This window comes from Gopherus evgoodei, chromosome 10 (genome assembly GCF_007399415.2).
Source record: "Gopherus evgoodei ecotype Sinaloan lineage chromosome 10, rGopEvg1_v1.p, whole genome shotgun sequence".
Classification (NCBI taxonomy): Eukaryota; Metazoa; Chordata; order Testudines; family Testudinidae; genus Gopherus; species Gopherus evgoodei.
The window spans coordinates 71231192-71303280 of NC_044331.1; the positions used below are offsets into that span (position 1 = coordinate 71231192).

The following is a 72089-nucleotide window of genomic DNA, read 5'->3' on the forward strand; positions in this document are numbered from 1 at the left end:
ATAGGGCTGGACTCAGAAAACAACATGTTTCTGAAATCTGGAGTGTCACCTCGCTGAACTAGTGTCTCTAAGGACTTTCACGTTCCATTGAAGTTGCAAGAAAAAAATAGTTTACCTAACCATCATGTTCTACTAGTATCGAAGTACAGCTTAAGGTTAGTGGGGAGGAAATGTATGTGCCTCTTAATATGCGTGTCAAAAAAATGATACATTTTTGCTGCAGCCTTTACTGCTCGTTTGGATTAAATGGATGTAATTCCCTGCATGTATGTTAACATTACAACAATGTAATCAAGAATTAACGTCTAGGCAGAATTGGATTTCTTCAGCCAAATATATTTATTACAACTAGTTTAGACAGCTCAGTTATAGCCTATTTGGCCCCTTTGAGACTAGATCTTTGGAGCAGAGACAGTAAAATGAGCAGAGACTGGTACTACACAAACAATGAGTCTTAATACATTTAATGCTTAATCGAACACATAGTAAAACAGGGAGTGCTGTTAAAACCTTAAAAGATAGGCTAGTTAGGTTGCTGAAAAACAGCATTCACACAGGCGATGCTGCCATTACACCTTAACTTAGAAGCACATAAATATGGATGCATCCAAATTTGAAAAACTTCAGAACTCTGCAACTGGCTAATTAGCTAAAATGAAATAGTGGAGCTGGGCAAACCAACAACAAAAGTAGGGCCACTGTAAAAACTATCCGGTGATTATTTCTTTGAATTTTGAAATGAATTTACTTGAGCGGTGTTGGTGCCCCTTACATTTGCTTTCTAGAATTATTCTGGCCAACAACTTCACTGATGGGAATGTTCACAGAAAATACCAGAGGATATTTTGGAAAGCAGATGTTGCAATTGCAAACAATATCCACATTGGAGAGACCTGGTTGTACAAGTTCTGGTCCTGCAATCTTGTATAAAAAACATACCATGTGACCCATGTGGCTAATCTAACCTAAGCAATCCATGTCAAACTTCAAACACCTAATGCCTGCAACAAAAATCTCACAAAAGAATCTACAGATCAAGAATTATTTGCAGAAATTATTTGGCAAATGCAGTGGAAAAACAAATGTGAAAAAATCTTGATCTTATGGGGTATGTCTACACTGCATCTGGAAGCATGCCTCCCAGACAGCAGATGGACACGTGCTAGCTCTGCTTGAGCTAATAAACTAAAAATAGCATGTGGCTGTTGCGGCATGGGCCAGCCACTCAAGTATATGCCCACCTGAGCCCTTGGGTCCACATTCAGGTGGCTAAGCCCATCCTGTAATGTCCACACTGCTGTTTTTAGCACCCTTGTTCAAGCAAATCTAGTGTGTGTCTATCTACCCAGGCTGGGAGTCATGCTCCAAGCTGCAATGTAGATATACCCGTAATGCGAAATTCATGAACAAAAAGAGCCACAATATGTTGAATAAATTAATCATAACTTATTAATGTGGTTGTAGAAAAGAAATTAAATAGCTGCATATGAAGGAGCTCTCTCTCAAACCATTAAAGAAACTGGTGCGATCAGCTGTCATGGGGCCAGTACACCATCACCCTAGCGTGGGGCAAGGGCATGGTAGCCCCACAGTTAAGTTAATAGAGTTGCGCTCAGCTTCAGAGCTGCATGGTCCAATGGCCTGAACCACTGGGGCTCCCCTCATCCACAGGGAAATGCGGCTACCGGCCAGATTCAATAGGGCTCCCCTTGGCGGCAGGGAAGTGTGCCCCAAGGGCCAGAGTCAATAGAAGGGGATGTTTGGTGGGGAGGGGCTCCCTGCTCCACCAGGTCCCAGCTCAGGGCCCTGGAAGTGGTGAGAGGGTTTACCAACAAGTCAGTGGGGAATCTGCCTGCAACACTCCAACTGCTGCAGGGACACTGGCTAGTCCCTCTCTGGGCTGCTTCCTACTGTGACTCTTGTAGCTGAAGTTAAGGTGTCTGAGGGGTCTCGGGGTGCCTCCGGTGGTGACTGCAATATTCCTAGGGCATCCGTGGGTGCTTGGGTGCTTGCCTGGCTCTCAGCATCTCCTGCTCCCTCTGTACAGGATCCTGGCTGCTACTTGGCTGGAGCTGGCGAGGTCTATCCTTCCTCCTCAGCAGTCCGCCCACGTTGAACTAGGCTGCTCTTTTATGCTGCAGCAGCAGTTGGAGCATGCCCAGCAGGATCGAGGGGACCTGGCTTCTGCTGCTAAGAGCACTGCCTTAACCCCTTCTGCTCCAATGCAGGGCCAATACACACCAATCACACCAGCTCAGTGTAATCTCTGCATATTTATATTCCAAAATTTTTTTTATTATTATTTATTTTATTACCATACTGCCTAGGTGCCCTAGTCATGGATCCCATTGTATTAGCAGCTGTACAAAGACAGAACAAAAAGCTTAAAATCTAAGTATAAGTCACAAAACAGATGGATACAGACAGATGGATGAAGTACAAGGAAACAATCATGCAATATTGGTCAACATGATAGCCAGTGGTCTCAGCATGCTAAAAGTCTAATGGTTCTCAAGTTTTTTTTTCGTAGGCATCATGGCAAAGGAGAAGATGGGGTTTGAAAATTTTATAGGGAGCTCCTCATAAGCATGAGGGCTGGGTGTTGGCAGGGCAGACCATGCAATGGGAGACAGGGGACAAAGAGTTAAGCATGGAGGAGGGTGAAGCATGGAGAGAACAAATCAACAATCATATCAATGGAAAACAGGTAAAAGAAGGCTGACAGCAGATAAGATATCATCAGTACTGATGGACTGGATGTCAAAGAGAAGCTGAGTGACAGAGTTATGTTAAAAGAGACTAGATGAAGGTTGGCGAAGAAAAAAATTCAGCAACAGAGGATGAATGACTGATAAGCATTTTGTTTGAAAGAGTTAACTAGGTTAAAAACATGAAAAACAAATGTCTTCCAAAATGTTTCCAGGCAAAGTATATAATACATTAATATGACAAATATTTGTTTTTAAATCTAAATGTTATGCCCTTTTAAGATAATGCCAGACATCTCATTCAATCCCATTTTTATGCTTATCTCCATGTATGGGGATGCTGACGTCTCATAAAACATTTGTAATTACAGTATTATTAGCATTATAAACTCTAAAGGTCCCTGGAGTTATAAAGGCACTGACAGCAATTATCATGAAAGATTGCTTTAACAGCTAGTTTTCTGGTCTCAGCGAAGGGCCCAATCCTGAAAACACATCTTACAAGCATAGGGCTTGCTACTAAAGCTGGTTGGGAAGTAACTAAACATTTTGTCATTGGAAAATGGCTTCTTGCTGAAAACAACTGGTCACAGGAAAGGGTCAGTTTTGACTAGTCCCCCGATTTGAAAAAAAAATTGAAAAAAGTTTTGAAATACTCAAAATATCCCATTTTGACAAATTTAGACTGAAAAAATCTCCTTTTTTGGTTCAAAAGGACTTTTTTTCAAAATTTTAGTTAATTTATACTTAAAAGGTCAAAAAGGTCAAGATCAAAATGAAATGTTTTGATTTCACCTGATCAAAAAAGTTTTTCAGATTATAGGTTCATGAAATTTTGAATTTTTTGTCCTGATTTGAGGCCAGGAAATGTTTTTGAAATCTCAGATTCTGATGGGGGAATATCATTTTCCTCTCAGCTCAATTCTTACTATGCCTTAAGTCCATGAGACTACTCACAGTAGTAAGCATTATGCATGATGGTGTTTTAGGATTGGTTCCTGTATACAGAGATCATTTGGTGCCTCAACAGATTTCTCACACTCTTTCAGGAATAGCCCTTTCACTGGAAAACTTCTCCAGTCACTTAGTTTGGCTAAGGAAACTTGGTCTGTTTTTTTTGTGTTTTACATAAATATACATCAGAGTTCCTATGGTACATCCTTACCATCGCAGCACATGACTGTTTCTGTGGCAAGGTTTCAGATGCTAGGGCTCAGCAGAGACACAGAACTATTCTGCTGATTTGCCCTGGAAGGCAGATCAAGTGAGTTGTGTTAAATCAGATCTAGGAGAATAAGGGGTTGAGAGTGTTTCTAAGGGAAGGGAGAAACAGGGATGAGGGCTAGAAGCAGCCAAGCTCAGTAGGAGGTTTAGGCTGAGATCTGTTTATTGAAGTTAATATTGAGGTCCAAGTCCAGGAAGGAGTATGTTTGGACCTGATGCAGTGCCCGAACTGCTTACAGTTTCCATTTCTCTTTGTGCTAGCTTTTTACATATTTGGGGGGTGAGGGTGGCAGGGGACAGGGAGATTTTATTAAGTAGGGAGAGGTACAAACCAAAATCTTGTGCAACTCTCTGCACCCCTTTCCAATTTGGTGGGATCAAATGAAAACCATCTTCACGTCACCCCTGGGTTTGAAAACCTGTGGAGATTTGCCATATCCATCACTTAATGTTGGGGTGCAACAGGAGGGTGAGAAAGTGAAGGGTGTGGAGTACGAGCATGTTTCCATGGTGCGGTTCAGAGACAGACTGGCTGCATGCAGCCAGCTTGGATGAGGCCCACAGGGCCAGGGGTGGATGGTGAGCACCCTCCCGCAGGATCTGCTTGAGGAAAGTCCAAGAGGTGGATGGTAAGACTGCTCTCACCACCTGGAATATAAACTGGAGGATACGAGGGGTGGAGTGCCCCAGGCACCAGCTGAGCCCCAGGGGTCTACCCTGTCCCTCAAGTTGTAGTTCAGGAAGTCTCCGATCCAGGTGGTACCAGCCAGGACCAACCTCTGGCATATTGAGTGGGACTGCACCACCTGCACAGATCGAGGTTGTGTAGCATGGGCTCCATGAGGAGATCTTCCCTCTCGGTGGCTGCTATGGACCTGGTCGCCGAGACCAGCTTCCAGGTTCTGAGGAGATCCTGGAAGAAGACCAGCAGCCTGAAGAGGTCTCATTGAAGATCCCTCAGATGGAGGTAGAAGAACTGCTAGTTGTATTGGAGCTCTTGGAGGTGGCAGAGGAAGGTGTGCACCAGCACGTTCCAGGCTGGCTACCTGCACTATAAAGGAGACTCTGCAGGGCCTGGAGGTGGAAGACATGGACCTGACTGCAGAGGCAAAGCAGGTTGGAGCACTTCCAAGGGACTGAAAGACACAGAGTTGGTGATTCAGTCACTGGCATTATGGTCTTTGAATCCCTTTTGACCCAATGTCTCAGCCTGGAAGTAGGGAGCATAATTCTGCTAGAGAGGGAGTTAAAAAAGGAGCTCCTAGTTACCTATATTAATGATTCCATGGCACTTTTCACAAGAGTGTAAGTTTTTTAACTCCTATGCCCTGACCAAATTCCAACACGGGGAACTATATTCTGCCTACCTATCATCCCCTTTCTCTGCCATTGTGCTTAGATGCTTTGGATGAAGTCCTGGCCCCAGTGACATCAATGAAAGTTTTGCCATTCTCTTCAATAGGCCCAGGATTTCATCTATTATTTTTTTTCTTTTTCTTATTATGCAGCATGTTAAACAACATGCTACCCTAAAAACAGCTGCATTTCAGTGGTAGATGGAGTGAACTATATGGGATTCTGTCTTTAACTTAGAAGAGTAAGAGGAAGCTAAATTAATATTTGCAAAGCACTTTGAGAGTCTCTGGTGTGAAGTGCAAAGTGTGATTACTAATTTATTATTTAAGAAAACAATCCCTGCCAAAGGAAAAAGCCGGTGGGTATCACTGAAAAGAGGTAAAATTAGGTCAGCTTTCTGACTTCTTGGAAATGCTTTTGGAAAGAATATATTTTGAAAACGAATGCTCTGTCCTTGTTTCCAGCTTTTGAAATTTCAGATCTTTTCAGTCAACATCACCAGAGAGAGGGATTTGGACAGTCTAGTCAAGATTCTCCTCTGTTCTATGCTTATGAAAATTAGGGTTAGCGTCATTAAAGTCAATGGTGTTGCGTGGTATAAAATCCCACATCAGAAAAGAAATTTTGTGATTGAAAAGATGAAAGGTGCTACCTCCAAATTATTGGTTAGATGAGCAATTCACACTGACATCTGTATTAATGGGGCTCAATGGATTAATTAGGGTCTGTCGCTGCTGTACCTTCAGTACTTTCTTGCACATACTGAAATTATTCTGGGCTCCATCAGAGTGCATCCCATAGAACACACTATTCCTAATTCATTTTCCCATGTGTGAGTTAAAAGAACACTTGAATTTTATAGCCCCTATTGGCAAAATGCTTTAAGACACTCCTGATGGCTCCAGACTAATTAGAGACCTCTTCCCTTGCCTAACTGAGCATGGAGCCATCCTTGTTTTCTTAGGATGCATATTTAAGTCCACTGAATGCCTGGCAACAAATGTATGAGACGTATTGAATTATCATTGGGAGATATAAATACTTTTGAACAAGAGGTAGCAGGGGAGAAATAAATATTGCGCTCATGCCCTGCTCAAGTGTGTCTACCCCTGAAAAAAATTGAACTTAAGATTTGCATCTTAAAATAGTTTCAGATATTACAGCTGGGAAGTGCACAAAAATTGTAACTGTCTGGTTATCTTAAAAAGCAATGACAAGAAAATGAAAGGAAATTGATGGGGGAGGAGAGGGAAGGGGAGAGAACCTTATAAAGTTGGCCTGAGACTTGCCAGGTGAAATGATAAATGGTTGTCAGCCAGCTCGCTATAACCATAGAGAAAAGCGTAGGCCCTTGCTATCGCAACTTATCCCACAGTCATATTAAGTTTTATAAATCAAGGTGGTTGTTCATGAGCATGAATGTTGAAAGAAAGAAGGCATCATAGTATATGTCCCCTTAGAAGGTGGTCACTTGATGCAGTGTATATGAACTCCTTTTATTGTTTACACAGGATTTAATTTCACTACCCCCAAACCACCATGGCATTACCCATGTCCTTCTATCAAGTGTGTGTGAAATGTCCTGTAAAAAAAACAATTCTGCATTGGCCAAGAGGTTACTTAATGGGTCCATTCAATTTCTAGGATACCATAAATGAGAGAGCCAATCCAGCACCTCTGAGAGTCATTCAACTGGGAGTCACAGAAAAATGGCAATATTTATATATTAAAAAGGATAATGCTTATTAAAATGAAGACTTACATTTAAACATTACCGTAACTTAGCTTTTTACATTAAGCCTCTAAATATTTAAATGCTGTATTTGATGTGAAGAATTAGAGAGGGGGAACAGTTATAATAATGGTTGACAGAAGAACTGTAAATAATGAGTTGGAGCAAGTGAAAGCTAATGGAAGATAAACACAGTTCAGAGATAACTACTTCTATTCCTCTCATTTTCATGATGTGCCTTGGGTACTCTAGGAATTAATGCCACAACTGGCAGTACTCAGGGATTTTCTCCATATTTATAATACTCTGCACATATCTACAAGAACTCTTAGATCAAGGAAAAAAATAATACAACAAAGTTCAAAACAAATAACTGCAGAATAATAAGGTCTCAGTCAATGTCATGAAACATGAGAAAAGGAAGGAGTGACAGAAGTCCTAAGGAAAGCAGAGCCACAGCATTGCTGAAGGATGCACATTGGAAAGTTGGAAAATGAATCTCAGTACATGGAATGGTGACTGTGAGAGTCTGAAAATAACTGGCCTTGAAACTCACAAGCTTCGAGAAAACAATGGTAACTTTTGTCAGACTGAAGCTGGTGCAGCCAGAGGAAACATAAAAGATGTAAGTAAATCAAAACACAATTTAACTGAAAGGAGAGCAGGAAATGCAGCCAACAGCAGTATAAGTCATAACAGCACTATCAACAGCCTAGGCAGCAGATCTGGTTAACATTAAGGGAAGTGTAAGTAACACTTATTAAATGAAGACCTGTTTCAGAGGATGCTTACTTCCTCTGGACATCGTGTTCTTTTTCAATAGACATGTCCCTTTTTATGGCTAAGGCTGCTTCTAGTCCCCTATGACACTAACTTAAAATGATCCACCACTCCCAAGTGGCTAGCAGCAAAATCTTCTACCAAAAATGAGAGAGATCCACAGCAAAAAAGGTGCTGTTGCTCTCATCACCCTGTTATGAGGATATAGATTGATTGTGCAAGCTAGACAGATTCACAGGAAGATTCCTGAATCACTAGTGAAACTTGCTAAATGTGCCTTTTCACTTACGGAGGGCCCAATCTGGCAAAGTGCTGAGAACCCTCAAAGCCCACTAGAGCCAATCAGAGTTAAAGGTACCACACATCTCAAAGAATGGGACCACTCCCTACTGAGCAATTAGGTCCCTGACTATGCCAAGAATGAAACTCAGCCACTCTCACATATGGACCAATGTTTGTAGTTATAAGTTCCCAGGTGTGATTCTCCACTCTCAGCACTGCATATCAAAAGTAACTATCACAGTGAATCAGTATGAATGGAGAATCAGGCCCCTAATGTTTAAAGAGACTTTAAAACTTAGACTAAATTTTTAATGCTGTACCGTATTTTTCTTTTCTTTTTTTTTAGACAGTCACACAACTGTGTCCACTTTCCTCAGCTGCCACAACCAGTTGTGCCATAAAGAAGACAAAGTACCAGCATAATGTCCTCAGAAGAATCCTTAGGGGCTAAAATGGCCTTTCAGCTGACGCTTATTAGCCCGCTCATTGTAATTTTGAGGATTTCTTGCTGCTTCCTTCAGCGTTTCCTGATTGCACTGATTACCTTTCATTTACAATGACTACAGTGACTTTTCTTTTCCTTCTTTTCTAAAGCACTGTAGTCAGTACTGATGAGCCCATATGGATCCTGCCATTTAATGACAGAAATCAGATGGAAGCTGTGAAAAAGATCAGAATGTGTCATGAGCCTCATTAACAGCAGCTGAAGCTTAGGAGTTCCCAGTATTTGTGCCCCATGCAGTAGGGGCACTTGGACTTGTTCTCATTCTTTGTTGCTTTTGCTCTCTTTAATCCTGAGCACTGTATTTATCAGTCATCAGATATCAGTTATCTTTACCAAGAGTTAATATCTGATTAAACTATATGTGCAAGCAAAAAACTTGGGACAGTGCCAAGAACTGACTAGCCTTTTTGTCCCTTGAACTGCCTCACTCTTAAATCTCTGTGCTATTGCTAACAACATCTTTTTTTTTTTTAATCAACAGGAGGGGTGACTGAGCCTTTTCCAGCTGTTAAATATGATACCTCTGAATCACTCTGTGCCTTCCAACCTGGAACACGAAAGAGCAGGTTTGGCAATTAAACCCCTTGTAATGCATTGTAGAGCACTACACAAAGTTCTTGCATAATGGCAATTATATAAGATTTTGAGACCTTACCCTACATAACTAGGACTTCTTACCCTCACACAATTGCTTTTGTGTAACTGTGACAAAAGAACATAAAATTTAAACTTTGCTCCCAAGTTAATAAATCTTACAACTGCCTAATTTTTCTGGTACAAATTGATCTTGAGCAATGCCTGCTTTCCCACAAAGGAAAACGTTTTAATATTATTGGTGAAAAAAACCAAAAACTATTTACTCCCTCTCCCTGAAAGATTCCAAGTCCTCGTTCTGATTCTAAAAAGCTGAATTCCTTATCCAATCAGGGCACAAACCCAATACCATGTGACTTACGTGACCAATCGCAACTAACCAACATAGCTCATTTGAAGTCGTGAATAGTCCTACTGAATTATTTGTGATCAGTCCATAGAGTAAGAAAACAAACCTCCCCGCCCCCCACACATACATACGCATGTTCCTTGAGTAAATTCAAGTAATAAAAAATTTGGAGGAAATCATGATCTGCTTCCAAGTAGGAAAAGGCTAAGAACATAAGAACGGCTGTACCGGGTCAGACCAAAGCTCCATCTAGCCCAGTATCTGTCTACCGACAGTGGCCAATGCCAGGTGCCCCAGAGGAAGTGAACCTAACAGGCAATCATCAAGTGATCTCTCTCTTGCCATCCATCTCCATCCTCTGATGAACAGAGGCTAGGGACACCATTCTTTACCCTTCCTGGCTAATAGCCATTTATGGACTTAGCCACCATGAATTTATCCAGTTCCCTTTTAAACATTGTTATAGTCCCAGCCTTCACAACCTCCTCAGGTAAGGAGTTACACAAGTTGACTGTGCGCTGTGTGAAGGAGAACTTCCTTTTATTTGTTTTAAACCTGCTACCGATAAATTTCATTTGGTGACCCCTAGTTCTTGTATTATGGGAATAAGTAAATAACTTTTCCTTATCCACTTTCTCCATATCACTCATGATTTTATATACCTCTATCATATCTCCCCTTAGTGTCCTTCTCTTCCAAGCTTAAGAGGCCTAGCCTCTTTAATCTTTCCTCATATGGGACCCTCTCCAAACCCCTAATCATTTTAGTTGCTCTTTTCTGAACCTTTTCTAGTGCTAGAATATCTTTATAGTGCTACATTAATTAAATCAGGGGTAGGCAACCTATGGCACACGTGCCGAAGGCGGCACTTGAGCTGATTTTCAGTGGCACTCACACTGCCTGGGTCAGGGCCAGGGCCGGCTCCAGGGGTTTTGCTGCCCCAAGCAGCCAAACAAACAAACAAAAAAAAGCCACAATCACGATCTGTGGCAATTCAGCAGGAGGTCCTTTGCTCCGAGTGGGAGTGAGGCACCCTCTGTTGAATTGCCACTGAAAACGTAGACGTGCTGCCCCGCTCCGGAGTGGCCGCCCCAAGCACCTGCTTGCTAAGCTGCTGCCCGGAGCCGGCCCTGGTCCTGGCCAGCAGTCCGGGGGGCTCTGCATTTTAATTTAATTTTAAATGAAGCTTCTTAAACATTTTAAAAACCTTATTTACTTTCATACAACAATAGTTTAGTTATATATTATAGACTCAAAAAGAGACCTTCTAAAAATGTTAAAATGTATTACTGGCATGCGAAACCTTAAATTACAGTGAATAAATGAAGACTTGGCACACCACTTCTGAAAGGTTGCTGACCCCTGAATTAAATGATTCAGTCCCCCTCCTTACAACTTTAACTCTAGAATCACTATGGTAGCTCCATTATCCCAGATGACAATGGGACTGGGTCACATTTAAACTCTCCAGTGCTAGTGAAATAAATAGATGACTAAGGATCTTTGCATTGTACAAACAGATCAAATTAATTGGATTTTAATGTACTGACATCTACTCAACTTAAAATTTCATAGCTAAGTGAACTGCCTTATCTCTATGCATCATTACTATAAATCTTTCAGATAGTTTTATGGGGGTTTAGACTTTGATTCTTTAATCCTGAGTTGTTATTAATTACTTCATTTGCCTTTGTCAGAACTGCTGTTAAATCTGAGAACTGTGAAAAGCATTCGTCAAAGCAGAGGTACAACATGTCTACTGTTAATATCTCCTTGGCCTTTAATCCTGTTTCTCTGGTTTGTGTGAGCACTGGTGGTTAACTCAGGTTTCAATCAAACCTAGACAAGTAAGATTTTTTTTTTTCTGCCCTCCAGACAGCTAGTCAGACAAACGATGATTTTTTTTTTTCACACTCCTCACAAACTCATTTAGACCTTTGTCCAGACTGGATGAGGCACAGCAAGGACCAGAACATGCTGTTTCATAGTGCAAGATATTTTTCACAGACTGAAATGTGTGGATTGAGACATTATTTTTCAGTTCATTTGGAAATTGCATCAGATTAGTTTTCTGCACAACTTTATTGCTTTAAGAAATGAAAATATTCAACTCTGGTCTATTGAACAAATGATTATGCTAATATTTCATAATATTTAGAGTGGCATCAACCAATTTCAATCAAACACAAAACACCAAAAATTTGCAAGTTTAATTACTACAGGTCTATGTGTTCCTCTAGCAAATCTACATTAATCTAAGGAATAAATGTATTATCTGTTATGTCACTGTGTGTGCGCAAGGTACCTAAGAAACAACTGAAGCTGAATAGAACAATTAGTGATAGGATCAGATCTCATTGACCAGGAGCAAATCTAGAGTAATTCTATTATACAAATTATTAATTATCTATTTGTATTGCAGTCGTGCCTAGAGGACTCAATCAGGAATCGGGGCCTCATTGTGCTAGACATTGTACAAACCTAGTAAAAAGACAGTCATTTCCCCAAAGAGCTGACAATCTTGGTAAATGACAAGACACAAGGGATGGATGAAACGTGGGTGGAGAGCAGGCGGCGGTAATGGTATTATGAGCATTGAGAAGTTCTTCTGGAGTCAAACCAGTGGAAATGAGATCACAATCTGTCCAACAGAGTGCAATCAAATACTTTTTGACAAATCTGATCTGAAAAAGGACAGACCATTTAACCCTTTGTCACACAGATGAGCATGTACTAGCTCAAATAGCCTGATGGAAGCTAATGAGTGAAATGCTGGCCACATGGAAATCAATGGCAAAACTCCCATTGACATCAAGGGAACCAGGATTTCACCCAGCATGACTACTTGCATGAGTAAATATTCACCAGGGTAAGGGCTCCACAATCTGGCCTCAAGAAATTTAACTATAAAGTAGAACAAATCTTACGTGCAGAATCCTTAGCTAAAATGTAAGAAATCCACTATCTGTAATTCTCCAATAATTTCTCTCCCTCATAAATGCTTCAATGTAGGTGCATCCTGGCAAGACTAGTGTCTCCTAAAAGGCCCTTCAACTGATGTGGACAATGACTTTTTCTCCCCTGCAAACCAAAAGACTCTTTTGTTGCACTCATTAGAAATAGCGATGAAGTCTATCGAGTCACTCTAACATCACTACAGGATACCTGATGCTTTGGCATTTCAAATGTCATATGGGTCAAGACGTAATTTCTAATTGTCAGTCACAGAGCGAGACATGGAAATAGTGAAAGGAGAAGAAAACCCTGCAGATATAACTCAAGGTTATCATTGCACTTCTGAAAGAATGGAAAACCTAACTTCCCTACATGAAAGCTTCAGCTTCCATAGTAATGTTCTATAACTGAAAGGCATAAGAGGTTTTTTCTGCCTTTTCTCCTAGATTTCTAATTCTCATGTATTCTCTCCTTTCATCCTTTATATGACAGGATGGGGGGATAGTTTGAATAGCATTCTCATTTGTGGCTCCTAGATATAAATTCAACTGTATAGTTATGGAGGGAGAGGGATTTCAGTCATGAGTTTTTGGAGGTTTTTTTTAAACATGAACATGAGACCTGACGATGATTTAATGATCTATTTGTATTTGTCTGTCTGCACCCCTTGTACCCCAAATCCTTTGTCAATATGACAGTCCTAGTGCACGATCTACTCTGAGGACAAAATTCCCATCTACAAAAGGGGAAACCTCAGAGGCTGCTTTAAGGCAGCTTTAAGTTGGGGGTAGCGAAAAGGACTTACCAAGGGTCAAGGCTCAGGTATTCTAGGGATGCCACTAAGGCAAGGCCACTCTGTGAGTCATAATAATTATACAGATGATAGTTAAATGTACTTGTAGCTGTAGTAGCCCAAGGCAATCCATTCTGTTCTCAGGCAAAGCAATGAGGCCCCTGAAATTAAAAGCAGATTTAATAATTATGTATCTATACACATATCACAGCTTCTACACTGCAAGCTATAATCCTTGCTATAATTCTGCTGCTGATGTTAACAATGAGAAGTAGATAAGAAGAGAGGAAGGAATTTTTCAATCTTGCAGTTGCATCTCAGCTGTAGTTATATACAGACCTAGAGCCATTAGGTCTTTTCCCAAAGGGAAATGCTTCACAGGACATATCTGTCTTGCTGTGAGTGGAGTAATAGGGACTGGGAGCTTTGAAAAAGGACTTATACAATATATGTCAAATTCTGAACTTATGAAGACGTGTGGCATGTTGCAGTATTTCATAATCTGTGTCTGAAGATTTTAAATGTATGTCACAAGATGGATTTTTCTACATCATGTGCCAAATCTTGAGTTTCATACTCCCTTTGGACTTAGGACTCCACTGACTACATGGGAATTTGCCTGACTAAGTGCCTCAGGATTTGGTCCCCATGAAAACTGTTCCCTACTGTATTTTGTAGATGTGGTATTTTTGGTTAAGTATTTGGGCTGCATTAGGAAGGCAACAAGGTCTTGAATTGGCTGACCCAATGGTTCTCTGTTTCAGTGGCTTTCAGACTGCAGGTCACGACCCAGTACTGCATCGTGGGATTAAGGCATGGGGTCATGGCAGCTCTGGTCAGCACTGCCGACTGGGCCTTTAAAAGTTTCCGGCCAGTGGGAGCTGGGGGGCAGTGCCTGCGGGCAAGAACTGCATGGACCCGCTTGTGCACCTCCGCCTAGGAGCCGGACCGGCTGCTGGCAACTTCCAAGGCGCAGCGCGGTCCGCAGTCCCAGGACAGGCAGGAAGTCTTAGCATTGACTGGGAGCCACCTGAGGTAAGCCTGAGCCTCAGCCATAAGCCCCCCTACATCTGTAGCCCCTTCCTGCAGCCCAAATCCTTCATCCCCGGCCCCAACCCAGAGCCTGCACTCTCAGCCCAGAACCCTGACCCCCTCCTTCACCCAAATCCCCTGCCCCAGCCCTGCCCCCCAACACATAGCACTCTCCTGCACCAAAAACCCCTCATCCCCGGCTCCACCCCAGAGCCTGCACTCCCAGCCCAGAGCCCTGACCCCCTCCCACACCCCAACACCCTGCCCCAGCCCTGAGTCCCGCTCACACCCCTAACCCCTCATCCCCAGCTCTGCTGGGTCGTGGGCACCAACAAGTTTCTTCAACTGGGTAGCCAGAAAAAAAGTTTGAAAACCACTGGTCTATTTGGTGATTTGTGTTACTAGGTGTAAAAGCTGCTTTGAGTTCCAGACACAGTCTCTTGTTCCTATCAAGAGTCAATGGTAGGGTATAGGAACACTATAGGCAGCCAGATCATTTGTTGAATGTCTCATAGCCTTTGAATATGACCAACAGGATTCACATTGATTACACTGATTAGCTCTAAAGGAAGTCACATTTTGCCCTCCTTTGCTGGAAGAAAGTTCACTGTGATTCTGGGTCTTGAATGGTGAGATTCATTAACCAGGAAAAATGAGAGAAAAGTAATATGTATCCATGGATATCAGAAGAAATCCTGACCCTATTAAAATCAATGGCAAAACTCCCATTAATTTGAGTGGGACCAGGATTTTACTCACAGTTTTACAGATTAGACCAGTACTGGAAACAGAAATAATGAGAGATTCTCTCCCTTCTCTATTAGTCTCTTCTAATATTTCATCTTTATATTATCAATTACAAAAAATCTGAAATAGAGATGGGCTGAAACCAAAGCCCATGTTTGAACATCCCTACATTTTGTGAATTTCAGACTCTGAACCCAAATCCAAGCTTCAGGGCAGGCACCCTATCTGTAATAGAATGAACCAAAACCCTGGATCTGAAACACCTTCTCCACATGCTGCATGTAACTTGCAAGGTTCGAAATCCAGATTCTGAATTGAATTTTGTGGCTCAGGCACATCTCTAATCAGAAACCAAAGTCTTTTATTCAGTCTGAGGAATATATTCAAATTTAAGCAAGGATGCTGTTTAAAGCTTTGATCATTTTAGTAAGCACATTATCAAGGACACTGAATTAAGTTCACATGTTAAGACTTTATCACTGGTGTGACTCCATTGACTTTGCTGGAGTTCCAACAGGGATGAATTTGGTCCTTGGTCTTTTGTTGAAAAAAGAAATGCAAGAACTAAAGGAAAGATTTTTTTGTTTGTATTTTTCTTCCTGAGATTACTGGCTGCAACATGCAGAACTTTGCAATAAATATATCTTTACAATACAATAATAACCTAAATTCTGCTTTTCTTTCCAATAAACGCATTGCAGCAGTGTGGCTAACAGTGTGGCTGTTTTAGAGAGAAAGGGCCAGATTTTCCAAAGAAATTCATCTCTCTTTCAGGGAGAAGTGAAATGGCTAGTTTTTCAAAAGCGTTCAACATTTAGCAGCAACCATGTCTGCTGGGATGCTGAGCAGTTTTGAAAATCTGTTCACTTGACAGAAATTCCTGAATCATTTTTGTGAAAAATACTCTTTTTCTAGCCATACGTTTCCAAACTCTGTGCCATTTATGATTCTAGTAGTCTCTCCTTACTTTGGACAAATTAAGATTCAATATCAAGCTTTCCTCTCCGTAAATCTTGACACTGAACTCAGGAGAATTCAATTTCTCATGATAATTATGTACGTGCTTTGGTCTGGCTAATCACATTCTAAAGATAGGTCTGGATTACATTAATTCTTAATAATAAACTGTCACTGGGGTCATCAGAAACCAAAGAGAAGGACATTTTGTATGCATAACCTCTAGCAGTTATCTTCATTGGCCTAAGTAGGACTTTCTCAGATTCATATATTAAAGAACATAATAATTATTTGTTTTAGAGTAGTGCCTAAAGGCATCAAATGAGATCAGGTCCCATTATGCTAGGTGATGTACAAATATATAGTAAGAGATAATCCCTGCCTAGGAGGGTTTACAATTTAAAAAGGCAAGACAGACAAAGGGTTTTGTCACAGGATGACACTGGCCCTTTAAGAGTACATCTTCCTAGCTAGTGGCAGCCCGTGGCAATGAGTCTCATAGGCTGGGTCAACAGGCTCAGGCTATGGCTCTAAAAATAGCTATGTAGACTTTGCGCCTCGGGTTGGCGCTCAGGCTTTAAGCCTCCACCTCCATAGGCTTTGGACCCTAAGCTTCACAGTCTGCACAGCTATTTTTATTGCTGGAGCGTGAGCCCCATGAGCGTGAGTCTATCAATCTAGCCCCTCAGACTCGCTGCCATGGGCTCCCACTCCCTGTGTGGATGTACCCTAAGAGGAAGCAGGGTCAGTGCACCAGTGATCATCAGCTGCCTCCCAACAGGGCTTAAAACAAGGATCTGGGCCATCAAGAGAGAGCCACCTGGTGAGAGAGGGTTACCTTTGGAGCATAGGCAGTCAGGACAGGTGAGAGCTGCCAGAGACCAGAGGAATGGTGGAAAGCCCTGGAAGGAAGTTGTGGTTGGTTCCTGGAAGAAGGCTGAAGACCAAAGAGCAGCAAGAGGGGCTTGTTGGCTGACTTCCCTGAGTCAGAGGGCCAGGTCTAGAGGGCTGAAGGCCAGAGAGCAGCAGAGGGAGTTCCTTGCTGACATCTAAGCTGGAGAGCCAAAGCCATGGGTCAAAAAAGGCAGAAAGCAGGGGAACAGCCTAGGGGCTTACCCATGAACACCTCCACATGGGAGAGTTGGAATGAGGGGAACAGGGAGAAGGCCAGAGGGACTGAGGGATGCTCCCCTTGTGAGGATGATCTTCCAGAAGAGAGGCTGTGGGAGTTTCTGCTGAGAAGATTGGAGTTCCTCTCTAGCTGGAATGGCTGGAGTGTCTGTCCTGGCAGAGGTACAGAAGAGGAGCAAACAGGAGCGTAGGTGTAGTGGAAGACATCAGAGTATGGTATGGAAGGACTCCCAGCAGTGAGGCTGCTGTGAGTGTCTGCAGAGAAGAGCAGAGTTCTCAATAAGGTCTGCTCTAGTGTAAGAAGAGCAGTGCCTAACTGGTGGGCTGTGGGAAATGGACTATGGTGGGGACTTCTTCTTGGGGATTATTTGATCTACATTTTGGTAATTAACAGGCCCCAGTGAAGGGCATCATTAAGGCAAGAGAGTTGTTGTGCGGTTACTGATGAATCTGGAAGGGAAAACTGAGGTGCCTACTGCAGGAGCTTCAGGTAGGGCTGCTCTATTCCAGCCCTCCGATCTCACAGGGCTTCTAGCACCGTAAGCCTGAGTCAACTGGCACGAGACATCCATAGATTTTTAACTGCAGTGTAGACACACCGTAAGTACCTAAATCACTTTTGAAAATGGGACTTAGGCCTTGCAGTACTGAGCTCAGCAATGCTTAAACACCTTTAAAAATGTGGACCTAAATCTCATTGAAAGGCAATTGGACTTAGACTTCTAAGTGCCTAAGTCACCTTTGAAAATGGTCATTTTGAAAATGTTACCTTTAGTGACTTGCCCAGGGTCACACAGGGAATCAACGCAAGAGCGAGGAGCTGCAGCCACAGCTCCCGAATCTGAGTCCAATACCATAACCACAAAACCATCCTAATTCTTTTTAGAGTCCAAAACATTTTAAAAACTTGTTAAAGTTCTGGTCCTAGATATTTTAAATTGTGTATCAAAGATAAAGAATGATAGCAGCCAGAATGCAAATGCTGTCCCGTATCTGAAGAGAATAAAGCCCTTTTGAAGGCAGGAGGAATGTCAAAGTTAAATACAAAATTAAGAGGCCATTCGGTGGGCTGCAGAGAAGTTAGACTGTGAGACAGTCTTTAGGGTCAAGAAGTTTTAGAATAATTTCGACTGAAATAGTAATTTCTGCTTCCCCAGACAACACTTATCCGGTGGTGAAATATACAGCCATTGTGGTATGAACACCTGTACCTCTCATTTAAGAGCAGAAAAATATTTTTCCTCTCAACTGTCCTTAATAAAACAACTCCAGTGATTAACTATTGAACTTTCTTAAGCCTTATCATCTAATTACAAATCGGCAGCAAAGGCAGCAGATTATCTCGGTTCGGTTTTGGTTGTTTCCACGCCAATAAACAATTGATGTATATTAGTGACTCATAATGAAGATTGATGTGCTCTTAAACATCAAAACAACCACTGTAGTTGCAAGTAGTGGATTTAATACATATTTATCTCACTTAAGGCCTTGGAATCTAGAATATATGGGGTTATTTTAGTACTGAAATGCAAAACAGAAATATGGATAACATTAATGGAAGAATATGACTATTACTAGACTCCCTCTTTGCCTTCACCCTGCCTCCCTCTATGCTTGCATTCATGGAGCATAGTATCTGCCATTTCTCATTTTCTCTCTGTTAGGATTCTTTGCTATCTTATTGACCTTGCCTGTCAAAATGAAAGATACAGTACAGTTATGTAATATGGGACAATGCTTTTGTTCTCATAACCAATCTACTGCCATATATTGTACAGTTCTCTGGAAGTCAGACATGCAGTGCTTACTACTGTTGGTGGTATTATATCCCAACCTGCCTGATGAGCGATTATCTCTGTGCCAAAATCCAGTTACAATTAAAGAAGAACTGGAAACAAACCCCTACATCCAAACACTGCTGGACTTTTAGGAGGATTCAGTATTGCTATCTCTATCCCTGTCATGAGTCAAGCATAACCCTGGATGCAAACACCTGTCATCTTCAGAGCTGGGATTCAAAATCTGGATCTGAAATTTGAAAAGTTGGCCTATCATTAGTTGCAATGAAGTCATTCCATAAAGTACCACCAGCATTCCTATTAAGGAGTGAGGAACCAGTTGTAAAAAAGAAACCTGTACCTATCCTACAAAGCTCAGATTTAGTCAAACTCAAACTTACTTTCAGAGTGAAAAAGTTTGGTAAGTTGTGTACGTGTTGCTACACTTCTTTACTTTAGCTGGTCAAAAAAGATAATGAGATGAATGACATGATGATTTCAGGGTACTTATATGGCCCTCATCATCATAATATCTAAATGCTTATTCCGATCCCAGTCCAAACCAGGACAGCATGAGAGTCTATGTCCCCAGAAAAAAGGGATATTTTGAACAAGCATCTGAACTTTTGGATGTTACTTAGATAAATCCTGCAAACTTTCTCCTCTTGAATAAATAAGCTCAGAATCATATCTTTGTTGCATGACTTAAGGATGACCCTGGTTAGCTTTGACTAATGTAATTCTCAGTCAAATAAGATATTGCTAGAGGAATTCCTGGCTTGGTTAATAACAGCAAGCAATTCTTCTGGACTTCATTCAGAAGTCAGATACAATCATATCGTTGTTCATGCACACTTCTTGAAACTCCATAACACATTCTGAAAAATCTAGCAATTCACACATTAATAAAACAGAACTAAAGATCTTTCACAGTACCTAGGCATTATCAAACATTTATTAGTTACACTGTTTACTGTAAACAAATGTTATTTTTTGTTCTGTGACAAAATGTCTTTTATTTTATATTTAAATATTTTTAAAATGAAATTGCTTTACAATATGCATGTTAGAGGTACATTCTTACCTTGTGTTACAGAGCCAGGTAGAATAACCTGTATTCAGGCATAAAAATCTCTTTCTCAGTTTCACCATCTGCAAAATGAGGATAATATTTACCTACAACAGAACCACAGGAGATTTGCAATGATTATTTGATGTTTGTACATGGCTTTGAAAATGTAAAATACTTTATCAATAAAAGTGCTAAATATTGATGTAAATATTTTAAAAAATAGGCATCTAAATGTACAGTCATCTTCCATTAGGCACCCAAGTTTAAAAATTTTGCCCAGTTAGATCATTTTAATATTATTTTAGTGAAAACGTTCTTGTACAGTCTTCCCTCCTCCTCCCTCCCACCCCCAAATTGCTTGCAAATGTCACTGCTAACATTGTGATAATGTTGTTAAAGTCATAACAGCATTTATGGGCCAAAATCATCTGTGGTGTATCTCCCCTTAACTCCTGGGGGGGGAGGGCTACCTCCGTGTGGAGGGAAGGATAGCTAAGTGGTTTGAGCATTGGTCTGCTAAACCCAAGGTTGTGAGCTCAATCCTTGAGGGGGCCACTTAGGGATCTGGGGCTAGAGCCGGCTCCAGGCCCTAGCATGCCAAGCGCATGCTTGGGGCAGCATGCCAGGTGGGGTTGCTCTGCCAGTTGCAGGGAGGGCAGCAGGGCTCTGGTGGACCTCCTGCAGGCATCCCTGCGGAGGGTCCACTGGTCCCATGGTTCTGGTGGAGCATCCACAGGCATGCCTGCAGGAGGTCCACCGGAGCTGCGGGACCGGTGAGAGGCAGAGTGCCCCCCGCGGTGTGCCGCCGTGCTTGGGGCGGCGAAATGGCTAGAGCTGGCCCTGTCTGGGGAAAAAATCTGTCTGGGGATTAGTCCTGCTTTGAGCAGAAGGTTGGACTAGATGACCTCCTGAGGTCTCTTCCAACCCTGATATTCTGTGAAATCAGGGATAAATTTAGCTTGGTATAATTCAACATATAAGAGAAACTAACTTAAAGTTCAATAGGAAGTCACCACAAGACAGCTTAATACCACTGTCCAGAATTGCTGGCCACCTCCTACTGGTAGGTAGGTCACACACGTGACATCTCTGGAAGAACTTTGTTTTTGGAGGGCATTCAGGGAAGGATAAAAAAGGGTTATAGATGATCTTTGGGGCCCCCTTTGGGTGTGGACTGTTCATTCTCCATCATTGTACAACATTGTTTTCTCTCTTCAGGCTGATGAACTCCAACAGGGTTCCACAGTCTTGTGAATGTACTGAATGTTGTAGTTGTTTTTCAGATGATACTTCTTGGGTTTGTAGATGGAAAGGATATTCAGAGAATGAAGTGGATAGCTAGTCCCTGTTCCCAGATGGGAGAATGAGAAATTCTATGGATATAAGACTTTGCTATCATGCTTTATTTTTGTATAAACTGAGAATCTCTGTACCCAGTCCTTCAAGTTCTCACTAAAGAGAATGGTCCATTAAAATCAATGCGACTACTGTTTATGGTGCATTTGCAGGACCATTTCCTATGGTTGAAATTCATGGTCTTCTGCAAATCAGATAAATTCCCTCTTTCTTTTCTTAACATTTCATAGATGAAGCTGTTTCCAATTTCAAGGACAAAATAATGTGAACAGTACGCACCTGTCAAGCTGCATAAGCAACCGTAGGAGGATAGATTGTGTATGTTGTGAAAGGACTATAAATGTTAAGATAGCTCTGCTACCTAATATGATACACTTTTTTTCCACAGACAATCTCATTTTAAGGCATAAATGGCTAGTCAGTTTTGAACAAATAAAATGAAACATTAATTTAAAGAGCCTATGTTCAAACTGCAAAATTTGCTGCTGGGTGTTGGATCTGTTCCTGCATCTATGAAGTCAATGGAAGTTTTGCCATTCACTTCAATGGCAGCCAGATTAGGGCCATGGTGAAAAATGCTCTGACTTGAGATTGCCATTTGATAATGATAGCAGACTTAAATTTTGGACAACACATTCAGATGAAATGTGGCAATTTTGGTCTTGGATAAATATTCATTAAAGCTGCAATTGGAACTTAATAGTCAAATAATAGGAAAAATTTAACATTTCAGCTAATTATATTTGAGATATTTCGATTGTCTGAATTTCATTTAACATGATTTTTTCTAGAAACTTCTGAATCAATTATTTTAAGGATATTGTATCCTATTTCTCTTTGCATGAGATATCTACTTATTTAAATTGCTCAGAAATTATTCAGCTTGATCTTGCTAAATCATAAAAGAATTAAATGCGATCTACATCACTTGGATATAGTTATGAAGCACCATCCTTGCACATCACAGAATTAATATAATAAGCAGTCTGTCCAATCAATTGTATGTGCATTCAGTTTTATATCCTCATAATAATTTCATTTAACATTAATGAAATTCTTTGCCAAAATAAATTTTTGTTTGCTGGCTTTGTCATAGAACTGTCAAATCTATTTATACAAAGTATTAGAGATAACGAGACTTATTGCTCTTGAACAGTATTCCTTAAAAATAAGGGGCAAATAAGTGTGTATCTGGTATAATGCACTGCAATGGTTGTGAATGTTGTGCCTGTGTTGTGATGCCAACTTAAAGCTTACTGAAATACCAAACATTCCTCTGTCCTGTGCCATTGCACTTACAGATGCGTAGTACCTCACAAACATCCTTCAGAGCCTTAGTATGTATTTTTATATTCATGCATTTAAATAAATGAATATAAAATGAATACTCCTTAATAGTTTACATCTTCAAAATATAATACAGACATTAATCAATTACTCTTTATCTAGTCTGACAATATGACATTATTGACCTAAAACAGTGGTTCTCAACCAGGGGTATGTGGATTCCCTGGGGGTATGCAGATGTTTTCCAGGGGTTACATCAACTGATCTATATATTTGCCTCGTTTTACAGCAGGCTACATAAAAAGCACTAGTGAAGCCAGTACAAATGAAAATTTCATATAGTGATTTGTTTATCCTGCTTTGTATACTATACACTGAAATGTAAGTACAGTATTCATATTCCAATTGATTTCTTTTATAATTATATGGTAAAAAGGAGAAAGTAAGCAATATTTCAGTAATAGTGTGCTGTGACAATTTTGCATTTTATGTCTAATTTTAGAAGCAAGTAGTTTTCAAGTGAGATGAAATTTGGGGTACACAACACAAATCAGATTCCTGAAAGGGGTACAGTACTGTGGAAAGGTTGAGAGCCATTGCCTCAGAAATCTTAATATTCTGTATGAAATACCTGATCTGAAGCCCACTGAAGTCAGGGGAAAGACTTAGGATACGTCTTCACTACTGGCCGTATCGGAGGGTAGCAATTGATTTCTTGGGGATCAATATATCGCGTCTCATATAGACACGATATATTGATCCCCGAATGCCCTCCTGTCAACTCCGGAACTCCACCAATGCGAACGGCGGTAGCGGAGTTGACAGGGGAGCCGCGAACGTCGATCCCGCGCCGTGAGGACGGTAGGTAACTCGATCTAAGATACTTCGACTTCAGCTATGTTATTCACGTAGCTGAAGTTGCGTATCGTAGATCGATCCCCTCTGCTCGTGTAGACCAGCCCTTAGTTTTTATGGACTTTGGATCAGGCCTAAGACATTGATTCAGGAGAGACTCCCAATTCAGGAAGGGCACTTAAGCATGTCCTACTGAAGCCAATGCTTTCCTGAATGGGATTATCTTAAGTAAGTGCTTTTCTGAATTGGGTCCTAAGGTTTCCTTCCACCTTGAAGAAGAGATACTTAAGAAATGCCTCCCTAGGCAGTGGGTGATGGGTAGTCCTGAACTGAGGATGGGGAGTAGATAGCTGATGCCTACACACACTGAAATGCAAGTAGTTGCATGCTTGAATTCAGTTCTGTCTGAAAATGCACTGCACTGAACACAAACACAACACAAAATTGACTGGAGAAAGGGGCAGTATCACTTCAAAGTTATAGTGTCTTTCTATTTGGAATATCTTAACACAGGCTTTAACACTGAATACCTACCACCTCCTCCTGGGTTATGAGCCTTTTAGCACTTCTGAAAAACCAGATCAAAGGCTGAGCAACCCTAAATCAAAATTGTGGCCTCAGTAATTTACCCCCACTAGATAGATGGCATAAAGTAGGGAAGTAGCAGGATGTCCATGGTAGCAATGGTAAACTGAGGCAGATCGAGACAGTGACTTGGAGACAGGTCAAGAACCCAGTTGTGGATCCGGTGCTTTCACCACGTGGCTGTCTTTTCCCCAGCAGGCTATTGCTGTAGAGTCCAGCATGGATCCAGCTGAGGCTCTGCCAGCCCCCACGCCGTCCGGTACTCATCACCGCAACTCGCCCCCCGAACTACCGTCAGCGGTGCCGCCTGCGTGTCCCCAGCCGCGGGCTAATGACTCAGGCGGCGAGGCTCGTCCCTGACTTGCCTGGGGCCAGGCTGAACTGGCTCACGCGTCTCCCCGTCCTGACGAGCAGCCAATGGGAAGTCTCCCTGGCCTCCCACACCCACTCCAGCGCCTCAGTGCGCGGGGGACCGCGTGGCGTCAGCCCGGGCCCCAACCAACCAGCGCCCGCCGCCCGCTCCCCCACCGCCCTGCCTTTAAAAGCCCGCGAGCCGGAGCCGAGCGCAGCAGCTAGGGCGGCGCAGCTAGTAGAGCGGGCTCTGCTCCGAGCTGTCCGGGGCCGCCGCAGCCAATCGGGAGTGAGCAGCGCCGGGTGCCCTTGTACCAGCCGCCCCGGAGAGCCGCACCACGGTCCCCCAAGCAATCTCCCCATCCCCTTCCCAGCAGCGTTAAGGGCTCGTTTCCCCGTTGCCCTCGGGGGCTCCGTGAGCCGGCATGCTGGCTCTCCTGGCTGGGCTGCTGTTCTCCCTAGTCTCCGGGGCCAGCTGGCGGGGAGTGAGGGGCCAGGAGAGCCCCTCGGGGAGCCGATTCGTGTGCACCTCCCTGCCGCTGGACGCTGCCCCCTCGGGCTGCCCGCTACCCCCGGTCCCTATGCAGGGGGGCGCGCTCCCTTCCGAGGAGGAGCTGAAAGCCACCGTGCTGCAGCTGCGGGAGACCATCCTGCAGCAGAAGGAGACCATCGGCAACCAGCGGGAGACCATCCGGGAGCTGACCAGCAAGCTGAGCCGCTGCGAAACCTCCCCCGGCCCCGACGGCAAGCCCGGGCCTGGAGGGTGGAGAAAAGAGTTGCCCAAAGGCAAAGACACCATGGGGGACCTGCCCCGGGACCCCACTCAGGTCATCGACCAGCTGAGCCGGACCATGCAGACGCTGAAGGACCGGCTGGAGAACCTGGAGGTAGGAGATGCTCAGAGACCGGCTGGATGGGGAGCTGTCCCTGGTGCTGCAAACAGGGCGGCTGTTGCTGGGTATGTCTGTACAGCACTTTTAATCCGAGGTGCCACGTCCACAGCAGCTGCAGGCGCCAGGCTGTAACGAGTAGCCTTGGGGGGGCGGAGGGCTGATGTCTGTCACTGAAAATACACGGGTCTCTTTCAGGAGGGCATCTGAGGAAGTTCCTCCCAGTCACAGACTGAAGGGAACAGGCATGGCTTCCCAGCAGCTACCGATGGTTCATCCAGCAGCTGGGGCCTGCCAGGAGCCTTTATTTTGTCAGCTTCTGGGTCAGCCAGCGATATAATCTCCTCCTACCTCTCTTTCTTAGGGGTGACTCTAGGGATATGCCATAGTGTAGTGAGAGCTAGGGCCCACGTTTCCTCTGAGGCATAGGAGGGGAGGTTTGAGAAGGGAACTGGGTGTAGGTACTGTAATTTCTGAATAAATGAGTGCTTTAGACAGGCAATCTGTGGTGCACACCCTTGTGCTGGGTGCATGTTCAACTGTTAATGAATCCCTTATATATTTAAAGGGGGGGAAAAACACAAGTGACCCAGCAAGAGAGGCTGCAGCGAATTGATTTGTTTGCTGTTTTGGTTAATGGATAACAGAGTATCCTTCTTAATATGTCTCTGCCCTTCAAATGAATGGAAAGAGATTTGTGGGTTTTATTTTCCTGCTGTTATGAGCTTAGTATCTGTTTTTTAATATTTCAAAATCTCTGCTAGTGATGAGAAGCTGCCTGCTCAGGGCTTGGAATGTGATGCTGACATGTCTGACCAAAGCCACCATATGACCTTGGCATAGGCTGCTGAACAAAACAGCAAGGTCCTTGAGAAAGTTGTGAAGTGTGGGTCATAAAGACAACGGCATGCTTTAGTGAGAGCTGGTCTAGAGTGAAAGCGAGTCATTCAAAGAACTGTACAAATACAAAGCCTGATCCAAAGCCCACTGAAATCAGTGTGAAGGCTCTCATTGACTTCAGTAAGCTTTGGATCAGGCTCACAGTTAGACAACACTTGTGACAATGTTTGCTAGGATGGAAACTTTTTTTTTTTCCAAGCAGTATTGGTTAGCCCCCCCCCCCGACCGTAGCAGAATTCTAGATATATTCTCCATTCTAGATATATTCTCTAGATATAATCACATTCTGATATATGTGATTCCCAAGAGGGCTTAAAATGTTTTAAGTTTATATCTAGTCAATTACTAGCTAGTGTATAACCAGAATGGCTGTTGAATCAGTTTTAATAATAGATCAGTACAGGTCTGTTGCATCTTAGGCGCATTTAACATATGCGATTTCAGCTTTACACAGTTGGCAAAAATGAAAGAAATAACCATTTAAATATTGTTTCTGTAGTGCGGGTGATTCCGCCTGCCATTACACTCAATATAATTTTGACTATACACGATTTTCGCTTTACACGCTGACTGCGGAATGTAACCCAGCGTAAGATGAGACCTGTAGTAGAGGTTTTTAACACCTTTTTTTTTTTTCAAAGCACTTCCTCATAGGTTACAGTGCTTGGGCCTTGTCTGCTGCTGGAGATGAGGGTCTTCTGGAGTCGCACTAACATTTATGGGACTGTCCCAGAATATGATCCATTTGGCTAGAAGTAGGCAGGATTGATATAGTAATGGATACCTCATTAAAAATTTGATCCCAAAACACAGTTCTGGGAAGTAACCCACCAGATGGGTTACTCTCCAATTCACGGAAAGCTTGGTTCTCTAGAGCAGTGTTTGTAGCCAAACGTCTTGAATTGCTTAGAGGGCGAGCAAATTACTTCCAGGGATAGAAGCTTGGCACAGTGACTCGGCTGACCTGGCAGCTAGAGAGCAGGTAATCCTTCAGAAAAGATGGACCTCAGGTAAATCTGAAAAGATTTGGTCTGACTTTTTAGAAATCCTTGATTAATTCCTAGCAGATGAAAACTGAGATGTCATTCTTCTCTCTCCTCTGCCCTATTTCTTCCTTTCTTTACCCTCCCTTTCCATTTCTTTGCTTTTGTTCTCTTTTGTTCTCCTCTTCTCTTTGGAAGAGAATATTCAGTACAAATTAAATACAATTTTTAAAAGGGCTGCTTCTCAAGGACAGCTTTTCCTGTTCAGTGTAACGTTCAGTCTCGTATTATGATATTTATTGAAGCATCTCATGATAGCATTATAATTTTGATGGGGGAGGGAAAGGAAAGCTTTGGCAATAAAATGCCTGTAGACAATAAAACTTGGTTTTTAGCTGTAATTTAAGTAAACAGTGTCATTTGGGATAAAGACTATCCCACTTTGACAACTTAAACAAATTTTCATAATGGGTCACTTTTGGAGTTGATTTGATGAAATATCTGAACTCTTGTTGGTTGTTAAATCATTCACTATTTACCAAATTAAAATACCCAGAATGTCTATTTTGATTTTTAAAGTAATCAAAACATTTTCTTGGTTTAATTAACTCCGGTTTAGTGTCTGGTAATGTCACTTTTAATTAGTTGAATTGACTTATTTTTTTTAAATGTGCAACATGTAGCTATTTGAAATACATCAAACTTGGCTTCTTGAATGTATTTATTGAACTATCTTAAATGTATGAACTTTCAGTGATAAGAAAAAAGGGAAGCATTAAACAAATACATTGGTATTAAAGAAATGAGTGTTTCTTTTGTTAGCCTGATGAAAGGTTTGAACATGATGTTGCTTTTTAGCATTTCTATTATACTTTTCAGGAGAGCTTAGTGTTCTGGGTTTGAAAACTGCTTTCTTCTTTGGTCATGAGCAGACCCACATTTCACAAGTTTTGCTTTTTCAGATATGGCATAAAATCTCTTCTTTTTTCCTTGAAGCACCAACTTCGAGCCAATGTCTCATATGCAGCCCTGCCTAATGAGCTTCGAGAGATGCTTCAAAGGAGGCTTGGAGATCTAGAGCGCCAGCTTTTAAGCAAAGTGGCTGAACTTGAGGATGAGAAATCCCTGCTTCATAATGAAACTTCAGCCCATCGGCAGAAGACAGAAACAGCCCTGAGTGCATTGCTGGAAAGAGTTTCTGAATTAGAAAAAGGTAATTTAGAAACAGAATTTAAAGCCTTCCCTGCATGTTGCTGTTTAGTTTTCCTCCTCTTCTGCTGCAGTACTAGAACTGTACCTCTTAAGAGACAGCATGATCTTGTGCTGAGGGACTGGGCTATGTATTTGGAGATCTGGGTTCAATTCCTGCCTCTGTCACAGACTTATTGGACAAGTGACTTTGTCCATACAGTTTCTCATCTCTAAACTGGAAAAATACTAGGTGTTTTCCCTTAAAATTTGTTGTATGCTAAGAAATCTATAGATATGGGGGCCATGTAAGTGGAGAAGGGGTGGGGGAAGGCAATTCTCCTTAAAAGTGCTTTTGACACTGTTAGCTCACAACTTTCAGTGCAGATAAAATTAGTAAACACAAGTTGCCTATTGGCATAGGCTGGTGCAGCTAACTTCATCCTCTAGATCTGCAACCACTAGACCCTCTCCACTTTTTTGTTGACTACACCTTTTTTGTTGACTACAAAACTTTTTGGTTTTCCTTAGTGGTGAATATTGCCTCCTGAGATTCAGCAGACCTTGAAGCATGTGTCCTATCCCAAATGTGCAACCTTCAGGTTTTACAGTGGATTACAATGGTGCCACTGGGAGACAATTAATCCTAATCATTTAATCAGATGTTTAGATTAATTATTACTGGGGAACTGCATGTGTGAGTAGAGTCCATTTATTTAACTTACAAATGCATGTGGCAATGAACTACAAAATGAAACTGTCTGCAAGGACAATATACAATAAAGCATAGCATTAGATTATCCTTAAATAATGGTTATAAAAACAGCAGATTTGAACAAGGACTTGCTTGGATGAATGGGCTGTCCACTTAAAAACAAATTGCAGTGGGTATACTTTCAGAAATGTGCAAACATACACATCTCATGAATTTTAAACTACAGACTAATGGATCCATTTGTTTAGTGCTGGGCATATTCTTTTCATTTTAAAAAGAATGTGCAAAAAGAGATGTCTGGTCATCTTAACAGTTTCCCAATATCAAAGCTAAGTCTCAGCTGCAGTGAAAATGTCTGAGATGCAATAGGCTTGGAGCAATGAACTCTTCCAAATTAACAAGTTTCTCTTGAATCTTTTTGATGAAGACTATGACTATAAAAGTGCCTTGAATTGCAAACTCGCTGACACTTGTAATATTGGGCCAGAAATAGTGTGTCCCTGTAGGACACAGTCTTCCGAGAGAGAAGTAAGAGTCAATTTCCAGTGCTTATATCTCTCTGGGGGACTAAAAACAGCTGAGAACTTTTTAAAAAAGCTGATCTCCAAAGATTTCTAAGGAGTTGAAGTGTTTGGGGCCAGGAATTGGGAGATGTGTGTTCTTATCCTGGCATTGTTGCTTTTCTCTGCAATTTTGAGGCAACTCACTTAGCTTTTCCTGTGCCTCACTTTTCTCCTTCTGTAAAGCGGAGGATAATACTTGCTATGTTGAGAAATTCAGCCCATTAATGTCTGTGAAGCCCTTTGGGATGTTGTAATGAAAGAAGCAGTACAAGTGCCAAGTATTAATAATTTCATTTCAAATGCTGATCTGTTTGTAATCTATTTCTGGGCAATAGACTCAGCCATCCACAGTGCTATAAGCTCTCACTGGACCTTACATTTTTCCTGGCAAAAACCTATCTTTTGTAAAGCATAGTAGTAGGCTATGGAAGAGTTCTCACTGGCACCTGATTTTGGTATGGAGGTGTTACAGATGACTATGGTCTCCAAGGACTTGCCTACCTGATGAGGTAATGAGCACTCTGGGGTGTGATTTCTAAAGCACACTGTGTGGCTCATTAATTGGCCTGTATAGACCCTGCTGGTGCACACCAAAGGCTCCTTAGGGCATTTTAACATAGTGCTATGTTAAAATGCACCAGGGAACATTTAGACTGAAAGCCACTGTCTCTAACCATGTGTATGTAACCTAGCACCTACCCTTACAGTTGCAAACGTCTGTTTCTTTGTTAGTTATTATAGTGAGGGCTGGTAGCACCGCCTATATGAAAGGCTGCCTGACACTCCCCTGGATAAGACCCTGTTTTTAGTGGCCTTTGGCTTTGCCAAACAACAACTGTTTAGGGTTTGCAATTTTCCAGGTCTGCCTGAATGGCTTTGGCCGAAGTTCTCTTAAAAAAAAAATAAATAAAAAAATAAAAAAAAAATTTTCAAAGATCAAGGGTAGGGGAAAATACAGTGATTTGGCCATGTTAAATTCTAACTTTAGTTCCCCATGCTTTGGAGAAGGGGCTTGAAATTTGTCAGGAGCGTGGCCTTTGTGTCAAAGATGTGCTGTTTGATATCCCCCTGAAAATCTGGCCAAGTTATACATCTTTGAAAAATCAGTTTGTACATGTTTAGTGGAGAATTCTTTGATTTGTAGCAGTTACATTTTTTATTTTTTTTGAAGATACCATCCTCACTGAGCATGCTTGAGCCTTGGCGCACCTGCTGACCAGGCTGTGCATGCACTATCCTCTGAGACAAACTGAGCATGCTCCCTCCAGCCCATAGCTACAAGGGTGAAGCTGGACTTTCCCTGTAATCATTGCTCCAAGCTGCCCTTGGCATGGCTGGGGCCAGGCACTGGAACCTAGAGCAGGGGGCCTATCTCTCCTGTGCTATTGGTGACCTTTCCACCTTTGCCTGGCTGCTAGCAAGGGGAAGGTGGATCTGCATGCAGTGGGGAAAGAAACCAGGACTGGTTGGATCAAGAGTGGGACTAGGAGGCAGTGAAAAATGGGGTGAAGCAGAACAAGAACTGAGGGTGGGGGGACACAAGAGAAGAATGAGGGGGATTTGATAGCTGCTTTCAACTACCTGAAAGGGGGTTCCAAAGAGGATGGCTCTAGACTGTTCTCAGTGGTACCTGATGACAGAACAAGGAGTAATGGTCGCAAGTTGCCGTGGGAGAGGTTTAGGTTGGATATTAGGAAAAAAATTTTCACTTGGAGAGTGGTGAAGCACTGGAATGGGTTACCTAGGGAGGTGGTGGGATCTCCTTCCTTAGAGATTTTTAAGGTCAGGCTTGACAGAGCCCTGGGCTGGGATGATTTAGTTGGGAATTCATCCTGCTTTGAGCAGGGAGTTGGACTAGATGACCTGCTGAGGTCCCTTCCAACCCTGGTAGTCTATGATTCTATGACACAGACTGAGTCTGGCTGGAAAAGGAGACTGGGATGAGAACCAATGTGTCAGGGAACTGGAAGGAACAAGGGAAGAGGGCAGGGGAAATATTCCCAGCTCCTTCTCCTGTGTGTATGTGGACTGGGATTGGCTGGCCAAGAGACGGTAAGAAGCTGTGGAGGATTATGGATGGGGGAAGACTGAGATTGGATGAGGAACCTGAAGAGGGAGCCTGGGCCTGGGAGGAGAGATTAGAAGAGGAATTGGGAGGGACGGAACTAGGCTGGGCAAGGAGACTAGCACTAAGTGTGGGGTGAGGAAGCAAGTGTGTGTGTGACTGAGACCTAGGACTGCCTGGACAAGGAGATTAGGGCTGAGATGAAAATCTTGAGTAATGGAGACTGGGAATGGTAGGCAAGGAGAATGAGCCACAGGTGGGGAAGGATAGGACAGGGGAGGGGATCAAGCTTCTGGGGGAAAGGCACAGAAGAGTCTGTGCCCACTAGAGCACCCCCCACCGCTCCAGAGCCTGGAATGGAACCCAATGTTCCAAGTCTCACCATTCCTCTGCTGGCAGCAAATATCTGAAATGCACCAGCAAAGTGTGTCTCAACCCTCTCCACTGCTGGTTCACATCACGGATGGTTCCTACTATTGCTATCAGTTACTCTGTTAGCACAAGTGGCAGATGTCTGTGTGGTGGATCTAAAAGTTCCCTGATGATTATGATGCCAGGTAGTAGCTCTTCTGAGTTTTATTCCAGTTTGCTTTTTTAAAAACCTAGGAAATTACAAAAACCCATGTTAGAAGTCAAGCACACATGTTAGGAAATACCAGAATTAAGATTGCACAGGCAACCCTAATTTGGCCCCCTTGTGCATAATGTGCTAGGATACAGTCTTAAATTGCATGCTCACATATTGTTTCCACATGATCATTTCCTTGTTCAGTGCACAGACTAGACCTTCTCCGGGATGAATTGGGGTTGTGTAGTGACAGAGGCTGTTGCAGAAATTGGAAGGTGTGAGTAAATAAAGCAGAGGACTTCAGGAAGAATAAAGAGTCTCATGGATAAGGCAATTGTATATTGCCCTGGAGAACTGGATTCGATTCCTGCTTCCTACATATGTGACACTGAGCAAGTCGAACCACACTTCAGAGGGTGTCATGAATTGTTTTCCTCATTTTTCTGAGTGCCCAACTGGACCCTGGGGTCTAATTAGCAGAATTGCACTCATGGCTGTAACTGAAGGCAATGGGAGCTAGGCTTTTAACGTGCTATATAATGCAAAGTATTAGAACTCATCAAACATTTTTAGTTCTCCACTGGACAATGCCATTTAGTCAAAATCAAAATGTATTGTAGTAATATGTTGATTTTGATGAAACTTTCAACAGGAAACAGTTGAAATAATTCAATGTCAATTTTGTTTTCTCTTCTATTACATAAATATACATTATATTGTATAATAACTATTAATTCATATAATAAAAGATGAAATAAACCAACGTTATCAAAGAGAAGTGTCTTGATGGGGCCAATTTTTGTGAATTTTCATTCTGCAGTAAGCTTCCAACTTTTTCATTCCAGTTCAGGATGGTTTTTTTTTAAAAAAGATTCAGCTTCCCACAGAATGGAACTAGTAGGCCTGATTGGAAACCATGTACTGAGATATCTGGACCTAGTCATTTCAAACTGGTTTCCCAGACCTAGTGAATACTTCCTCCATCTCCATTTAGAGATGAGGACCAAAAGCACAGAGATTATGATACCACCTCATCTTGCAGAGGGTTTGTAAAGATAAAATGTTTGAAGCGCTCAGATACTACAGTAGTGAGTGCCATAGAAAAGGCTGTGGGAGGGGTGAGTTAATTTAGTTTTTGGAGCTGCCTTTGAATAATGGGGAGTAATAAGGCCTAGGCCACACATTGGACAACAAGGAGAATTCAAAATATTGAACAGCTGCTTATTGAGCACTGTCCATTCTGTGCACTGGATGAGGCAGGAATCCTATGGAAAAATAGTATGTGATATATAACTAAAGACTGTATTATAACAGACACACAAGGGGGGGGGGCAGATTGTGCAACCTTAATGTAGGTCTGTGGAACCTTAATGTACTTTCAATGTAGTTTGCGTGTAATTCCTTAAATCAGTCAGTTAGAAAATAACATGTCTGAACACAAGTTCAGCTTTAGCTAAGACACTTACATTTTAAACACACGTAAAGCTTTTTCTCTTTCTATAACCATAGGAAGCAGTGCATTTAAATCACCAGATGAATTCAAGGTCGGTCTCCCTCTTCGCACAAATTATTTATTTGGGAAGATCAAGAAGACCTTACCAGAGTTGTATGCATTCACTGTGTGCTTGTGGCTGAGGTCGAGTGCTTCTCCTGGAATTGGAACACCATTCTCCTACGCTGTCCCTGGGCAGGCTAACGAAATTGTTCTGATTGAGTGGGGCAATAATCCAATCGAATTGCTAATTAACGACAAGGTGAGAACTAGCTACTCTTCTTTCTAGAATATACAGCCCAGGTAAAAGATGTTTTAAGGCCTGATTCTGCACTCTAAAAAATCTCCAGTAACTTTTTTCCATTGACTTCAATGGCAGCAAGATCAGGGCACTAAAGTTTAAAATAAAAAATGCATATACTTTCATTGAATGGCTTTGAATAAAATTGGGTGATGCTTTTGTTCATGAGAATAAGCAATATGGTATGGATATGCTTCACCTATGCTTCTACATTACAATTAGAAACATTTAGGTATCCTGGGTCTGAGTCTCCTCTCATTCACACCATTTTAAATCCGGAGTAACCTCTTTGAAGTTAAACCAGTTTAGAGCCTGTATAAAAGAGATTATAGTCAAGCCAATGATGTTCTTTTAAAATTAATAGGAATTTAATATATCAGACTGAACCTGGCATAAAATTAACCTGAGATCAAAGACTAAGGCATATGTCAACATTATTAATAATTCTAATTACTACATCTTCACATTATGTCAAACTTTTCCAACTGTTACCTTTGTCTATAAGAAGTTTAATTATCAGGGACCTCTTCTACAAAGTGTCAAACATGCACTAATGGTGCTCAGCACACTGCAGAATCAGGCCTGAGAAGAAGAGATACTAAAACCCAACGTTTCAAAATTAAGTACCCTGAACATCTCTCCACCACCCCCAGTTTGGGCTGGATGTCAAAAGAAATTGATTTAGAACTTGTACACCTCAGATTAAGTCCTTACACTACTTAGCTGAGCAAAAATTAGATTGTTGATTGGCTGAAGTGCAGTTTGCCAAAGCTTGGCATCAGGCACTGTTCTTTGTATGTGTTTAAGTTTCAAACACCTAATCCCTGGGAGTGTAGTGATAGGGTTGCTAAGATACCTACAGTAGAACTCAACTCACTGCATGACCATGAACCATCTAAGTATTGCTTATTAAAAATATATAAAATTTTAGCATGTGTGGGGGGGAGGGTGAAGGGAGGTTAGAACTTGCTTATCTCAAATAGTAAAATGTTCTTGTTAGCCTACACTCTTAACTGCTTGTATAAGGCTAAAAATATTCTCCTGCCCTAAGGGTTGATCCAAAGTCCACTGAAGCCAGTGAGTCTTTCTATTGACTTCAGTGTTGGATTATGCCAATAAAGGGGCCTAATCCTGTGCCCTTTGAAGCCCATAGTAAAGTTTCCATAGACAGCTAGAGTAAGAGAGGCTCAAGATTTTTCTCAGCAAATAGAGTGCAGCAGTATTTTCTACAAATGCCACGGGCAAGCCCCAGGATTGAAGACAGACAATCCTAGCACGAAAACTGAATGGAAGATTAGGGCTAAGCATGAAAGGATTTAAACAACAACAAAATGCTATGGACTAACGTGCAGCATCAGCAGGAATAGTGGTAGCCCAGGCTCTCATACCTGTGATATTTAGCCATAGCTGGAGCAGAAGACATGTCCTTCTCGCTGAATTTCCAGTACAAGGAATGTACTTCCACCCCTCCTTTTATTGAGATGATTGTCTTTTTAGCCATTTGAAGTATAGCATTCATTATTGTTATCTACATGCAGGTTGCCCAGCTTCCTCTGTTTATTAGTGATGGGAAGTGGCATCATATCTGCGTCACGTGGACCACTAGAGATGGAATGTGGGAGGCTTTTCAGGATGGAGAGAAACTTGGCACTGGGGAAAACTTAGCCCCTTGGCACCCAATTAAACCCGGAGGGATTCTGATTTTGGGTCAGGAGCAGGTGAGTTGAGAAATTTTTCTAGTAAAAACAACCAAATCTCCCACTCTTCTCTAAAAGCAGAAAGTAAAGAAAAACCTACTGTTCATAAATAAAGGGAATTTGGAATTCATAGGACTGCTATTGTCCAGTTATAAAATACCATTCCCCTTTCTCCGTGTGTAGCATCTGAGAGATGCATGATTAAGCAACTGATGTTTGGGGGAATCAGTACCTATTACCATGCTGTATTTCTCTTCATTAATATGTAATGAAATATTTCCTATTGCAAGTGTTAACTTAATGCTAAAATAGGACGCATTGTCTGTTACTTTTGCCAGTGATCTGACCTAATGCTTGAATATGAATCCTTTGAAACTGATTGCTGGTAGCTATATGGATACTAGATAGTCTATGGAAATAGGCTGATTTGGTCCAGTTATGATGCCTCTGAACATAGCGATGGGCAGCTGCCTGAAATGGTAGTTACTGTGCCTCCAGTCTTAGGGCCAGACACAATTTGGTCCTCTTTAGGGGGAGAGCGCAGGGAGCCCCTTCCTTCTCTTTCCACCCCCTTCTTCATAGCTAAAATATTGGCACTGTTCCTCTGCGAATGCATAGAGGAATCCAACTATTATGGCAACTGAGCACTAAGCCCCAACAGGGCATAATGGAGAGGCTTGTGTCCAGGGTCCCTTCCTGCCCCAGCCCAGAGGTGAACCCACTGGAAGCTGAAGCACATGCTATGCCTTTGTAAAGGGGCAGAATAGGCCACTTCTCTGTAATATTTACAGCTCTCCAGTCATGCTTTGACTAGTTACATAAGTCATCCAACCACTAGCTATACCAGGGATCTCCAACTCAAATCATTACGAGGGCCTCATGAGGACTAGTACATTGGCCCAAGGGCCACATCATTGACACCTTTTCATATGAAGGTACAAAAGCCCCCTGCAAGTACACCCCTTCCATGAGGCCCTGCCCCTGCTCTTCCTCTTCCCACCCTTATTCCAACCCCTTTCACCAAATCCCTGCCTCTTCTCTACCTCCTCCCGAGCGCGCGGCTCCTCACTCCTTCTCCTCCCTCCTGGAAAGAGCTAAGCTGTTTGGCAGTGGGGAGCACCTGGAGGTAGGCAGAGGAGCAGAAACATGGCATACTACGTGGGTGGGAGGGCAGCAGGTGAGGGGAGCTTGGCGGCTGCAGGAAATAACTACACAGGCCGCATGTTTGAGACCCCTGAGCTATACAGTGACTTATGTAACTAACAACAGACTGCAAATTGTGATATTTGAATATTGGCAATGCCCTTTACTAACTTTTTTTGTAAAACAAGGTATCTTGCTATGAAATTTGCAAATATTACCTAAGGAATAAATTGACAGATCTTTGTGATCTGCTTATGAATTGAAAGGGAAGTGAGATTCAATGAAATTATTGGCTGTAACCGAATTGCTTCTTGACCATGTCAGCTTCGTTGCATAGTAGGGGCGCAAGTTCAGCATTAAAGCACTATCAGAGCTCTTCTGTGAAGCTTTCCCTCTGCCTGCTCATACTATACTTGGCTCCAATCTGTACAATCAACTTGCTGTATAATCATGCTAACTCAGTGTAGCTCTTCACCTCTTCCTAGTGGCTGGACCATTTAAGGAGTGAGACTGCTATTACCTCCAGTGTGATGGTGTTAGTCCTGTAACACAGGCAATAGACACTGTTTCTTTTGAAACCCAGAGGTCCTGGTTTAATCCCTGCAGATGACTGGTCCAGGAGCATGTTATATTTACTACTATAATTGCTTCAGAGCACCCTTTACACATGCACAGTTATCACTGAAGTTAACAAAATCTAGTCCCTAAATCAGCTCTCTTTTTTTTTTCAAAGCCACATGTGTATGCCTTGCTCCAACAGGTGAGCATGAGTAGCTCCTCTGATTTACAATGTGGCCCGTTTGCTATTGGAAATGGCATTCGCACTCTTGTGATACCGCACTCCAGTTCTTTGAGACATGAGCTTCTAAATCTTTGAAAGAGGAATATTTTGTGAAAAGTAAAACAAAGCCCATTTAGAAATCTTGGTGACTAGCATTTTGCATTTGCATTTCTCCTATTGTGGGTAGTGTGGGTGGCTTTTTTAATTTTAAAGAAGCACATGGAAAAACCTATTCAATTAATTCTTTTTTTTAATATGCATAAAGGACACGGTTGGAGGAAGATTTGATGCAACTCAAGCCTTTGTTGGGGAGATGAGCCAGTTCAATATATGGGACAGGGTCTTAAAAGCAGAAGATATCATGAATATTGCTAACTGCTCTACCAACATGCCTGGAAACATCATACCCTGGGTTGATAACAATGTTGATGTATTTGGAGGTGCAACTAAATGGCCCGTGGAGACATGTGAAGAGCGTTTGCTAGATTTATAGCTACAATCATTTTTTCTATTTAAGTGCCCCCATTTTATTAGGACAACTTCTTGTAAGGTCTGTCACACTTATTTCCTCACCAAATGAATTGAGTACAAATAAAGTTGGTAGTTCTTGGCATGAATCCTGAAGATGAAAGAGGCACCTGTTGGCTCAAATAGTAGTTGTCTTAAGGCAGATCCAAAGACACCTATTGAGTTCAATAGGCTTTGGATCTGGTTCTTGCTTGGTACACTAATATCTTCTGCAAATGTTTCCTGTATCAAGTGGCAGAATTTCTCCTGCCTGATACTATATGATAAAAAGCTTTGTGCTTTGTAAGAGGCAAAACATACACCTTGATATTGCATCTTCCCCCACCTCTATTCAATACTTTCTTTTACAACCTTTTTAAAGAAATGAGGTAATCCTTATACTACATTTACCATATCTTAATTCAACACACCTGAGACCTGCAGATAGTAGCAGAATAGCCACTACCCACATTATAGAAGGTAACTGCTTTACAATTTAGAATTCTTATCTTGTGGTGTCATGACCTAAACACTCTGCTTCCTCCCCAGACCTGAAGAAGAGCTCTGTGTAGCTCACAGGTTTGTACCTTCTACCAACAGAAGTTGGTCCAATAAAAGATGACCCCCACCCTCCCCATCTTGTTGTCTCTCTTAGGTCATAAAAGACTATATGATGCAAATGCTATTCCACTCCAAATTCAGAGACAGAGCTAGATACTCAGCTGATGTAAATCAGCATAGCTCCATTGATTTCATGGAGCCACATCAATTTATACCAGCTGAGGTTCTGGCTACCAGTCAGTGTTCCCTCTGCCCCTTTCCACTCCCATGAGTAAGGTGATGGTTGAATGACTATACTCGTATTCCATGTAGGTTGATGAGTGTGCTGCATTTTTCTCTCTGAATTCTATCACTCTAATCTGTTTTTTCTTTTCTAAATACATATAAAATGTTTCTAAGTGAATTTCAGTTTTGTTTTGCTCTGAAAGGTCTTTTTATAAGCAAGTGCCAAAGTTCAGTTCCCATTTGCTAAGAATCACATATATTTTTCCAACATAAGTCTCTATTGCAGACACTTCCTGTGTTATGGTTCTATGTGCTATGACTAATGTGCTGGCTTTCAATTCTTGTTAATCGTCTTGACTTCTGTAAGCATTGAGCTGACTTTATAAAGTATATTTTATTATGCTTTTTATTCTTTCTCAATACTCTGGAGACAGTTGTATTTTCTTGATATTGGTGACTCTTTGGTTTTTGGCTTGCAGATAGCATATGTACTGTACCAGAAAGAGTTAATACTCTCTTATTGATTTAAAGAAAAGTGATTTTTAAAAGAGGACATTTATAAAATTAAATATCATATATTTTATTTTTCATGTTTTGAATTGTAAGAATCTCTATAGTGACAGTTCCATTTGTTGGATAAAGTTACATAATCCCACTAATATGTAGTATGTTCTTAAAGGAAAAATTCTTATAATTTTTAATTAAAAATTGCACTGTAAAATCAGTTCATTTCTTTTATATTCTTGCAAAGTACTACCTGGCACTTCACAGTTCTGATTTTATTCATATATTTTAGACATAACTTGAAAAGACCAATGTTTTATATTTCTATGTATATACTTCCTTTATTCCAGAATGACATACAAACTACAGCCCCAATCTTGCACTGACTGAAGTGTGTATTACACTACACACCCAGGTGGCATGTAAAGTCCCTTATAAAAAGACATTTTCTTTCACTACTGTGGCACAGGAAGCCAGACCTAAATATCAGTACTGGCATTCACTTTCTCCCACCCTCTCCATGTTCCCATCCATGGCTAGGAGGTCTTGTCTAGGCTTGGGGAGGGAGGAGTGTCATTTCCTCCCCCCCTTCCCCACACTTATGGTATAAATTATCATGTAATTTGCTCTATATTGAGCACGAATCACAACCCTTCTGTGGTTGTACCAGTCCACACTGCAGCAAGATTTCAGAGGGGAAAGCAATGGATGCACCAGAGGGCAGGTAGGCCGAGCTCCAGCAGAAATTATTTTGTCCCTGGAGAGGCAGGTAAATGCCAGGGGAGCACGTGGCCATAGATACTCTCAGGGTAAGGGTAGTAAGTGGCAAATGAGGAGTGAAGAGTACTGCACAGTGTGCTGAGGACAGTAGGCTAATCCCCTATAAAAGGGAGAGGCCTCACAGGACATAAAAGATCTGACACTTTTTAAAGTCTCATGAGAGAGACCGCCACAGAGTGAACTAATCAGGAGCAAATTTTACCTACCTCAGAAGGAAGGGCTCAGCATGTTATCCTGTAGCACCCAGGACTGTGCAGTCTTCAATATAAGCCTTAAAACAGGTGCCATGCCTGACATTTCAACCTCCTGTCTCCATGTATATTCTAAAGAATCTGAGTATATAACGTGCAGCAAATTTTGAAATCTATAGCTAGTAGTTACATGGATCAGAACTGAGTGAAATGATTTGGTGCCCCATGCACAAATTGTTCATCAAATTTTTAGACACACAGTAGATTTAAAGTTGGAGGATCTGGACATTGGCACACTTCTCTATACAGGAGAAGCCTCAGCTGGTATAGAACTGCTATTGCAGCTCTGACACACACTCCTCATACACCCTGAGCAGGATTCTGGCTCGGGTATCTCTACATCTCAATTTTTCTCAGCTGCCAGAACAGCATTAGGGGTCTGGGAGTAGCCTGGTGTAAATTAGAGCAACCCTGAACAAAACAGGATTGCCTAACTCTGGAGTGTGGTCAAGATTTAAAAAATTCCAACTGCAGTTATCAAACAAGACAGCAGGACATTGAGCGGAGGGGCTCACATTCTTCCTTCATCTTATTGGGATGATAAACAACTGGATCCATCACTCAGGCCATCTGTCTGTCTCTATCCTTTTGCTCTTTTTCCTTCCTTTCCCAATCAAACTGGTAGTTACCTCAGGTCTACTCTGAGACCCAGCCTCTCGCCAAGAAGAGGCTTTCAGGAGTAATGGGTGGCGCTCTGATTCAGATACTCCCCCATATAACTGGGCCTCTGTCCTAAAGAGTAAGCCTAGCAATTCACAGCTAGAACCGTTGGATCCTTTCCATATCTGAAGTAAGCAAAAGTATGAGTTTCAGTTGGTCCTGTGGGTCCTTATTCAGAAAGGTGCTTTAGCACAGGCCTAACTTTAGTCAGGGGAGTAATCACATTAACTTCAGTGGAACTAGTCATGTGCTTAAAGTTCAGCACATGCATAAGTAACTTGCTAAACTGGGGCCTAAATCAGGGTATAACACAACTGTGCAATCTACTCCACTAAGCCTCCCAGCTCCACCATTCCAAAGTTTGTGGAGCCCTACTGTATGGGGAGGACCTCCTGGAGCATGGGGACAGTGTGGGGAGATAACCAATTCTCCTCAGTTCTCTCTGCCTTTTCCATACTTAATGGTTTGATTTTTTTTCAGTGGGAGCTGGTGCAGATAAGCAGCTCTGAAAATCAGGCCCTCACTTGTTGACTGTTTTTTTTGCACATGTTCCCTCTCAGCTGTGCAGTGGAAGGAATGAACAGATTCCAAAACTACTAAGAAGGGGTTTGATCTCATCTCCAGTGCAGAAATCTAAGAACAAAGAGTTAGCATTTTAAAGGAGATGGCTCCTTACTCAGGTAAGGGTGCATTCAGGGCCCAAACTCTTCTCTAGGATAAATTGACTGCAATGGAATTATAGCAGAGATGGATATGTCCCTGCTTGCCCAAGATAAACAACTGGTATTCTGCTGTGTTTTGACTGATTACATAACTAAAATGGTGTTATTTTATATAATGGTTCTTTTCAGCAAAGGGATGACACTGAACAGCATATTATCCACTGAGAGTGGTTTTACATTGTTTGATATATTTTCCTCTAAATTGGTGCAATACTACATTGTTTTATTAAAAGAAAGTATATTTATTGCATTTTTAACATTTTTCTTCCATCTAGAAGTGATGGATATTAATCTGCAGCTCCATATTCCTGGGAGTCACACATTTTATGTGTATATATAAGCAGATGGCAAAACGGGAGTAAATATTACCATATTCCGGCACCTATATTGTTTATGGGGTGTGAAAGTGACATAACAAACTTCATTTGTCAAAAAGCTTTGAATACATGGAAGTAATGACTTATGGGGAGCTGAGTGACAGCTACAGCACTTGGAACATGCAATAATGCAGATTTCTATAAAATCTGTTCCACTCTAAAACACACGAAGCTGTAACTTGCTGTGAGCAAAGAAATGAAAGTACTCATGAGCCACCTCTCTCCCTCATATGGCCCTTTTGGGGCTGTAAACTGGCTAGGTATCTCCAGCTAAAGATCTCCTTGAGTTGGAACAGTCCTCAGTTGGTTCCTACACCATGTCCATCTCAGCTATGGTGTAAAGTGCACACAGGAGACATGAGTGTGGGGCAGGAATGGTGAGCCAGTAAGAGTATGCTGCTGGACTCCATTGATACCCACCTGGCAAATGACCTTTTTGGTGACATCACTCTCTGTATACCCTAGAGCAGCCTTGAGGCTGCTCTAGAGCATGCCAGGACTGCAGCCAGTGTAGAACCAACCCTTGGATCAGGGACCATCCTGTTTGTGGCTCCTCACACTTGGTTTGTCTAGTGGATATTGGGCGCAGCAGAGAATCTAGCCCTCAGTGTGTGTATCTAAATGATGTCACTTAATGCTGTGTGGGTTTTTGACTAATGTGCACGGCATCAGTAAGCACAGATCATGTAGTTCAGTTTTTATTTTTTATTTATAAGGGAATTCACTGTCTAGCCAGAAAAGGTCTTTCTGTTCAGAAGATGCAGCCAACTATTGTTACATAGGCAGGGTACTGTTCAAAGGCCCATGTCTGCACAGGTCTTATTGTGAAAGAGAGACATGCTTTCCCACTTAAATTACTGTATGCTCTGTGAATTTTTCTGTCTGGTAATCCATGCACAGCTTGAGCTGACTGCATGCAGCATTAGAGTAGGTGTAGGAGACAGAAATAACTTGATACAAAGATGATTAATTTCTGTAACAAATATTGGATTCTATTCATTTTAACAAAAGCTTTAAAATTGCTGACTTCTTTAACTTTTGATTTAAAAAAACGAGAACGAAATAAAATTAACATGGCACACATTAAATGACTTAAAAACTGGCCTACTGATGGGTCTTAAGTGTAATTGTAAATGGAGAATCAGCACTAAGTGGGTCTGTTTTCAGTGGAGTCCTACAGGAATCAGTTCTTGTCCCTTTGCTATTTAATCTTTTTATCAATTACCTGGAAAAAACATAAAATCATCACTGAAAAGTTTTGCAGGTGTCCCAAAAATTGATTGAGTGGTAAATAATGAAGAGGACAAGTCACTGCTTTAGAGCAATCTGAATCAGTCAGTAAACTGGGCACAAGCAAACACTTTGCATTTTCATATGGCTAAATGTAAAAGTATACATCTAGGTACAAAGAATGTAGGCCCTACTTGCAGGATGGTGAACTCAATCTTGGAAAGCAGTGACTATGAAAAAGATTTGGGGTTCATAAGCTCCCAGTGTGATGCTGTGGCCAAAAGACCAAATGCTATCCTGGGATGCATAAACAGGGGAATCTTGAATAGGAGTGGAAAGGTTATTTTACCTCTATTTTTGTGTTGATAAATTGCATAGTTGATTACTCAACCACTTTGGTTTGTTATGGCATATATCCAAGAGACCAAATAACCAATATCAGGTGTATTTCTATACACCAATAATAATATAGTCCAGGAACACACCACCAGTCTCTGTGAAGCCGTCTTATGCAGTGGTGTTACATTCACCTCACACACCAGGTGTGCTCCCAGCGTTACACCCCTAGAGCCCTCTTTTTATGCCCAACCTGTTTACAATTCCAGTGTGAGATGGAAAACCTCGCATGCCACAGAGCTTAAGATACAGCTCAGTTTTTTCCTATTCAAAATCAGACACTAATAGGGACAGAAAAGTGGCTGTTTCCAAATCGTTCCAGAAGGTTGGAAGCAGAAGGCCGGGTGCAAGCATTTCAGTGCCTAGAGTCCTGAAGGAGGCTTGGGTGAATTCATGTGAGTATCAGGTCTTCATTTGATGCTATGTATTATGTCTTCTAGCCAGAGAAGCAGGTAGTGAAGTTTCTCAAAGTGGAGCAGGGCTGGACTCACTTCAGAATAACACTCTCACTAGCAGGCAGGACACTGGGGGGCTTGGAGTTTATTTTTGGCTTTTGTTTTAAGCAAGGAGTCAGGTTCTTTATGGCCAATTATAGGCGGTAGGGAAAAAGAGACTATATAATCATCCTTTTTTCCATTGAAGATGCTGTTAGTTACAGTTTAGAGAGTGCACATAGTCCTAAGAGATCAAATTATTTATGGTAGTGCATTAATTAGGGTTTCTCAAGGGTCATCAGGTCGTGGAACTGGTTTCAGCTTCAGGGGTAATTATGATAGGTAAATACTTGCGGAACAACGATACAGTCTAGATGGACAAAGTCACCCATGTACTGGTACATCCAGGATTGTTTTTGGCTGGGTACGGTAGCCTTGTCACACCTAGGAAAATAGCTATTCATGGGGGTGGTGAAAGGATCAGTCAGGACTTGCCAGCAGAATTGAGAATGGGCAGATCAAACAACTTTGTGTTGATCATTGTCCATCAAAACAATTCTGGAGGAGTTCCAAGATCAGATTCCACTACCAGTTACACTGGTGTAAATCTGAATTATCTCCAGTGACACCAAGCCTTTACTATCACTCCCATTTTCTCAATCACCTGTGACTTCTGATTTACACCACCACTGAACTTGGTCCAGTGGGCATAATTTATAGTGGGACTTGAATATGCTGAGTACATCTTAAATGCAGTGTTCAAATATTTTATTTCAGTCTCCTGGAAACAAAGCAGGCCCGATTCCCCTCCAACTTACCTGGGTCTCACAGCCGTGTAATTCCAGGGACCTCAATGGCATTCTTCCTTGTTGACATCAGAATCAGCTCCATGTTTTGTATATTTCACTCCTTGGACTTCTTTCTCACACTTTACAAGCATTTGGCATTGTTCAAATATGCTGCCATGGTTACCCAGGCATCACTGACTCTACGGGTCAGCTAGGAACAGGGCTTTATACTCTGGATTCAGGATCGACAGTAAAGACTGTGTGCAGTACTCCTTTTTTAAGTTATGGCCTGGTCTCTAATACATTATACAGAAGATGCTGTCTTTTGTCTACATTGGGGATTTAAAAAAGAACCAGGACAATATTTCCTTCGGCTCAATCCAATGTAATTAGCGGTTTGGGGTGCCTTGATGTTTGGGTGCTCAACTTGAGACATCTAAGAGTGAGATTTTAGCCTCCTAATGCTGGACTGCTGTGGAGAAGCCTGCAGCCTAACTTAGACAGCCCTGGGTGTCCGACTAAGCGTTTGTCTACACTGTGAGCTCAGGGTGTCATTCCCAGCTCCAGGAGCCATACTCATGCTAGCTCTGATTGAGCTAGTGCACTGAAAACAGAGTGTAGCTGTGGGGTAGGCATACCCTAAGTTAATGTAGCCCCTATGGGATGTGTCCTGCAGCAGGGCTTGAAAGCGGCCCTTGAAAGACAACTTTATAGGTTTCTTCCCAGTTTCTGCACTGGGAACCCCCTTTACATGGCGCTGGTCGATTTGCCCAGCTGTAACGGGGGTGAGAATCACACTCTGACTCAATGGCAGAATTCCCACTGAGTTAAATGTGAATGAGATCAGACACACAGCTTGCTGTTGTTTGTTATGGTAAGTCTAGGCATACTGGTAAAAACAATTTACAAGGATGAAATGAAAAATATACTGTGACGTTAAATCACAGGGGAGAATGGGTTACTCTGAATCACCCAGGCTCTGTTATGTTCTTTGTTTTTTGCTTTTTTTTATTCTGACACCTGGTAATTTTGAAGACTGCATGGTGCTGGAGTGGCGATTCTTTAAAGATAGGTTACACACGTTAAAGGGGGAATATGCCAGTGTTGAGTACAATAATTATCCCTGCAAAGGATCAGAAAGAGGCCAAATGCATTACAAATAGGAATTTATATAAACTCACTACAGAAATAAAAAAGAAGGCAATTAATTTTTACCAAAATGTTTAGTTTCCATCTAATTTTTTTCTCTTCTGGTTGTTTTGTGGTGAACAGGACGGCAATTTGCCTTTGATCTGCAGTCTGGGTGCCAGCGAGCTTTTCTGATTCCTTCCTTTGTTTGTTTTTTTGGTTTTGCTGGATGCTGTGAACTTGCTGAGCTCACTTTCAGGCCTGGAGGAGGAAGCCTGGTGGTAATTCATTTGTTAAACGCTTTCTGTGCAAGGTTTTGTTTTTTGTGAGCATTTTGAGAGCCTGAGTTTGCGGTCATTTGGAGTGGGAAAATAAAATAAAAGCAAAGGCCCTGTAATTAGTAATGGGAATGTGGCCATTAACATTTAGTGGGAGCAGGATTGGGCCCCAGAGTCCTGCTCTGTGTCAGTATGCATAGGAGAAACCCCACACAAATGTGAGGGATGTTAATTTTAGTAGCAGCTATTGATCTGAGAGGTGGCAGTTTTCTTTACATAATAATTTTCCCAGTTTATAGTAGCCATATTGTCACAACTGGAAAAAAAAAATTAAAATCCAAACCATCCAAAATGAAATAATATCCATCATATTAAGAATGGAAAAAAATTATGAAGAGAACCAGTGACTGTGACAATATTAAAAATGTGATAAGGGAAAAAGCTGTCTCTGAACTCAACAGTAGAAGTCAGAAATAATGGCTGTTTGACTGGCTTTTCAGGACACATCTAAATCATTCTGATCTTCATGGGTACAGAAAGAACTGTCTCTCACTTAAATTTTGCCTGAAGGTCAGGTTCATGTTTTGGGAAACAATACTGCAGCAGCTGGCTTCAGACACATTTGTTTTCATTATACTATCCCATGGGCTGGGGAAAAAATATCTTGTAATTACTGGAAATATGATCATTTGCTTTTCCAGAGACAGACCAGAGCTCTGCAGAGCCATCTGAATTGAATAAAGGCCAAGGTGAAAACAGGTTGTTGTAGAAATCTGTGTCAGACTTGCAAATGCTATTTGTACTGTCTGAGGGTTGTGTCACTGGTAAAATCCTTCTTCAGCTATTTCTATGTTCAGTGATACAAGGAAAAGGTTTTGACTGCAAAAGACTGACATGTCTGCCATTAAAATGTAAATCAGCGTAGCTCTATCACTCAGAGATGTGAAAAACCCTGGTGTAGACACAGCTAGGATGACAGAAGTCTGCTCCCATCTACCTACCTACCACCAATCGGGAAGGTGCAGCAGGGCTGGCCTTACCATGTGGCAAACTGAGGTGGCTGCCTCAGGTGCCAGATAGTGGTCAGAGTGCCACTAGGACCCAGAGTCCAGAAAATTGTGTCTGCTGCTGGTGCATATGTATTCTCTCTGCTCTAGATGCACAGAGATGTTGGAGTGCTGTGCTGGAGGAAGGAGGGCACAAGAGACATAACAGGCAGGCAGGAGAAAAGGTGAGAGGGAATAACAGAAAGTAGCAGGAGCTGCAGGGAGAGAGAGGAGGAGGAGGAGCCTTTTATGTACCTCTCTAGCAGCCCTAGGAGCCTGGACTGATTAACACCAGCTTCTCAGGGAGCTTCCTGTTTCCTGCTGCTTCCCTGAACCCACTTGAGGAGAACAGGCAGTCAACTGAAGTAGTAGGAGCCAATTAGGCCCTTAAGACACAGATATCTTCCCTCACTCAGGTCCTGCTACCAGCCTGCTTATTTGTCCCTTTCAACTGAGGCCATGTCTACATCTAAAATTTTGCAGCGCTGGTTGTTACAGCTGTATTAGTACAGCTGTATAGGGCCAGCGCTGCAGAGTGGCCACACTTACAGCAACCAGCGCTGCAAGTGGTGTTAGATGTGGCCACACTGCAGCGCTGTTGGGCGGCTTCAAGGGGGGTTCCGGGACGAGAGAGCAAACCGGGAAAGGAAACCAGCTTCCCCGTGGTTTGCTCTCTCGGTCCCGGAGCCAGCCAGCAAACCGCAGGGAAGGAGACCTGCTTGCTCGGGGTTCCGGGACCGAGAGAGCAAACCGGGAACGCCGCGGTTTGCTCTCTCGGTCCCGGAGCCAGCCAGCAAACCGCAGGGAAGGAGACCTGCTTGCTCGGGGTTCCGGGACCGAGAGAGCAAACCGGGAACGCCGCGGTTTGCTCTCTTGGTCCCGGAGCCAGCCAGCAAACCGCAGGGAAGGAGACCTGCTTGCTCGGGGTTCCGGGACCGAGAGAGCAAACCGCGGCGAAGCTGGTTTCCTTTCCCGGTTTGCTCTCTCGGTCCCGGAACCCCGAGCAAGCAGGTCTCCTTCCCTGCGGTTTGCTGGCTGGCTCCGGGAACGCGAGAGCAAACCGCGGCGAAGCTAGTCTCCTTTCCCGGTTTGCTCTCTCGGTCCCGGAACCCCGAGCAAGCAGGTCTCCTTCCCTGCGGTTTGCTGGGTGGCTCCGGGACCGAGAGAGCAAACCGGGAAAGGAAACCAGCTTGATTACCAGAGGCTTCCTCCTTCCACGGAGGTCAAGAAAAGCGCTGGTAACTGTCTACATTGGATTACCAGCGCTGGATCACCAGCGCTGGATCCTCTACACCCGAGACAAAACGGGAGTACGGCCAGCGCTGCAAACAGGGAGTTGCAGCGCTGGTGATGCCCTGCAGATGTGGACACTCTCAAAGTTGCAGCGCTGTAACTCCCTCACCAGCGCTGCAACTTTCTGATGTAGACAAGCCCTGAGTGTTGAGAGCCACTCTAGCTGGCACAGAACAGCAGTCATGAGTGAAAGAAGAAAACGCCCCTCTGGGGCAGCATTCAGAGAAAGAAAGAAAGAAAGCAAAGGAAACTTTTCTATCTAAGCAGGAAGGAGCTCTCCTGAGATACAGAGACACAAATGTTCACGGTGAGCCTTCCGGCCCCAGTGAGGATGTGAGTGGTGAGGAGATGCCTGATCTTCCAGTTAGTCAGAGTGCGGGTGACCTGGCAGTACTGCAGCATCCATCTCTCCATCTCAAATGGATGTAACCGTGCACATTCCTGAAGAAAAGTTTAGATCAGAGTAGAGTGTGGTGGAGGCACAAGAAACAGCTGCTGCTCAGTTTAGTTCCTTAAGCAGTAGACTGAGGGACTTCCTTGTACTGCATGGGCCATAGCAAGTGAAAAACTTCATGTTCCCCAAAGACAGTGAAAACAGATGTTTCCATCCAACACATTACTGGCATGAAACCCCCAATGGTGACAAAGTGGAGAGGCCATGGCTTATGTACTCAAAAACCCAGAATGCTGCATACTGTTTTTGTTGCAAATTCTTCCAGTCTAATGTTCCAGCCATACTGGGTTCCACAGGAACAAAGGACTGGAAAAATCTGGCTAGAAATCTGGCATGCCATGAGAAGGCAGCAAATCACCAGAGAACATTCCACAGGTGGAAAGAGCTTGAGATGAGGCTAAGGTTAAAGGCCGCCATAGATGATCAGCATTTGATGGATCTTTAAATATAGGGTAAAATAGGATTTTTTTGCTATCAAATTAACTCTTATTGTAATTGCTTAAGCTTACACAGAGCTAAGAGTAACTTCTTGGATTCTTAGATAATGATGACTGTCATGCTTTAAAGATGGTCACATTGGCCTGTACTTCACCTGCCATCCCCCCTCGATATTATTTTCAGTTTTAACAAAAACAGGGAGTGAGAGAAGAATTATTTACAGACTGAGATTAGATAAGAGCTGAGCTACTAAAATAGGAAAGGAGAATGGAAATGGACTTGAAATATAACAGACAGGGCCGGTGCAACCATTTAGGCGAACTAGGCGGTTGCCTAGGGCACCGAGATTTGGGGGCGCCCAAAAGCGCCCCCAAATTTTTTTTAAACGGTTGACCGGCCGCTGCTGCTGGGACAGAGAGGGAGTCTGAGCTGCCAGAGGCAGCCGGTAGCCCAGGGGATCCCCTGGGTCAGGGCGCCGCTGTGGCAGCCGGCAGCCCACGGGGTCCCCCTGGTCAGCACACTGTTGCCGGCAGCCCTGGGTGTTCCCCGGGTCAGGGCGCCGCCGCGGCAGCCCGCAGTCCATGGTGTCCCCTGGGTCAGTGCGCCGCCATGGCAGCTGGCAACCCAGGGGGTTCTCTGGGCCAGGGCGCCTCCGTGGCAGCCCGCAGCAGCCCGCAGCCCAGGGGATCCCCTGGGTCAGGGTGCCGCCGCGGCAGCTGGCAGCCCAGGGGGTCCCTCTGGTCAGCGCACCGTTGCCGGCAGCTCAGGGTGTTCCCTGGGTCAGGGCGCTGCCGTGGCAGCCGGCAACCTGGGGGGTCCCCCTGGTCAGCGCGCCGTTGCCAGCAGCCCAGTGCTTCCTCTGGGTTAGCGCGCTACCGCGGCAGCCGGCAGCCCACGGTGTCCCCCAGGTCAGGGTGCCACTGCGGCAGCCAGCAGCCCAGGGCTTCCTCTGGGTCAGCGCACCAGCAGGGCCATCCAGAGATGGGGATAAGAGGGGCAATTTGCCCCAGGCCCCGCAGGGGCCCCCACGAGGCTCCTGGAGGCTCCTGGAGCGGGGTCCTTCACTCGCTCCGGGAGCCCCGGAAAACACTCATGGGGCCCAGGCCCCTGGAGCTTCTTCTGCTCCTGTCATCACTCATAGACTCATAGGTCAGAAGGGACCAATATGATCATCTAGTCTGACCTCCTGCACAAGGCAGGCCACAGAACCCCACCCATCCAATTTTATAACAACCCCTAACCCAGGACCGAGTTATTGAAATCCTCAAAATTGGTTTGAAGACCTCAAGCTGCAGAGAATCCACCAGCAAGTGACCCGTGCCCCACGCTGCAGGGGAAGGCGAAAAACCTCCAGGGCTCCGGGGCGGAAGGACCCCCGGCCGGTGAATTACCACCGAAGCGGGACCCGCTGCCGACATGCAGCCTGGTCTTCGGCAGTAATTCGGCGGTAGGGGGCCCTTCCGCTCTGGGACCAGTCACCGAAGTGCTCCGGAGACCCGCGGCGGGGACCCTCCACCACAGAATTACCGCTGAAGACCCGGATGCACTTCGGCAGCTGGTCCTGCTTCGGCAGCAATTTGGCGGTGGGGGGGCCCCATGGCAGGTCTCCAGGGCACTTCGGCGGCGGGTCCCGGAGCGGAAGGGCCCCCCGCCATCAAATTTCCGCCAAAGCGGGGGCCCCCTGCCGCCAAAGACCCCAGGGCCCCGGAATCCTCTGGGCTGCCTTGGCACCCCATTGGAAACCCAGGGAGGTCCCCTGGGTCAGCATGCCGCTGCCAGCAGCCGCCAGCCCAGGAGTTCCACTGCGCAGTCCTGCTTGGAGAGGACACGGAGCAGAGGTGAGCTGGGGTGGGGAGGTACCGCAGGGGTCCTCAGGCCAGGAGGTGGGGAACTGCCACGGGGATGGGCGGCACACTTCAGGGGGATGGGGGGGCGGGGAGCTGCTGCAGGGCTGGGGGCGGGGCGCAAGGTGGAAGTTTCGCCTAGGGCCCGAAACTTCCTTGCACTGGCCCTGATAACAGAATCCAAATTATTAAAGAGACCAACCAAAGCAAAACTAGGTTGAAATATAATGATAATCAAGGGCCTGATCCAAAGATCATTAAAGCCAATTGGAATCTTTCTGTTCATTGTCTCTCTATTTGAGAAGCAGAGAAACTGGCCTGAAGCACTGCTTCAGCAGTCAAACCCATAGGTTGAACTATTGTTCACACTCTGAGGGGGACAACAGAGGCTGTCTCTGTAGCACACTAGTACTTTTGTCGGTAAAGCTTTTGTCGGCCAGGAGTGTGGAAAAAACACACCCTAACCAACATACATTTCACTGACAAAAGCGCAGAAGGTCTTTAGTGTAGATATAGCCTGAGCCTTTTAATCTAAGTGCTAGCCCATCAGTCCACTCACCGGACAAACCTGGGACTTTGCTGCTGCTTCAAAGCAAAGGATACATGCAGACACCCTTAAATGATGCTCTTTCCTTCCCAGGCAACCTTCATAAATTGGCATCTTGCTACCTTCCTTGGCAACTAGTGTGCAATCTGTGTACCATTCCATTAAACTTCAAGTTGCCTCAGTTCATCGCTATTGTCTGTTATTTTTAATGATCCAAATTTCCTAGGTGTGGCCTGAGTGAATGCTGTGCTCTCATACAGGTCTGAGCGTCTTTAGCACCGACTTCATCATCTTCACAGAATTATTTTCCGCTTACAGCCCACTGGTGCATATCAATATATTAATTAGTCCAAACAATTGAGTGCCCAGCTGCCTGACCATCACTATGTATGGTGGATTAAAATGACCCAGAAGAAATATTCAAATGTCACTCAGGATGCTCTACCACATAAAACCAGGGGATTAGATATGGTGAATTTCTGGTATTGAAAGCAGGCAATCACGTTCCCATCACATAATCCGCTTAAAAGGCCCTAGATTCCAGAGAGGAACTAAAATAACTTGACCTACCTTGGTCCTGTAATCTTTAAATACTGCTTAACATCTGGTGTTCCGCACTTGGCAATAATATTTATTATGAGTTTTTAATAACATGCACTGTATCCAGGATTTATATTAATTAACAATGCACATATACACACACAGAGAAAAAGACTTCATTATACGAGGGTTCAGACTGAAACGAGGCATTTGTGATTTGAGGGAACCAATCACAGAAGAAAGCTGCAGCTGAAAAAATCCAAAGACAACTGGGAAGCCATGAAATACATAAGGCTTGCGGCTTGCACGGCAGCTCAGAGCAGGGAGGAGATTCAAGGTGTCCGCTTTCTTCCCTTCAGGGACTAAACTCATTTTATGTAGCAGCACCAAGGAAGGGCCCCATTATGTCCCTTCCTGCTCATGTGGGTACATGGGATCATGGGACAGAGCAATTAACACCACTCAGCTCCAACACCGGCTGAACAAGTATCCATTGCAATTCAGGTCACATAAACTTCCCTGAAATGATAGTTAAATGAGGGGAAAGCAATTAGACAGGGAAAGCTAAAACCCAGCTGAAACATAAACAAGGTAATCTATGAATCGATTGATGAACAGCCCTGTGCTTTTCCTATTGACAGGAAACATTCAACTACTAGGTTGTGGAATTCATAGATTCATAGCATTTACATAAGAATGGCCGTACCGGGTCAGAACAAAGGTCCATCTAGCCCAATATCTGTCTACTGACAGTGGCCAATGCCAGGTGCCCCAGAGGGAGTGAACCTAACAGGCAATAGTCAAGTGATCTCTTTCTTGCCATCCAGCTCCACCCTCTGACAAACAGAGGCTGAGGACACCATTCCTTACCCATCCTGGCTAGTAGCCATTAATGGACTCAGCCTCTATGAATTTATCCAGTTCTCTTTTAAACACTGTTATAGTCCTAGCCTTCACAACCTCCTCAGGCAAGGAGTTCCACAAGTTGACACTGCGCTGCATGAAGAAGAACTTCCTTTTATTTGTTTTAAACCAGCTGCCTATTAATTTCATTTGGTGACCCTTAGTTCTTGTATTATGGGAATAAGTAAATAACTTTTCCTTATCCACTTTCTCCACATCACTCATGATTTTATATACCTCTATTATATCCCCCCCTTAGTCTCCTTTTTTCCAGGCTGAAAAATCCTAGCCTCTTTAATCTCTCCTCATATGAGACCCATTCCAAAACCCCTAATCATTTCAGTTGCCCTTCTCTGAACCTTTGGCCAGCAGGGACCATTAGATCATCTAGTCTGATCTTCTGTATAACAAGGCCCATTAAATTTCATCCAGTTACTCTGTACTGAGCCCAATAACTTGTATTTGTCTAAAATATATCTTCTAGAAAGGCATCCAGTCTTAATTTGAAGACAATGAGAGATGGAAAATGTAACACTTCCCGGAGTAATTTATTTCCATGTTTCATCACCCTCATGATTAAAACTATGTGCTTAATTTCTAATTTGAATTTGTCTGGTCTCAGCTTCCAGCTGTTGGTTCTGGTTCTGCCTTTCTCTGTTAGATTAAAGAGCCCTTTAGTATTTGGTATTTGCTGTAATCAAGTCACCTCTCAATTCTTGTTTTTGATAAGCTAACCAGATTCAGCTCTTTAAGACTCTCACTGTAAGGCAAGGGTCTTAAACTCAATTTACCTTAGGGCCAGGGCCAGTCCTCAAATCCTCCCAGCACGCCAGTAATGTTACTGAAGATGGTGTTCATAAAAGAAAACATTTATATTGCTTTTTTTATTTCAAAATAATAAAACTGTCATGCAACTTTGTACAATTCTTTGCCTGCCAGAGAGTTTTTAGTGTTTGCCAGACACCTGACAACACTTCAGTTCTATCAGTTTGTTGATATAATAATAATTGGAGATATATCTATCTCCTAGAACTGGAAGGGACCTTGAAAAGTCATCGAGTCCAGCCCCTTGCCTTCACTAGCAGGACCAAGTACTGATTTTGCCCCAGATCCCTAAGTGGCCCCCTCAAGGATTGAGCTCACAACCCTGGGTTTAGTAGGCAATGCTTGATGTTTGGCCTCAGTGACAGAGCCATTGAAACCTTCACGATTGCAGCAAGATGTGCATTAGATAGTTGTGTTCGGTCCACTTTCCCACACTCCATGCTCTGCTGACTAGAGGACCTTGCTGGGCTGGGCCTCCTTGGGCACAGAAGCAGCTGAGGAGGAGGCACAGTCATGGTCTGCCCACAGGTCAGATGCCGGGGATGAGGAGCATGGCTACTACCCTAAAGAGATGGGGCAGTGGGTGGTTCTAACCCTCCCTGTGTGCCTGGGATTATGCTCCCATCAGGTTTGGTGCCTCCTGGTGCTCCTGCTGAGATGGCCACCTTGCAGCCCATTTTCCTACCCTACCCTTTTCCCTCGATCCCTTGGCCTCATGCCACCCTGGCTGACTCTGGCCGGTGACTAGTGGCACTGCCTCCATGTCTGTCTGGCGACTCTGTCCCTCTCCCACAGCCAATGGGAGCTGGGGAGGGCGATGCCTGCAGCAGACAGAGCTGGCAATGTGGCTGCATCTCTCCCATCCACTCCCTTCCTGCCGCTCCCTGGGCTGGCAGCCACAAGGGCTGGATAAAAGAACTTTTAAAAAAGTTTCTGTGGGCCGCAGTGGGGAGGTTCTCGGGCTGCAGATGGCCCATGGTCAGGGACTTTGAGATCCCCGCTGTAAGGCATTTTCTCCAGCCCTAAAATAATTGTTTTGGCTCTTTTCTGCACACTGTCTAGTATTTCAATATTGGTTTTAAAATGTGAACACCAGAACTGTGCACAGTATTCCATATTGGTCTCGCCAGTGCCATACACAGGTAAAATCATCTCCCTGCTCCTACTCACTATTCCCCTGTTCCTACATCCAAGAATCGCGTTAATGCTTTTTGTGACAGCATTGCCCTGGGACTAATATTCATTTGCTTGTCCACTATGGTCCCTAAATACTTTTCAGAGTCACTAATTTCCAAGATACAGTTTCCCTCATTCTGTAGGTGTTGCCTGCATGCCTTGTTCCTAGATGTATAACTTTGCATTTGGCTGTAATACTAAAATCAGCTTACTAAGTGATCCAAATCTCTCTGTATGACTGTCTTATACTCATTATTTACCCTTTCACCAATCTTTGTGTCATCTACATATTTTTATATTTACTTCCAGATCATGGATGACAATATTGAATAGTATTGGGCCTAATTCTGATCCCCGAGGAACTCCAGAAGAAATACTGCTCATTCGATGATGATTTTGCATTGATGACTACTTTTTGAGACATATCAGTTAGCCAGTTCTTAATCCATTTACAGGCGCCTTATTTGAAACCACAATAAATACACTGAAAGTTAAAATCTCAATTTTTTTTAGCAGCAGCAGCAGCAGCAAATTTTTCCTCTCAGCATTTCCCTGAGAGCAGATCAATACCTATTCCCTTTTATTTTGTCATTTTTCAGTAGCTGGATAGCTTAGGTAACCCGATCAATAAAGTGTATACTGTTTCCCCCCTCCAACTGGTAGGTCTCCAAATTGACCTTCTGCGCGGGAGTTCTATAGGGAACTCAGGTTTCTGTATGGAATATCAACTCAATATTTCTCTTTGAAGTCTTTTACCAATCATTCTTTCTTTTCCTCTTCAGCTATATGTGTCCTTAGCTCTTTCTTTCATGGGGATTTGAATGCATGTAGAATCTTGCATCTTTATTAAATTTCATGGGCCTCATTCAAATCCAAGTTGGCCCTGGTTTAGGAACGCACTTAAGCAATACCTAGCTTTAAGCACATGGATAAGTGCTTTCCTGAACTGGGGACTTAGACTGGTTTTGCACCAATAATTTCCAGGACTTTATTCCTGTTTTATTCGGGTGGCAGAAGGAGAATCAAACCTTATGTTTTTTAAGGAACCCTCCAGCCTGCGAATTGTGCAATTTCCATGTAAAGGTTCAAATTCTGCAGAATAACTTCACTGAAGTCAATGATGCTTTTTGTAAGTTTGCTGCTGCATGCCATCCCAGAAGCAACTAAATGTAAGTGATGTCATATGTTTCCAGTTTCAAAGTGCTTTAGGTACTATGTATGTATACATCATATGCATAAACTAGCAGTTTATGTTAATATACCTGGATTTTTAAGTATCTAATGTATTAATTAAGAAACACTATTGGCCTGATTTCCTTTTCTTTGACACTGGTGTAAATCAGGAGTGACTCCAGTGTAAAACTGGTGCAAGTCAGAAGAGAATTGGGCCCTCTGTATGGTAAAAATGTGTAAACCAAAGTTTCAAATCAGTTTGTGTCATATGACAATGGTAAAGAATCACTGAAAATCTCTTCCTTCTAAATGGTGAAGAAAGAGCTTTCTCTGAATAAGGAAAACAGAATTGTTCCTAAAACTATTATCTCCTGCAGGTTTCTGCCTAGAACAGGAGTTTCATGCTGTTCCACACCCTGAACTACTTCTAATTAGAGTGATTATTGCATTTAAAATTGTGTGGGATGCTCTCCCTGCCATTTACAATCCCACAGCATCCCTGTGGCAAAGGCATGAATTACGGACATGGGAAAGTTACACTAGGAAAGTATTTAGTGTCTGTTTAGCTGTCTGTTAATGAAATGCAGCAGCTAAAGACAAGGAGGAGAACCAGAATTACTAGCCAGCTGACAGCACATCCCCAGCAAGTGCTCAGCACAGTCTCTGTGGTTCTGAGAACACAGTTTGGGAAGTCCTAGTTCTACTGTTAGGGTCCTCATTACTGTAGAATCTGAGCACCTCACAGTTCTAATGCACTTATCCAAACAACACCCCTGTGAGGTAGGTGAGTTGAGGTTCTGGTAGCTTAAATTAATTGCCCCAGCTCACAAAGGAAGTCTGTGGCAGCACAGGGAATTGAATCCATGTCTTCCAAGGGTGGAAAACTGCTTTAGCATTATATGCTATCACTTTAAATTCTATAGGGTTTTCCTGGTCCTGTGTGTAGAATAGTGGGTTCTGTAGGGAGGCATGCAAGTTGGGGTCTTCAGCAGAAAGTCTGCAAAGAGCCAGCCTAAAGCAAGATAGTGAATTGAACCTCCCTTAGGGAGCAGCCTGCTTTGACTCTCTCTTTCTTTTTGGTTCCTGGCTGTTATTGTGCTGGGGTTCTGAGAAAAATTAGTGTTATATTGCAGCTTCCAGAAAGAGTATTTTATACTTCCCTGTGTGTATGCCATAACATAACACCAAATCTCAGGCCAGTTCTCCAACTGTTGGGTGTTCCTTGCACTTGATGAGAGACACGAGCATGCACATGAAGGAAAAGTTAGCCCTAAACCTGTCAAGTGAAAATCAACACCAATCCCTCCAATCAGTGCTAGGCATGTGGCCCCCAATGATTTGCAAGACGATATTTGACAAATTAACTTCATGACTGTGTGATCCGCCTATCTTAATTTGTATGCCTTGACAAGTATTATTTTGTCATTCTAGTTAAAGATGAACGCTGTGTGAGACAGTGCAATCTTCCTGGACTTCATCCCTCTGTGCACAGCATTCTTTGTTGTTACTCGGAAGTCTTTTATAAATTCCAAATCAATAACACTTTTAAAAATAAAGAAGGATCCAATAGCAATAAGTCCAGTTGCAGACTTAATCAGATCATCTTTATTTGAGTTGTAGACTTTGTCTCCTCAAGATGTTCTTGCCCAACAAAATCAATATGGACACAGGTAAAGTCAATTCATTTTCAGGCCCCAAGCACTGCAAAAGTGGTGACTGGAATTTGGGAGGGGAATTGAGGGATTCTGCCATCTACATTAGCTGTATGAGTGAAATCGCAGAGATAGGATCAGACCACAAAACACTGAGGCAAATTTCAAACACTTGAATGTTTGGATTGGGATTGTCAGTTCTTCCTCTCACAGAGACAAAGCCATTTAAAACTGAGGCTCTAGATACAGGTTTCAGAGTCAGCATTTTGAGCTGATTTCTCACTGTTAAGACATAGAAGAGTTCCTGGTCTTGAGGAAACAGTTAGCTCGGAAGAGGTGGGATGGAGACTGGGGAAAGAGAGAATATGGTCTGATTTAAAAAAAAAAAAATTCTCCTATAAATATTTACCTGCTTGGGGGGCTAACTCTGATCTCACTTACCTGGGCTTTATACCTTTGATTTCAATGGAATTCCTCCTGATGTACATTGGGGGAAATCAGAATCAAGCTTGATTCTTGCCAAACCAGCATCTGCACACCTTCTTTTGTATATAGTTGAACCCTACTCTCTCCACCGAAGCTCAGAGTGAGTGTGACACTTCACGGGAGTACAGGGTCTGTGAAGCACCTCACCACCATAAGTGTAGGAACTAGAGGAACCGAGGAGTGGGGCTTGAGCACACCTGGGTTTTACATGGGGCTCTGCTTCCAGTCCTGCACATGGGGGCCCGGCTGCCGGCCCCATGCCCAGGGCTCTGTACCCATGCCTAGCTATGGCCCTAGCTTCAGCCCACTTACCTCTATCTGTGTCCCTCCCTCATCCCAGAACCATGGCCCTGCTCCCAGGCCAGCTCTAGAGGCAGACGAGCATGGATAGGAGTAAGGGGAGGGGGGGCATGAGGTAAAAAGCTAGGGACCACTGGCTTTCAGCACCCCCACTACAAAGTGTTCCAGTATCACTGCTCACCACCATCTGCCCTTAGCATGAGAGTCTTATCCACACCTGCTGTACATCAGCTCCCTAACTCCACCAGCCTTTGGCAACACAAGCCCTGCCTTGCAGTCCTTGTTTTCTCTGTATAGGTTAGGGATAGGCACACACTGCCCCCCGTGTCCTCTGAATGTCCTCTTGAGTGCTCAGCCTTTGATCCACTGAACACACACGGGTCCTTTACTCCCAAGGGAATAGAAATTATAAGATTCAGTTCAGGGTCACCACTCCATTTAACACACAATACTTAGAAATATTTATAGTGAAAACAAGATAATACAAGTTCATTATAGAAAAACCCAAAATTCAGATGATGTAAGATTATTGGACACAGATGGTTATATATAAAACAACATCATATATTGCTTTCCAGAGATAAAACTTAACTCAGAAGGCATTCCCTGTTTCCCAGAGGATAGTTTATCACAAGTCCTGGCCTCAGCATTTTCAACCAGGATGGCTGAGAACCCCCTTTCATCAGTGTGATGAGATATTCACACCACATAAGGCAGAGCCCTAGATGCTGGAACCAGGGGTGCTACTACACCCCCTGGCTTGGTTTCCATCATGCACAGGGTTTATAGTTTGGCTCAATGGCTCTCAGCACCTCTACTATACAAATTGTTCCAGCACCCTTGGGCAGAACAGGTTGTTAGGATGATTAATCTGATAGCCTGCACCTGGGTGATAGCCAGAGCCTGAAACACTAATTGATGATGAAGCCTAGCTGGTTTGTAGAAAGCCAGCAAGCTAAGACTGGAAGGGGGCTTCAGGTAGTCTGTAGTCACTCCTGGGAAGAAGAGAGGTATGTTTGGAGCTATGGAGGCTGTCAAGAAGCCAGAGATAGTGTAGTCTGTAGCTCCTTCCTGAGAGCAGAGAGTTTGGGCTTGTAAACTCAGAGGAGGTCCAGAAGATAAAGAGGGAAGTAGGAAGAGGTCCAGGGAAGTAGCAACAGGATCTGGGAGCTAGCAGACTATAGTTGTCAAATATAAGGTCCCTGGCCTGGAACCCAGAGTAGTGGGTGAGCCTAGGTTCCCCACTTAGCTGCTGGGAAAGCAGCACTGGACCTGGCCGTGGGCTGGAAGGTTGACTGGAATGGCCAATGGGACTTTGATACCCTGGAAGGGGAGAGCTATAGTGATCTGGTGGAGGGCTGAGTCATGAAGGAGCACCCTGAATCCCAGAGAAAGATTGAGACCACAGGGTGAGGAACGGGCAGATGGAGGCATCAGACTGGTGGAGAGTTAATTCCCAGGGTGGCCAGAAGGAGGTGCCCTAGTGGTAAGTATCCTGTAGAAATAAGATCAAGCCTGCTGGCAGCTTGTCTTCAGACTGAAGGATGCTAGAGTGTCCCTGTGCACCTTCAGATATACCAGACTGTGCTTTGAAAATAGGGTTCCTCCCATTCTTCCCTGCCCCACCTCTTCCTTCAGAAGTCTCTGGAAGCTCTATATTGGCATGTGAGTCTCTATCCTAATAGACTTCCATTGTAAGGTATGGAATGGTCTGCCAGGAAGATAGATTTTTCCAGGCAGGAGACCCTATTCTCAAGGTGTGCTACCTCTGAGTGATGTGTCCTTAACTACAAGGCCTAGAGAAAATACATGTGTGTGTATATAATAAAAATCTCCGAATGATTATGGTGAGCAGTGTGACACAGGCTTTCATTAGAGACCCTAAATGGCATGCTTGTGGTGAACCCAGGCTATCACTGTACCCCTGTCTATCCTTGTTTCCTCTGCCAGTATTGCTACATCTTGATTGCTATTCAAGGATCTTTTAAGCCTAACAAAGCTGTACACAACTCTGTTGAACATACTGTTCTTTTATGCAGCTCACATTAAGCAGTAAATAATATAACTACGCCTTCACTGTATGGTCTTGTCTTATTAATATTCACTTGAAAAGAATGAAGACTAATGTTGAGAGATGGATTAATAGATTCAATAGAGGTGGCTGAAAAACTTCACATTTTTGATGAGAAAAAAGGGATACTTTTCATTAATGCTTTTTGCAAACTTTTGACCTAGGACTAGAGTGTGTGTGGGGGGGGGGGGGGGGGGGGAGGGGGGGCTTGTGAGTGTTCTGGGTTTTGATTTTTTTTTTCTGGAGTAAGGAGGGCAAAGGCAATTGCTTATCTTCTCTTATGGTCTGCCTAGATATTTAAGGCATTGGGTCCTGATTCTTAAGCACCTGCCTAAATTTAAGCACATGAGGTCTCTTCGTGAGTGAAACCACACATGATTTCAGGGGAACTGTGCACCTTGCTCAATCATGGTCTTTGTTATGCATCCATCACTCTAGTGCCTGGGTTCTTAGAGTGACGCTGTATATATTAGATAGTGGCTTTAAATTTAAAAAAAAAAAAATTCTGTTCTTCCTTCCTAGCTAAGTACTCAGCCCATCCTCTGGAAGTTGCAATCAATGGTCTGAAAACACTACTGTTGCTTAATAAATAATTAAACTTGAGAGACAGTAAGCTGGAGTTAATTAGGACACAGTGTCACCTTTTTACTAGGCCTTTTACAAGTGTTCCAGGAAAACTCCTTCAAAATATATAGGGTAAGACTCACCAGAACATTCTGGCTGCTTTGAACCCCTCTGCAATGTAAACCAGCCACAAACCTATCTGAACAGTCTGGTTAAGTGGTTTTATGGCCACTATGAGTCACAAGAACAGTGCACAGCCGTTATGGGCAATCTGGTCTGCCTGGTGCTCTAGAAGAACAATTCTCAACTGGGGTCTGGGTCCAGCTGAAGAGCTGCGAGCAGGTATCAGGATATCCACCAAGCAGGGTTGGGATTAGATTTGCTGGTGCCCAGGTTGGAAAGCTGAAGCCTCATTATGTGGGGTAGAAGCCTGGGGCCCTGAGTCCCACCACCCAGGGCTGAAGCCGGAGCAACTTAGCTGTGTGGGGCCCCGGGCAGTTGCCCTGCTTGCTACCCCTTAAAGCCTGTCCTGGCTTTTAATCTACTGGAGATGCAGAAAAACAGTTGTTGTGGCATGAATGAGCCATGAAGTTGTTATAGCATATTGAGGGGGCCTCAGGAAAAAAAAGGTTGAGAACCCCTGCTCTAGACCATGGAGGTCCTGGGTCATGGCCCCCATCTTTCTTTCAAGGTCATATTTTTCCCATTTATGTGAATTGACATTAAGAGCTCTTGTTCAATATTATCCCACCCTCTTCTCCTTGGTCAGCCCTGAGGCCCAACGCCATAAGGATGCTCTTCTAAGAGATGCTTAGCTGGTCTGTCCCTCTAACTACATGCTCTAACCACTGGAGGTGTTCGGATTTTACTGTGTTTACTATGCATGGTTCACCATACCATACAACTTTCTTTCTCTTAATGATTATATAACTAATATGTGAACCTGCAAGATAACATCATCTGGCTGAAACTCTGTGCACAGGTGGAGCCACAGGGGCTTAGATGGATCTGTGAAGTCAAACACTTGCAGAATCAGGGATATAATACATAGAATATATTATCCGCTGCTACTGAAGAGAAAACACTGCTCCTGAGAGAAGCAAAATAAAAGTGAATCTCAAATGAGAGAGTGAATCCTTGATTAGAACATTCAAAGGCTTCTAGTAGTTGGAATAGAGAACTAGAAATTTAGCAGACTGTAACACTTAAATTGCAGGGTTTCTTTTTTCATATGTTCTATCTTCCCACTAGCCATTTCAAGTACATGGACATGAGGAGTACAAAGCAGGGTTAATTTTGTGTAACATAAATTAGTAAAAGCTGTGCAAAAGAATTTTTCAAAGACTTGCTTGCTAAATAAATTACTGTTCATGTTTTATTCAAAGTCTCGTGCTGCCAGCAGTGAACACAGAAAACAAGCACACTTTCAATTAAAGTAGCAGCCAGGATTGTCCTTCTGGCACCTATGTGACTTTTTTTCCCTCCTCATCCTCACTGGTATTGTGTGTTGCAATTTGCACCGTATCCTCACGTATGCATGCTTGCATACACACCGCGTGAGCCTATATCTTAGAGCTTGTAACTTGCAGTACTCCTTTCAGAAAACATTTCCATGCAATCAGGCGAACCTCCTTGCAAATGCATCTGGAGTTATAGTATTGGTGTCAGGAAGGAGTTATATTACTGGTATCAGGCTTTACACAGTGTGACCTTGGTCCCTCTTTGGAGGTGACTGCTGTGATACTGGGGTGAGGCTTTAAACCCCCTAGGACAGAGAGTGGGCTGCTGCCGGGCTGGAGAACGGTTGGAGTGGGGCCATCAGGAATTTACATTTCTAATGGGACAGATGTCCTTTGTGTCTCCTGAACATCTGCTTACAAATTCTATTTTAGGAAACCCTGAAAACAGTTTTAAGGGCAAGGCTGAGGTTACAGCAGGTTATTGGTGTTGTGCCGCAAAGGCTGCGTCAACACACAATTTCTAGCAATTCCTCCACTACTGGCTTAGCTCTAATGGCAGTGCCAGGGGAGACTGGGCACAGGCCTTTTTACCACCATGTTTTCTAACATGCTTGAAGCAGCATTAAATAGTTGTGTCCCCTCTGCTCACACTGGTGAGCAGTTACTTACATGAGTAATCCAATCAACTGATGCGTAAGGGATTCATGCAGTGGCCCCGTAGGGGTAAAAATACCTGTGCCCATCCTACACTGGGCTGCCATTGTTGCTACTACTGATGGAGCATGATTGAAAAGTCTCACTATAGTTAAGACTAAATAAGGTGCCCTTCAACCTGCAGCACTCAGGGTTTGGCCCAATGTCCCTTTGAAGCTAATGGAAATCTCTCCATTGACAGCAATGGCCATTGGATGAGGCTTAGGGTCTGGATATGGCTGCTTAACCAGTGGACAAAACTTAAAGCCATTTTTCTCCTACCGCAGTGCCCCCATCTTCAATTTTCTGAACAGTTCCCCCATATTTGAATACCAAGTGAGCCAAGCGTGTCTTATGTCACTTTCTGTAAGTACTGGGGATCGAATCTACCGTGTTAGGCTTCTGAGTACTTAGAGCAATAGTGTCTGTTCAGGGGAGCTGGGACTTCTTGACAGAAAGATGAATATGCTGTTAGGGAATTAGTGCAGAATTTATTAGGAAAAATAGATCTGCTGAATGCTCCCCAATGACGATGATACTAGAACCACAACTGGAGTATTAATTATCCGATGTCCTTGCTTGTCCATGAGAATCAAATTAAATGGTTGAAATAAGCAAAGGGAAAGTGTGTGTGTACTTGAGATTCATATGGGCTAATCAGAGAATCTAAGGACAATTTGCAGATTGGTCACATTCACCTCTTTGTGAAAGAGCATGCAAGGCTAACATTCTCAAGAAGTTAATGAGGCCAATCGGCCTCTAGGTTGCAACAGATGCCAGAGGTGAAGAGGGACTTAACAAGAGAAGATCTAGCTCCGTTTGGGGCTGACCAGGAAAGAGAACAGAGCTCTGCTTTTCCTTTGGTGAGGGCTAAAGTTGGATTTCCAAGTCTGAAACGTTTGCGGCCTTGGATGGGCTGCCTGGTGGTTGGGATGACTGGGCTGAGAGAGGCTGACCAAAGAAGTAGCTGCATGAAGACAAGCTCTCAGCAGAAGTTGCAGGGTCCTGCTGAAGGCTCTTTGGAGGACTCTGCTTTAAGTTCTTAGCATTTTTTTAGTTTTGGACTTTAATGCCATTGAAGGAATGGGACTCCAGTATGTCTTCCCCTGACGGCTAAAGCACACTGCTCCAGACCCTTTGAGAGGTGACAGCTGACTGTTAGAGCCTGCCACAGGGTGAATGGTGCCCTGCTAGCCAAATGGAGGCACTACAGAGGTAATGGAGGAACAAACTGGGCTAAAGAGGCAGTAAATTCAGACCTTTTTAAATGACCAACAGAAATAACTTAACTATTTGGTGTGTCAAAAGAGAGGTATCTTGAGCCTAAACAAGATAAGCAGGGCACAGAATCTCTATGGTACTGGCAGGACCGGTGCGAGGGGTTTTAACGCCCTAGGCGCACGGCCATTTCGCTGCCCTGGTCCCATGGCTCTGGTGGAGCTGCCGCAGTGGTGCCAGCGGACGGTCGGCTGCTCGCGCGGCGCCCGTGGACCCTCCGCAGGCATGACTGCGGCAGCTCCAGCGGAGCCGCGGGAGCAGCCGACCCTCCGCAGGCACGACTGCGGCAGCTCCACCGGAGCCGCCTGCCGCCCCCTCCGGCAAAATGCCAGCCACCAATAATCCTGGTGCCCTAGGCGATTGCCTAGGCCACCTAAATGGAAGCGCCGGCCCTGGATACTGGGCATTCAGCCTGGTGTAGATAGCATCTGCACACTGGAAACGTAATGAGAATCTTAGTGTAAAGATCTGCACCCTGGATAGGTATATATGAAAGGAAGAAATGGACATGTGCAGTCAATACTTCCAGTGCTAGATAAACTGGAGACCATCGGAAGGAAAAAGCAGACTGGAGAAAAGACCTAAGCTTTCCAGCCTAGCTGGACAATTGTAGAGCATGAGGAACAATATTTCCTCAGGGGACCAAGTCTGAACTTGGGACTGGCAACCTAAAGAGACGGAAAGAGAGAGAGAGAACATAGCCTCCTGAAAGAGTGCTAGGAAAGCTGGAGATATTCAAGTGCATGTTTTAATTCTGCACATTGAATAGGCCTGAAACATCAAGATTTAGAACTGCCTCTAGACTTTTCCTTTGCACTGGCCCTCTGTACAAGGGTGAATCCTCCACAGCAATTCTTTTCTCTGTCTAACTTCCACTTGTTCTCTTTCTTAACGAATACCCCAATCCCTTCCCCTTGTTGCATCAGAAATATATTAAAGTGCTGGGTCTCTGCATGGGTGGCATCATACTCATTCAAGTTAATGGTAGGTGCTCTTCTCGTGTGTCATCCAGGTACATTTAATGACATCAAAATCTGAAATGTGTCCTGGATAGTCAGAATGAGGGTAAATTCTTGCAAGGGGGTGGGGAGAAATGACACCTGGTGTTGGTGCCTAATATAGAATGAGAAACCTGCTCAGGTATGCAAAGAACCTTAGGTCATCCTTTTGCACCTTGCACAGATCCAGTTACGTGAACCTTTATAGAATTAGAGAATTCTAGGCCTGGAAGGGAGCTCAAGAGATCTAGTCCAGTCCCCTGCACTCATGGCAGGAGTGAGTATTATCTAGACCATGCCTGACAGGTGTCTGTTTAACATGCTCTTAAAAATCTCCAATAACAGAAATTCCACAACCTCCCTAGGCAATTTATTCCAGTGCTTAACCATCTTGACAGGTAGGAAGTTTTTCCTAATGTCCAACCTAAACCTCCCTTGTTGCAATTTAAGCCCATTGCTTCTTGTTCTATCCTCAGAGGTTAAGAAGAACAATTTTTCTCCCTCCTCCTTGTAACAACCTTTTTATGTTTATGAAAACTGTTATGTCCCCTCTTAGTTTTCTCTTCTTCACGCTAAACACAATTTTTTTTTTAAAATCTTCCCTCATAGGTCATGTTTTCTAGACCTTTAATCATTTTTGTTGCTCTCCTCTGGACTTTCTCCAGTTTGTCCACGTCTTTCCTAAAATGTGGTGCTCAGAACTGGACACAATACTCCAGTAGAGACCTAACTGACATGGCGTAGAGTGGAAGAATTACTTTGCATGTCTTGTTTACAATAACTTCTGCTAATATGTACCAGAATGTTTGAGGGTTTTTATTATTTTATTTTGCAACAATGTTACACTGTTCACTCATATTTAGCTTGTGATCCACTAGGACCCTCAATCCCTTTCCAACTTGCACCTTGGGCCAGCAGGTGCTGATCAGGCAGGCCCTGAGAGGTAACTTGATGTTGCTCTGCACTATGCCTGCTACAATATTCCCAGCAGGATTTTTCTGGCAGCTAGGGATTGCTGGGTCACAGCAGCACCCCACCCATACCTCCTGGCCATGCTTTCTAACACTGGTTCTGGGTTGTCCGGAGCCTCTCCTGTGCTGAGAGAAGTCTGCTTTATGCCTCTGGAGTACTGCAAAACAGCCTCACTGGGGACAGAAGCCGGTTCTGCTGTTCTCTCCTTGGACCTAGTTCTTGGAGAGGCTGAGCTCAGGAGATGCTGAGGGAACCTTACACCTTCACCCTGTGGTCCTCCCCGCCCCCGGGATTGAGCCTCTGCAGAGAAACACTTTTCAGCTAGTTTATAGAGAAATTCCCTACCCCCACTGGTTGGATTGTCGTTGTAAACTGGTTCTTAGACAGCAACTCACAAGAAATACAGATACCTATAAAGCTTTATGATCATGAACAAAGTCCTTCCCTGCAATGTTAAAACACAGGCTGGAACAAAGTAATCAAAATGATAGCATTCTGGGATGATCCCCATGTCTCTATGCTGAAGAATAGCATTGAAATAGTGTCTTGTTATCTTTGCCATAACACAATGAAGGAGTGGGTTGAGTTTATGTGGAACCCTACCAAATGAAGCACTCTGCTGTCATGCTTCTTCAGTCAGTTGGATGAAATGAACTGTTTCCGGAATTGCAGGTGTATCAGTGGTTAGCTCTATTCCTTGCTGTTGTTAAGAGCTGATGTAAAGGGATGCACAACAGAACACAAAACCGATGAACAATATTGACCCTATAAAACCCATGCCCAATGATACATGTTCCTGAGTGCATCTACTGGCACACTTTCTAGTAACTATTTATACACCTGCAGGCACTGAGCATTCTCATTGTACTCATCACTGCAGTATTGCCAGCCCTAAAATTTTAAACAAAGTCATCCACACTAATACCTGGTGATAGGTGTAAAAAATCATGAGATATTTAAATATAGGATTTATTTTTATTTGCCTCCTGTTTTTGAGCTTTTAGAACATGAGTTGGGGCACACTTTCAAGCTTGTTTCTGCAGCCAGGAGAGTTAGAAACACTCTTTTTTTTCTTTAAAAAAAGAGATTCTCATGTAATCACATGACTCCAAGAGCTGGGACTTTAAGTAAAACATCAAACGGTGTGAGACTGGTGATAAAACTGAAAGTTGGCAACACTGCAAATATTTTTCCAGTGCACTACAGTGTTGGTTGTTTGAGTCTAAGGTTGCTGTTGGAACTTCATAGTAAGTGACAATAATAGTGATTTTAAAAAAAACTCAGTGATGGATCAGATCTTAAGGCCTTTACTCAGGTAAAATCCCAATTCACTGCACTGAGTTTTGACTGCTAAGGATGAAATGTTCCTATTAAGCACAGTTCAGGTAAGAAGTGGTTCAGGGTGCACTGCCCAGGGTGGAACCAGGAGGGTGGATTGCTCCCATTACCCCCCTGGTGGAGCTGGATGGATATGCTGTTTCATGAATAATTTTGACATGTATCTTCATTCCAATCAGAAATAAATCCTGAGCTTTTAAAAATTCTCTGTGAGGAAAAATCTCCAAACTCCAGAACATATTTCATTTCAGGTCAATCAAAATATCTTGGTTTGACAAAATCCAGTGTTTCATTTTTTATTTCACTTTTTTTATTAAATCCAAAATCTTAATTCAAAACAAAGCTGATTCACAATGAAGAACTAAAAGGAGACTGACTCTTTCAGAACTCTTACTGGGTTTTCTTCTGAAAGGAAACTTTGGTGAAATTGACACAATTTTGCAAAGTATTTTGACTTTTACAAAACTGCATTCTACAACAGAAAATAGTTCCATCAAAAAATTCCCAGCCAGATCTGTTATAATGGCTCCTCAGAGAGGGAACAATATGTTGGCCCCTGTCAGTCCTATTCCATGAGCTGGAGTTTGGGGGAGAAAGGGGAGGTCTTTCCAACTTGATACAGTTTAAAAAGCCACAAATACTCTGTGTGATGGGTTTGAGTCCTTTGGGGTGTCACCTGATGTGCTGGTGTTTAACTGAACCTCCCCTGCTCAATCGACCTATTCTGCCAGCCTGGGTCCCCTTTACCTGGCCTTACTGGGTTAGGCTCACAAGCCTCTTCCACCCAAGTAGGCAGGCAGGGCCATGCCCAGCTGCACAGAGAGACAGAGATTTGCTCTGGAAAGTTTCAGCCTTAGGGGCTCCCCCTAACGCTCTGGTGCCCTCTCCCTTTAACGGATATAAACCCAAAGGTTTTATGAAATTCACCCCCTCCCTCAATGTGGAGGGAAATATGCACAACTTCTTGCCCCTCACTCCCTTAGAAATTACATAAACTGGGTTATATTATAAACAAGCTATAAATTTATTAACTACAAAAGGTGAATTTTAAGTGAACATAAGATAACAGACCGAAGAAAGCAGATTGCTGACAAATAAATCAAAGTATGCAAACTAAGCTGAACGTACTTAAGAAACAGGTTACAAAATGTAACTTCTTATCCAAAATGTTGTTTTAGGCAGGTTGCAAAGTTTCTGTGGCTCAGAGTTCAGTTCTATTCCTTTTCAGTCTGGACTCCTCCCTTGCCTTCCCTCCCAGGTGGCTTTAGCAGTCTTTCTTCTTGGGCAGACAGGTCATGGAGAGAAGGAGTCCCATTTGCTTTCCGCCCTACCCTTAAATAGGATTTACGTAAGGTGGGAATCCCAATGAGACATTTGATATGTGGAAAAGCATACATCGTGAATCCTGGTGCAATAAATGGCACAGAAGAAACAAACTCTTAAATCACTCTTGTTTGTGAAGGAGACAGTAGTTACCAAAATCCCAACTATGTAAAAAGATGTAGAAAATTCAGTGGGGAAAATCTTCATATCCAACCACAAAAAAAATATGCATGGAATAGAGAGAACCACTGAAATTAAAGATTAACCAGACCTATCTATCTGGTCACCTAGTCCAGGGCCACAGGCTGATTGTAGGATTTTTCACTTAGTATGTTGACTAAAGCTTTATCTAGCCTTGTATTAACAGCTCAAGCAAATGGTTATATATGCCATGATTTAAAAGGGTCTGACTGTCAGGGCTGACTATTTCATACAGCTAGAACAGGTGATCTAATGTGGTTAAATATTAAAAGTGGTGAATGCACACTGGTAGTTTGTATGGGTGGCTGCAAGCTTTGTGTGTGTGTGACATTTGCTAAGGATAGCAGAACCCTAACAACCAGCACTGCTCGCTGTTAAGTATTTTTTCAGATGTTCATCCTGCATTTTTTCTTAGCTTAATTTCATCCCGTTAGTTCAATCTATGCGTCTGCCACCCTCCGAGCAATTACTTTCCCTCTTTGGTGTTTTCACCTCACAAATACTTGTAGACAGTTAAATTCCTCATGACCCAAGCACTTAAGTTTTACTAGTATAACTATTTTGTTTAGGGGAATGTTTGAGATATATACATATATATAATTTTAAACTGATCTAGTTCTACTTGTAGAGGCCCAATTACAGACACAGTTGTAAAACATCTTTATACAGAGCTAATTGTATCCACACTTGAGGGTGGGAGCTGGGGGCTATTAGATTGGTACAGTTAAAATGGTACAGCTTTCTAGTGTAGGCAAGCCCCATGGCTCATCATCATATAGCTTTGTATGGGCTCTGACAGGGAGTGTGTGAGACAGACTGTTCCTGCAGGGAGAAAGAACTGCTCCTTAACTTTAAACTCACGGTCAGTGCTGAACGTGCTGATGCCAGTAGATGTCAAACTTCAAAGAACAATGGAGATGGTATCTCTCACCACCTTAGTTTGCAAAGCACGACGCTCGTTGCCTGGCAGAATTCGTTTGACATGTAAGTAAATGTTCCAGTTAATCTGAGCACGGATTTAAGTAGCTCCAGCTTCAGAAATTTAGGCCTGTCAGCACAAAGGGACATAAGTGTTGTAGTGCTCTGCGTCATAAGAGGAGAGCCACAGAGCCTGAGTTAGGCTCCCTACATGATGCATGGGAAGAGATCGGCACTTTAGACTGTGATCCTCAAAAGCCAGTATGCTAGGTGGGAAGCTGTCTAAACTAGTCCATGGGAGATGCTGAGGATAGGGGCGTGTCCTAAGCCCTGCCCCTCTCATGGAGCTCAGCGACTCTCTGCTTGTGATCCATGATACAGGGGTAGATAAGATACTCCTCTGCCTTTCTTGTGTGCAGGGCACGATCTGGTAGGTGTGCTCACAGGCTGCTTAGCTCCACACAAAACAGCCACAGTGGAGGGAGAAGCTCCCTTAAACATCAGCACAGTGCTTGGCGTACTCAGTTCTGATTTGGGAGACCACCAGTTCAAGTGCCCCCTCTGTCTTCCTCCATCTCTCTTGTTGATATTTAATTAAAGCAGAAAAACTATATCTTGGGTCAGAGAGGATGAGACTCCCTCTAGAGTCTCTCGTCCCCTTGCTCTGGGGCTTATCAGGGTGATAGGCACTGTGCATTCCCGGAGGCAAAAACCTAAAGAACTCTTGGCACCAAGTGAGTTCAGGTGCCTATGTGGTTTAGGTAGTAGCCAAGAAGGGCTGGGGTTTTGTGGATCACAGTCATGCCTAAAAAATGGCCCAAATCTGCTGGTTTAGGTGCCTTTTTGTGGATCTGGGCCATAGTGACTTTCATCACTAGGCCTGTTTCTGATCTCAATTATATTCATTTCACACTAGAGTAACTCCACATACTTCATCTGAAATCAGGAGCAGGTAAAATCATAATCTATTGTGAATTTAACTGCATGCATATCCCTGTTAAAATACTATGGGACACACAAATCCTTGGTGTCAACAGCAT

General features: G+C 43.3%; 1 protein-coding gene across 1 annotated transcript; it reads left to right on the top strand.

The window, feature by feature from the left end:
- The first annotated feature begins 24664 nt into the window (after window positions 1-24664).
- Window positions 24665-39706, top strand: NPTX2 (neuronal pentraxin 2). Its single transcript, XM_030579117.1, has 5 exons — window positions 24665-25316; window positions 28199-28415; window positions 33811-34055; window positions 35633-35812; window positions 37981-39706. Exons 1-5 carry the CDS (start codon window positions 24855-24857, stop codon window positions 38206-38208), a joined length of 1332 nt encoding a protein of 443 aa, XP_030434977.1. The 5' UTR covers window positions 24665-24854; the 3' UTR covers window positions 38209-39706.
- Window positions 39707-72089: the final 32383 nt, after the last annotated feature.

What these genes read in the sequence shown, in the direction of transcription:
- NPTX2 (XM_030579117.1), top strand. Translation starts at nt 24,855, where the DNA reads ATGCTGGCTCTCCTGGCTGGGCTGCTGTTCTCCCTAGTCTCCGGGGCC. An exon ending in ACCGGCTGGAGAACCTGGAG is followed by an intron (nt 25,317 to 28,198) that starts GTAGGAGATGCT and finishes TTTTCCTTGAAG; the next exon opens with CACCAACTTCGAGCCAATGT. An exon ending in AGTTTCTGAATTAGAAAAAG is followed by an intron (nt 28,416 to 33,810) that starts GTAATTTAGAAA and finishes CTATAACCATAG; the next exon opens with GAAGCAGTGCATTTAAATCA.